The sequence below is a fragment of the Gymnoscopelus braueri genome (genome assembly GCF_963280865.1).
Source record: "Gymnoscopelus braueri genome assembly, chromosome: 6".
NCBI lineage: Eukaryota > Metazoa > Chordata > Actinopteri > Myctophiformes > Myctophidae > Gymnoscopelus > Gymnoscopelus braueri.
In genome coordinates, this window is record NC_137607.1 from 23,523,537 (window position 1) to 23,595,625 (window position 72,089).

The window sequence follows — 72,089 nt, forward strand, 5'->3', positions numbered from 1 at the left end:
ATCAAGTATTCAAAATACAAATGAACTGTTTAGTGTAAAGGAAATATCATCATGTGATAAATTACATGGTATCAGATTGGCATAGACTGGCGTACTCGCTGATACCAGCATTTTAGGCAGTATTGGCAGCTTTTGGTATCTGGTATCAGTATCAGATTGAACAACTCTTAATACCGTCTACGCCACGCCACCACTGTCCGTAATCCATCACTTGCCTACTTTCACCATGATGGAATACACTATATGTCCTATGCAGATAGCAAATAGATATTAGAGTAGAGTAGGCCTATACAGTATCATCACCATCATTATAATCCTGGTACAAAGTAGTGCAACAAATGTGCTACATTTCTTATGTTAATAGCCTTTCCTTAATCCGACTCAAATGTGACATATTTCCAACAGCACTCGTACCGTTTCCTGGCTGTTCTGAACTAAAGTTAAGCCAAATCATATACAGTAATACTACTGTAGAGAGAGATGGAAACGGGAAGCACAATAATTTGGCTTTGTCCAGAGCCTCATAATTGTCAGTCAAAACATTTTGCTGAGGCTCTACGCACTTGTATTTAGCAAGCTAACACCCACAAACAATAACACTGTGATGGCTATTTTCAAGTGGAGCAATGAGATGAGTCAAATGATTGTATGAAATATAATACATAGAGAGCAAGGGGCTCTAGGAATAGCGATGTCAGTTCAGGCCACTTTTGTCTGGTTTGGAGTAAGGAGCGTTTTAATAAAAGTTGCATTCTCCCACTAATGAGATTATAGTCCAAGTTATGACATACAGTATTCTCTGAAGACACTGGTTATCAAGTGAAGAACAAGTGAAGCTACTGAGTCAGTAGCATTTCTGGCATTCTTCCATCTAGTCTAGAGCACTGCAGTCAGCACAAGTGGAAAGTCTGAAGTCCTGAAGTTAAAGTTTACACCACTCAGACTCCACACAAACATGACAATATATTATCTTGCATTGCCAGATCTACGTACAGTTAAGTATATATCCAAGTTTTAATAGTGTGCCAGTGCACAGACTAGACTTGTCGCTGTTGGGTACAGCCATCTATGTCCAAAACCATTACTTAAGAAATGGAAAAAATAACCTATGTTCCAATGAAGTTATTATTTAGGTTAGTCACAAGCTCTTGTTAAATACACTGCTTGAAGAAATGAAGGGCAAACTTAGATTTTTTGCAGTTTGCGACCAGTGTATTCACTCTCACTTTCAAATTATTTTTTAAAATAGCCGATCTACAAGCTCACAATGGGCAGCACGTTGTAATATGGAGATACAAGGTTTCTGCCACGACAGAAATGATGAGTGATTTATGATGCTGCAACCAATGTAACTCAGTAAAAAGAACACAGCCTCTCTAAGTGGTGTCTTAACTGAGAAAGGTGTGCTGTGTAACCCTGTTAGGCTAATGCCTCCAAAAGGCACTCCCAGCCAGGCCATTACATGACAGACATGCATGCTCTCCCACTCTCTGTCCAACTCTCTCACACAAGCACTTTCTCTGACACACACTCGCACAAAGTAAAAACTAAAAGAACCTCTCACACAAGCTCTTTTACACACACACACACACACACACACACACACACACACACACACACACACACACACACACACACACACACACACACACACACACACACACACACACACACACACACACACACACACACACACACACACACACACACACACACACACACACACACACACACACACACACACACACGAAGGTAATGGGGAAGAGAGAATATGAGCCCATAAATTGCCTGTATGAGCGGGCAGCCATGAAACGAGCAACAAAAGTAATTGTTGACTCTCCTGGGTCTCCCCTCTTCTCTGAAACAAACCTTGCCATCAGGAAGAACACTCCTGTGTGGCAAAGTGCAAATCAAGCCGCTTGAAGCCATCGTTTGTTCCAGCCTCCATCAGGCTGCTGAACTCTAAAGGCCCCTATACACCAAGCTGTCTTGTTAGGACTAACTGACAGTTACAACTGACTGACAGTTTATCTTTTAAGCAATCGTGTGGTTGTCAATGCCAAATGTGTAGACAATATGTAGTCTCCATTATGTTGTAAGATCTTTTTTCTGTTTTCATGTGATGTAACAGTCTAGCATTGTGCCCAAGACAAATTTCCCCTCTGAGAAAGGCAAGTTTTTATTAATTAAAAGTCATCATTATTCCACCATATACAGTACACACACAGACACACACACACAGAGCAGATACTGTATGGCCGCTTGCAATACACTGCTCCTAGACCTGCCAGCAAGTTTAGGGGGGGGGGTTACTTGAGATGTCCACAAGTTCAGTTCATGTTTACAATAAACTGAAAAGCACCCTAAAATGGTTGATATTCCATACGTTGCATGTAGCTTTAGGCGATATTCCACAGCAGTGCTCCATCTCTCTTACTCATGTACGGTATTCCATATACTGTATATAGATAGATACCGTATATACATGGATACACTATACAACACACATTGCAAAGTTTCTAATAAAATGCAATATTTCTATAGGCTACTTAACAATTGCTTACTTAACAGTCTGTGTAGCAGACTGCTGTACATTGTATGTTTTGGGGTTTGCGCAATCAAACGTTTTGAAAAAAGAACGACACATGCACATTGTGGCTGCTAATTGATTTTGGGGGCATGCGTTCCCAAAATATTAGAAAAATAACCAGAAAAGTGTGCTCTTCAAAGCACACTACTCCTACAAATTTGGTCCAAACCTCACACAAGTCAGTACATATTATCTCTGCAGTCATGTGATCAAGATGTATCAGTCATTTTGCAGGTTCCATTCTAATTGGCTGTAACTGCCTTCCAAACTTTGCGGGCCCTGGGTAGGATCTGTGCTCCGAGGAGCGCACTTTTCTAGTATAGCACTGTCACTATACAGTATTTCGAACATGATGGGAAATAATTTCAAAAGGAATTTTGTCAAAGTCTTTTAAAAATCTTTCCAAAAATATACAATATGGAAAAACTGACTTTCATACTCAGACTACAAGAGGACAAATCACACAAATACTGGGAAAAGTGGTCATCTCTCTTTCAGCCCATGGACAATGTATAACCAATATGTAATAGAAAAATAACTAACAATTGTAGACTGCAGCCTAATCGTTTTTGTTTTCTTTCTTGTACTATCTTTTTTTTTATAGTTTCTGTTTTATCCCCCCCCACTTTTATGTTCTGTCTTGTATTCGTGTATGTGTATCTGTCTTTTGAAAATCTTTTGTTCCAATAAAAATTGAGTTATAAAAAAAAAAAACTTTCCAAAATCTTGTCAAAAAAAAGTATAGTATATTCTGCTTTGTTGGGCGGCAGTGGCTCAGGGATAGAGTGGTTCGATCCCGGGCTCCCCCAGAGTTAGTGTCGAAGTGTCCTTGAGCAAGGCGCTGAACCCCTAATTGCTCCCGATGAGCAAGTTGGTGCCTCGCATGGTTTCCTCTGCCGCCGGTGTATGAATGTGTGTGTGACTGGGTGAATGTAATGCACAATCATTGTAAAGTGCCTTGGATAAAGGCGCTATATAAATGCACCATTTATCATTTTTGTTTCTTTCCGTTTGTGAAAGTCAAATGACACATATTGGTAATGGATATAAGACTTAGATTTGTGTAATAATGTTTTTTGTTTACTGCATTTTAATTTTGTGTAATTATGTTTTTAGTTTACTGCATTTTAATTTAGTTTGTAACACTGGGTGTATATAAAAACAAAACAATTGCAAGAAGATGTAATATGTGTACTGCAACATGAAATGTAATATATGAACTAATTGCAATAAAAGTATACCCAAACAAAACTCTTGTAGTGCATGGGAGGCATTGGGTGATTTGGCAGTTGTGGGTAGCTTATAATTACTTTCAGTCATTCTTAAGCCCCTTGTCTTTAATTTTGCTCTATTCTGGAAGAGAGGGGGGTTCCTTCCTTCCTCCCTGGTTAACCTCAAGGCCAAACTACAGCCTATAAGATTATTGTACGAGAAGAAATCTGAAGAGGCAAGGCAAGGCAGAGGTTAAATGGCGTTATCCTTCAACTCAGTCATCTTTCATGCACAAATTGAAGCCATTGAGATCTATGGTGGGAACAATTATGGAGAGGAGATTTGACAAGGAGATGAATGATGCAGAGAGAGACCCAGAAAGCAGTGCTAACAGACCTAAAGACACTTGTACAGTAAAGGTAGCTCTCTCCACCAAACAGACTACTACAGATTACTACAGACTGGCCGTCGAATGAAGTCGGGTGATTGCTAAATGCACCTGAAAGCCGACACCGACAGACGGCTACTATGGTGCTATAAATAGCCTATGGCTTGATGTCTTTTTCAACAACAAACATGTACATGCTTAAATCATTTCAATGAGAAATTATAAAGAAAGCTACTGCACTGCAGGGTGCTTAGGGCACAAGGTTATCTGTATTTAAACTATTTTGGTGTATCATCTTTCATATTTAATGTTAATTAAAACAAACACTGTGTGCCTGCAAGTGGCAGCGCAATGCGCACATGGCCGTATCATTTTGCTTCAACTAATGATCGAAATTATAAATAGCTCCAATGTTTCATCATCATCATAATTTTCAGCAAGCCAAGCGCACCGTCCCACGCTTTGTGTCTTCATTTTGAGCTGTAGTAATATGTATATACAATGGATATGCGGTGTATTCAGACAAAATAAATGTACCACATTTTAGAAAGGTTCCCTATATCAGCCAACTAGAGAGTAGCTCTATATCTTCTCAGCCAGCCTGAGCCTGCTACTACACGACGGTCGAAAGCCGACTGTATACGACAAGCTTGCTCAGTCGGCTTTCGAAGCTTCCATACAACTTCCGACCCGAAGCGACAGTGTACCCACCGCCCATTCAACAGCAGATTGTGGTGGTGAGGCACTGTTAAGAACACAAACAAGCAGACCTCCAGGTTTGCAGCATGCTGTGTTGACAACAGCAGTAGTGTATAACAATATGATTCCTTCTCCCATCTCTAAGATGAGGTCAGTCATCACACACACTTGGCTCGTTATCGCCACCCTGCTACTGCCTTCTTCCAAAGGACCCAGTTAATTATTTATTTATCCTTTCCCTCTTCCCACTCCCATTATCTTTCAAAAGGAAGCATGGACTGTTCCGGTACATACACAGACAGCAGGGGCGAGGTTTCCGCTAACTTTTTGTTTTTGATTGTTGCCGATAAGATTCTAATTTACTGGACAAATCCACTGTTTCATTAATGATGATGCCAAGGAAGTCACGTAGTTACAGTACTCGATTGCAGGAGGGATTGCTCCAATGCTCTCCCCATGTCATTGATGGAGTCACTATCCCATCAGTTTGAAAGTTAGGGGAGGGGGGGGGCCTTTACATATTTTAGCAACTTGGGCATTACAACGAATTGATGATGAATTATGTCATTTTGCGACATATGGTGTTCAACTTTGGTGAATGCAATACGAGTGCATCTGCAGATGACTGCTTGGCTTGCGGTGCTCCTTCATGGCTTTTTGTTGTTGCATTAAATGCACTGATGTAATTGCAATTCGACCAGTGCACTGACTATGATCATTTATTGCTCCCTGACTCTCACGCATAAAATTGTAAAATTGTTGTGAGTGTATATGGCAGGAGTGCAGTAGTGCCTACCCTACCCTATACTATGCAATCAGAAAGGCACAGAGTAAAACATATTCACTGGCAATTTGCCAGTCAATGTATGTTGCTATGTTCATGTTCATCACTGAAAATCTAGTTGGCCAATGGCCGGCAAATATTGGCTAACGGAAATATTGACTGGGGCTGTCTGATTTCTAATGCAATGCCTTGCCCGTCAATACTATGAACTATGGTACCCTGACGTGTCAGGGGATAAAAGCATCCTTTTAAGATGGAATATTCTGGTAAGCTGATTCAACGCATGATACAGTGTCAGCAAAGAGCAAAATTAAGTGCTTTTAGCAGCAAGAGTGAGCTTTTCCTTTAAAATGGTTAATACAATGTAGAACACCGGGGGGAAGGAAATGTTTCATGATGTTACAGTCATGGTTCGTATATTGATACATTACCTTCACTAATTTAGACTGATAGATGGTGAAATGGTTTTGTGCAAAGTGTGACAGCTGCTATCGCTAAACTGCAAAATTCAGAGTTTAAATTTAACCCACAGAGTGTAAAAAAAAACACGACCCACTGTACACAGTGGACACAGTGTACTCTGTTGGGGTACACTGTGTACAGGCCTAAAGGGAAGGTGGAAAGGACCAGGTACAGTCTAGAGGGAGAAAAGGAGATGAGAAAGGAGAAAGGAGTGTTTAAAAAACACACATGGAGAGGAGAGAATGAGTGGGAGGGAAGGGGGTCTTCTCTTACCCAGTTCTGATGCTCTAGGCAAGCTAGAAAGCCTTACGTAGAGAGACGGAGATGAGGCCATGTTGATAGCTACAACAGATAAGAGAAGGACCAGAGATGAGGTGAGAGAGAGGAAGAGGCTAAAAGGCTCTCAGGCAGATCTCAAGCTCTGCCTGGGGGAGGGGGGGGGGGCTGATGAATAATGGATGCTTCCCTAAATAGAAAGACAGAGAAGCACAGAAGCTGCTATCCAGGCTACTTCAGCCTGATCACCCCCGAAACTACTTGTCCTATTCTCAACGCCTGCCCTGCATCCTCTGACAAGGGCATATCATATTGCACAAAGATTCGTGACTTACCCCCACACTCATGCCTGACTCAGCAGTACATGGTACATGGTGAGCGTGCACGTACTGTATGCATTCTTGACGAGCATGTGAATGTACAGAAAGTTGTACAGCTCCATGAATCTGAAGGGTGTAACATATGCAGACCTAGATCATGTTACAGCAACAGAGTAACTCCATCTCCCAACATCCGGTGAATTTAGGGATGTGCATTTGAGCATTAGATTTTTTTGTAAACAGTCATGTACAGTGTAAAGGCCCGTTCATAGTCCCTAGATGGGTCTAAAACGTGCGTCAGGGGGTGAGGGATTCCGTCCGTTCTTTACAGACGCATGCATAGTCGCTGACGTTAAATCCGTAGGAATTATAACGTTGGGCGTCGTACACCTATTAATCCACTAGATGGCAGCTGCGAGGTTTTAAATGTTGTGAAAAGTGTTGCCATGTCCGCTTATTATAAGCGACTTTGGGCTTATTTTTCTGTAAAGTTGCTTGTAAACAAACATTGGTGGTTGCGGTTTTATTTGGGCTTGTTTCTAAAGTGTAGTTGCTTATTTGGGCCAATTATTATTTAAACCAGTGATTCTCAAATAGATATTGTAGATCTGCTATTTTCATGTGATGTGGCCTAGTCGATTATTTTGGGCTTGTTTTCATAGACCTGGTTGCTTATTTCTCTCACAAAACCTGGCAACAGCGCTAAAATGGACGCCAAAACAACGCAATAAAAGACACAAACTATAGTCCACAAACTAGACAAAAACAATGGTTGTCTACAAAACGTGAGTTTCGACCCATACTGCACTGTGCTATATTATTTGTGTGTGTGTGTGTGTGTGTGTTTAGGGAATGGCTGGCTGGGTTCATTTCGTCACAGTAATTAAGTACATTTACTCAAGTACTTCCACCACCAACGTGGGTCTTTTTGTGGAGAAAGAGTGCCCAAGGAAAACTTTTTTTCCCTGATATACTGCCAACGGTTTCCACTGGTACTACAGGCAACGTACAAACGAACGTACGTCGGCCTGACGGTGAATGTTGATCGCACGGACGGAAATCCTGGAGCCGTAAGTGACGGAGGGGGAGACAAAAACGACAACGCAAGGAGCGCTGGCGCTGGTTACATATCCTTACGTCCGACTATGAATGATACTTTAGGGGTTATCCGTGGTTAACCGTAGCATCATGGCGTCATATCTATACAAATTAACATGGCATTGCACATCACAAGCCTTGGACAGACCAACTGTATCACAGTATACTAGCTGGGTGCCTGGTGTTGCCCGGCATTGTGTAAATAAATAGGCACAAAGTACTTGGAGGTCAGGTCCAGTATGACTTTGTTGTGCAGGTGAGTCACATGGAGGTCAGTTATCTATGAAGTCAGGAGTGTGACTTCACCCGTTGTAAGAATACTGAGGCCATTCTATGACGTCAGTCATGTATGATGTCAGTAGTGTGACGTAGTACGACATCAATACCGTTGGCAGAGTTATTGGAGGCCATTCTATGACGTCAGTAGTATGACGTCAGTTCCGTTGTCACTTGGAGGCCATTCTATGAGGTCAGTACAGGGTGCAGCTGTGATGCCCCAGCTTGGGAGAATTTGGGGATGTTTTCCTCCATATTTGGAAACATCTGTCCTGAAAAATATTTTTGTTCACAATTCACATGGTGTTCATCCGTGTAACCGCCCCCATCCCTACGGTGCATCCCTTGGTATCAAGATAGAGGATCCAGGTATTCTAGCTAGCAGATCACCCCAAAGTTCTCACTATTTTAGTATTGTACAAGAAGAATATCAATATATTACACAAACAGTTCTTTTGTCCTTGGCTGTTGCCTCCAGACATCTGTCAGAGCTACATTTTAAGTATAAGGTCACGGGCAACTAATAGAAGGAATGCACCTTTAAATAATGTAATATAATTGGATGATAATGAGACCAAACACACCGGTCTGATGTAGCATAGACAATTCCAGAACAAATTAAGACTGTGAGCCTGGCATCATCTTTCGCTTACCGTCCAACCATTCATTCTCATTCCTTCTTTGGAAACTGCTTAGCTTACAATGACGTTGACATAACTAGTCAAAACAGGGCATTTCCTTAACGATCTGCATGCTTATCTTCGATCAAGAACAAGGTCAGACACAACAATAATATCCTTTTCTAGAGCCACACGATCAAACACTTGATACTGGATAGTTAATACTCAAGTCTTACTTTGTCAATACAGCCAACGAGATATGAAATGACCCACCACAGAACTGCTCTGAACAGTCCCTCAATGTAAAAAAATAAAGAATAAAGAAGTTTTCAAAAACAACTCATTGTCGGAGAGCCGACTTGGTCCATTCCGACATCCCACAACATGGCAAACAACAAATGGCTAATTTCCACGCCGCCATAGTATACTCCATCCTAACTGTCAATGGCGCCGCGGGACTGGCATCATGCACACATGAAGCGCGAGACGTACATCGTTATCGCCTTACCCTTCCTCCTGTAGAACCACAGCATACAGCTTCGGAACACAGACATGGGAGAAGGCATGGAGAAGGTGAGAGGGGTGGGGGGCCCATGGACAGTGGCTGGTGGTGACCCCGAGGAGATGGTGATGATGAGGAGGTGCTGCTATAACAGAGGAGTGCGGGGGGGGGGGGGGGTAGGGATGATGGATACAGATGGATGGATGGAAGGACAGAGAGATGGAAACGGCTACGGACCAACCCGAGGTTAGTTAAGAGACCTGGTGGGGAGAAGGCGACAGAGAGAGGGGGTCCGCGGGTAGACGAGACTGGGACTGGGCAGCTCCCTGTCAACGAGGGAAGGGTTCTGGGTGTACGCCAGCCTTTTCCCCCCTTGCAGAGTGACTGGTGGTCGGAGAGCAAGTGGCGGCGGCAGAGCGACGAGGAGGAGATAGCTCAGTTTCCAGCTCAGCAGTATTCCTGTGTTATTCCCAGAGGCTTAAAACTGCAGCAAAATGCAAACAGGAATCTTCCTCTAAACGCCACAAAGGAGGAGGAGCAGGAGGGGAGAAAAGAAAAAGAGCTTCGTTTGCTCCTTCTTTTCCAAAAGGAATCTCACTCACTTGCAGAGGAACAGACCTTGTCCTTGTGCAGTAATTTGTGTCAGTCCTGCTCCAAAAAAGCTGGGAGTCACGCTGCTTAGGAGAATGTCATCAAATTCACACAGCACACCTTGACAGTGTGCGAGTGTGCTTCTACGTATGTATTCCCTGGCACGAAGGCAGAACAACCAACCTCTTTAAAAGGGCAGGGAGGGGAAAGATGAGAGTGTGTGTGTGTGTGTGTGAGAAAGAGAGAGAGAGAGAGATGCGATAGATGGAGGGAGAGCAAGTGAGCAACAGTGATGGATAAATTGCAAACGAGAGACCCACAGTCAGGGCCGTCAGCCTAGTGGAAAAAGAGAGAATGACAGCGTGCTGGAAAAAAAAGAAAGCCAAAAGGAGAGAGAGATAGTGAGAGTGAGTGAGAGACTGAGAGTGAGTGAGAGAGGGAGGGAAGGGGGGACGGGACTGCTCACCTTGGAAATGGAACGTCTTTTGGTCCACAGTGATGGTGAAAGTGCTGTCGTCTTCGTCGTCAATGCCTATCACGGCTCCCTGGGAAAGCAGATAGAAAGGCAGTCAGACACAGGGACACGTCACACTCTCATCCCCTCAGTCCCTCTGCCCTCCACATGGTCCTTCACTCTCTCACATACTCTTCTCTCTCTCTCTCTCTCTCATGCTGATGTAAATTACCCTTTGTCTCGCCACCTCACTCTCTCTGTGAGTGGTCCATTTCCTCTCGTTCGCTCTTCCCTGTCACACTGTCTCTCTCACACACATATTATCTCTCTCTCTCTCATAGCACACCAGTTTGGACCTCAGGAGAGAAAAAGGGGAGGGGGAGGAGGTGGGATCTAGAAGAGGGAAGGAGGCAGAAAGGCAGGGAAGAATGGAGGGAGGCAGACACCAGGGACCTGCAACCAGTAATGAACAGTGGGGGAAAAACAAAAAGCACTGCAGAGCACATATTGGGAATTAACAACAGAGACTCTCTCTCTCTGTGTGTGTGTGTGTGTGTGTGTGTGTGTGTGTGTGTGTGTGTGTGTGTGTGTGTGTGTGTGTGTGTGTGTGTGTGTGTGTGTGTGTGTGTGTGTGTGTGTGTGTGTGTGTGTGTGTGTGTGTGTGTGTGTGTGTGTGTGTGTGTGTGTGTGTGTGTGTGTTCTAATAAAGCCAATATGTTATTACACAAACAACACCTGGACATATGGCCCATATTCTGACCTATCTACAGCAACTTCAAGCTAGCTAAATAAATGCCTTGTGCACGTTTGAGATTACACCTGATACACCGCTATAAAAGTAATACAATTGGCAAAAAATAAAGTGTTCCGTCACATCCGTTTTATCTGATGTTAATCAATATGATAATGTTCTACAGCGCTCAGAACCTCAACCCAAACATCTACTCAATTTCTGAATATTTAAGAACAATGAATAATTGTGATGTATTTCTAACTTTGACTGTTAAATGTGTGAGGACCTCAATGGAAATAAGTCTCAGGGACTTTCTTGTGTAATGCTCGAACTGCTGTATCCATGTGGTTTTGCTTTTCAAATAAATTAAATCACATCAAAAAAATTCTCTCAGCCATTTACCGGTACATCATATAAAAACCAGGGAGAGGCCACTTGCTTTATAAAAAACAGGGAGAGGCATTTCACAAACAGCTGGGCAGGAGCAGGCTCTAACATGGAACTGCCTAAGGGTTGACAGTACTATGTTGCAAGGACGGGAGTGAGAATTCAAAACAACAAGTCTCTTAAACCCTACTGCCGCTCCCAGGTGAAGATAAGGACACAGTATGGACATAAACCACAAAAAAAAATAAGGAGATTTCTTAAATAAATAAATGAAAATAAATAATACAAAAGCAAGAATAATTTTAAAACAAGGCCAGGACTGTACACACACAGCTGGTTTTAAGAAGCTGCATACTGCTCCCTCTGTCTCATGCTGTCAAGTGTCAACATGCCACTTTGTCTACCCATGAAGGCATACAATGACCATGAGCTGACCTAACTCCTTACATCTACGTGTGACCATGGACAAGGGACTACTATTCCGGTATCATAGGCCTTGAGCAGCTATACGAGGCTGTTGTACAGTCAGGGCTCCTACTGGTCTCGTTTCATGTTCAACACAGGATAGTCTGTTCATGTCAAGGCGAGGCCATGAGAAGTGTGACAGAAGTCATCATCTTTGCACTTTCACTATTTGCACTTCATCACACTGAAGTGCAAATACAACATTTTAAAAAACCCAACAAATATTATTTTGAAACTGCTCTCTATTTCACCATCATAAAACAAATGCTGCCATCTAGTGGGCATACCTTTATATAGCAAGCTCATTCTGGGTGCAAATACCATAACATGGTTGTAAAAGTGAAGCACTACGTGGGAAAAAAAGTAAGTTAAGGACGTTATTCACAGACACCATGTTGATGGGGTCAAGTCAATACTTTATATTGAGGAAATGAAGGAAAGCCATGCCAGAGCATTTATATTGTTGCTGTGTTAAGCATGTGCTCAATAGAGAAAGCCTTATCCATCAGATGCTATGTTACGTAACATTCCAACAGGGAACAAACGTAACTTTTTAGCTTACCAGCCAAAGTGACTGGTCGATTTAAAAAAAGAAACTACCAGCCAAGCAGATTTTTACCAGCCAAAAAGATACATCGTTTTGTAGTATTGTTCATGTCTTTCTTAAAATTGGCTTAGCGGTGGACGTTGGGTCGATGGTGGGCATCACAAAAGTAACATGATACCCATATATGGAGACTAATCTGCAGTGCAGACAGTTATCTAAACCCTGCTGATGATGTCACACTCTGACATCGCACTGTGATATCACGTTCAAGTTCACGGAGGCTGGAGACTATTCTCGCTCGCGGAGTGATGCGCAGAGTGGATAGTCAGTCGGATCAGCGGATCCCCAAAAAACACTGGTAAACCTGCAATTCCCCATAAATGCACCGCCCTGATGTCATCATTATGATGCCATAAACTGGCCTGGATTGTTTGGGGATGCCTCACACAGAATTCCATATATGGGCATAAAGGGACAGAGACAGACAGATACATAAATCTCCATATATATGGGCATAAAAGGGACATATTGCATAACCGGGTGGGGCATGCATTTCCAATGTGCATCGTTCACGACTTTCATTGTTCCCGAGTAGGTCGTGGGCACCGGTCTAGTTACTAAATAATACTCTATATGCAATTTTCAATGACTATCAGAAACAAGGAATATTAGCATATTTTTTGTGGACTCAAGACAGACCTTTAAACTCATGAGGACTGAAAAGGTGACAAGTTCTGAAATCAAACCCCTGTTGGGGGGTTTGGGGCATCATGGCTTGATTATCTAACCCTGGCAAATGTAAAGCAGCACCCTATGACATTAAAACAGTTCTCATTTATAGACAGATAAACTGCAATTCAATATACACTCAACTAACTTTTTCAGAACCATCCTCAAACACTATCAGACACTCCTAAGTAAATAAATATGAAAACGATTAGACCTCAAGCTCACAACGGTACCACAACTCTACCTATTGCACTGAAAACACGTCTTTTACACGGTTTTGTACTCTTGCCGAGTAGTTTCTGAATGCACTAGCTTAGGGCACTCTCACAGTGAGATCGCTTGACTTAAACCGTTTGATTGGTGATAAAATGCAGGAAGTTGGCTCCTGATTACTTCTCTTTTTTACACACCAAAGTGGCTGGTTAGTCTATGTAACCAACTCTGTCTCTGTACCTGCGAGGCAAATTACAGAGATTGGCGGTTGGAAGGTGTTTATTTTGTTCCCTGAGTTCCACTACCACCAAGCTCAAGCACACCTCAAATATTTGAACAATATTTGAATAACACTCAGAAAAGCAGTTCATCAACTCAGCTGATGTGGACTTAATTAATCACCACAGCACAAGACCTGTCAGGCCAGTGCACATCCTGAACATCTTAGGACATCTTACCCTGAGACGCACACAACCTCTTCTGGAGCCTCGCATCATCTTATCCTTTGACTGAAAAACAAGAGACAAATCAGACATTAATATGTGCAGGATTAATGCAGTTAATAGGTATAACATTGACTTGTAAAGCTGTATTTAATCATGCTTAAGCCTACCGTATAAACATTTTGTCAAATCAAGAAGTACATTTTTAATAATTGACTACATTAATTAGTCTGATTAACTGTTGCAGCCCTATTGGACTTCACAGTCCATTTAGAGTCGTTTATTTAAATACACGTACAAACGCAGGATGCATTTTATGTCTGTGTATATGTATTCAACTGAACATTATCTCTAGATATCACAAGTACCCAAGCCTAAAAATAATGACCAATACTAAATCATGATAACACAAAATGAATCCCCCATATGCTTAATATTGGACTGCACTGTGCCATCTCAGCTGAAGTGATGAGCGAGCAATTGAAAAGTTGTGTTAGTCTAGATTAGAAGCCCTTAAATATAGTATGGATAACAGTCAGGCCCCTTTTCCACCGGTGTTGAACTGGTTCCGTACTTGTTTTTTCTTGCTGTGAACTGAACCAAATTGGGCCGGTAAACAATGGCAAAAGCAAGCAAAGAAATCATCATTAAAAAAAGAAAAGAAAGGGGGGGAACTGTAACTGCCATTGACGAATGAATTTCACCCGTGATATGGACATCTCAACAAGTCATAATCGTCACATTGTTGGCCAGGCCTGGAATCGAACCTGGGGCAACTGGGGACTCCTGCTCCCAAGGGGGGCTCTCTAACCATTCAGCGATGCCACCCACAATTACAGTGGTTCTGCTTAAAACTGGTGGAAATGCAGGCCGGTTCGTGGCCGGTTCCATGAAAGCACCAAGGTTCCAAGAATATAGAACGGAACCAGTTCTTTTGGTGGAAAAGGGGCCTCAGTGATTTAAACAACTATTGTGTTTATAAGCAGTGATTTAAACAATTATTGTGTTTATAAGCTTACATTTCATATCACACACCATGCACACCTGTAACTTTCACCAGCAAAAGAAAAATATCCCCCCCGCCCTTAAAATCAATTATTGTGGTGAAATAATCTTTTTTGTTTTATCATGGATTAGGCCTAAATCAATTAGATCAATTAACTGTTGCAACCCTAATGTCTATCGATATAGCAGCAGTCAGAGTCAGATGCTCCTATTTGAACAACAAGCTGCTGTCTAATGATAATAACCACAGCTGGTGACATAAAGTAACACATCCACCATCATGGTAACGTTTTCTACAGCCTACGTTGTGCTCATTATGTTCATGTTTAGTTTAAGTCAAAACAGCAGTAAGCTCTAAACTCAAATCCTGGTCTACAAAAAGATGAGAGTCATCATCATGGATTAATTGGTTTTCTGTAAGGCTATTTTGGTAGCACTTTTCCAGTGACCTAGACACCTATAATAAGACTGTGACACCAATTCCAATGATGAGAGGCCAAGGTAATTCACTGACAGCTGAACAACTCAAAGGAATGAACAATTAACTGATATTCTGATTCTGAGGCAACTTGACAAGTGAGCAGCGCCTGTCAAAGAGGTGTTGTCAACTCCTCACGTCATGGCATGTCACATAACGTTGGCCATGTTAGCAACAGCGAAGCAATACTTCAGACACCCTGAAATGACTGCAGCACGCACAGAGAACGGAACATGTTTCAGACACTGCCACGGAACAAAAAGAGAAGTGCAAAAGTCTAACTGACAGTGTTGCAATGTTTGCTAAGGCGTTCTTCAGACTACCTTCAGTGCTACCTCTGCTAGCAAAGCATCATCACTCTGAAATTCTTCAACATCGAGGAAGTTGAGAAAATACTCCCTCTTCATTGGCCAGTTGTCATTCAAGCACGACTACGATTGGTCAACGGGTTCATCCGTTAAGAACAACGTCCGCCTCTTTGTGCCAGTTCAGAAGAATAACAGAACGCTCGCCCCAAAACACCCTCGCCCCGGGGCTAATTGTCAATTGCTGAGCTCAGCGAAAGCTTTCCCCACAATAACAATGCTGGGGTTTAAGTGGTTGACCTCAGTAAAACTATGCCTAACCCTAAACGTACTCCTAACCTTAACCTCAGTAAAAACGAATACAAGCGGTGCGCGAAAATACATGGGGGGCGACTGTGTTTTGGGGCGAGTCTTCCGGTTACCGTTCAAGAATCCTAAACTCTTGACAAACACTAGGCCCACACGGATTGTAGGTCGACGAGCCGCTGGCAACTTCCACGCTCGCTTTCCTTCGACTGTCAACGACAGCGTTGCAACCCACCGTGTAGTATGACAGCAGGCCGGCGTTGTAGTCCAGCACAAACCAGCGGTACTGCCACCCTTTCATGACGTTAGTCCACTTGCTCAGCGGTCCCTCCATGATGGACGCCATCTTTACACTAGGAGGATACCAGCGGGGAGGAGTCGGATATGGACGACCGTCACGTGGTGGCTGTTGCTGATCAAGCGGATAACACTGATTGGTGGACAGTCTGGACACCATAGTGGACTGTCACTGGACAGGGGTCTTTAACGTCATTCAGCCGGCCAAGGACCCCTAAACTGAGAGAGAGAGAGCGATGAAGCAGGGACCCCCCTACTACATATTGTATAAAATTGTGTCGCAGATTAAACTTTTTCATATGTCATAGATAGTAATAGACTTGTTGGCAGCACTGTGATTGTGAAGCGTTGTGTTGGATTCATGTGTGTATTTTCAAACATTTAACCACTTAAACTCTCAATACATAGAAAAGTTGTACCTGGTTTGCTCTTTTTTCTCTCTACACCAAACCTCTTTGCCGAAAATAGCAGATCAACAAGCCCACAACGTGATTTGCTATTTTATGCTAATGTTCCCCTAAGAATAGGGATGCTAGGGTTCAAGTGGTTCATGTAAAAAAGAAAGAAATAATTTAAATACAAATTTTGGAGTATTAAAGTGTATCCTGCATAGTAATTCAATCGTTAGTGTTCTTTAAGTCATGGTGCAAAAAATAGCACTGATGATTTGGCTGTGAAGCTATACATTATTGATATGGCTTTGGTCATATATTATATATTAAGAGACAAAACATCCACATCCCATACCTCCCATATATTCAATATATATCAAAATCTAGGACACAATATAATTGTGTCTTAGATTTTTGTGTTATCGTTTGAGCTAATTTTGTATACTTTTTTATTTAGTTTTGTTAGAATGAGATGAATGAGGCTTTTCGTGGGAAGTTGTCATTTTCTTTATATTCATTGCAAAACATACAGTGTGTCTTGTAGAGAATCTACAGGGACATATACTTCCATATATTGTTCATATTTATTTCCTGTGAATTCCTGTAGACTTTACTAATTAAATTGTAAATACATTGTAAATTAATTATGGCATTAAAGACGTGAGTTTGTAAAACCAGCAATAATTGTAATCCAGACTCCAGAGACATCCTTTTAATATAGCTAGTAGTATTACAAAGAGTTTTCTGGAAACAGTTACAGTAAGATAATGATTGATATGCATTTATCAACATTCCATGTTTTGTACATACATTTGCATACATGGTCTGTAGGTTAAAACACAAGAGTCATTAAAAGCCACATAGTCCCCCTCGTTTTTTCCCTCTACACCAAGGGCCCTATATATCTTACACGCCTTACCCATTATTCCTAAACTTTGTAGGCATTTTTTTGCTATTTAAAAAAACATTTAAAAACGTTCAAATAGCCGATCTACAAGCACACAACGTGTCGATGAAGATCGTCTATTTCACATCCAGAGGGATGTTTCCTACAAGCAGTTGGTTGGCGTTGGTGACCTGTGATGATGACCCTCTCTCTTTCTGTTCCTGGGCCTGTCTGCTTCTACTTTTCGTTTGGGGTACTTTTTGACAGTGCTGCCGCAGCTGGGTCTTTGTGCAGGGCTGGTCAGCCATTTCCACAGCAATGGACAGTTCGGACAGTGCTGGTGTTTCTGGCAGGTGAAGAGGTTCCTGAATCACCTTACTGATGTTCTTAATCCACTTCTGTTTTGCATCAACACCAGACGTCTTAAATACAATCTTGTTGTGAGAGGTGGTCCTTCCTACCCACAGAGCAAACTTACCGGGATCCGCTGAAATGTGCTCTATCACCCCTAACAACTCTGATGTCAGTACTTTATTCTTGTACTGGTACTTGGTTCTGCCGTCAGAGTCTTTGATCTCCTTGCTAAAGACCATCGAGTTCTCAAACAGGAACAGGTGGCGGTTGCGACCCTTCTGGATGAAAGACTTGAGGTTCCACACCAAGAAACTGTCCTGAAGGATCAGGTCCCCCTGGACATCCAGGTTCTCATCGAAGCCCTTCAACATGGCGATGTTCATGGCATCATTCACTTTCTTATTAACATTTAGCATCACCTCCAGACCGTCCTTAATCTCTCCTCCTCCCTCTCCCTCCTCCTCACAGCAAGATACAGATAACAACTCCTTCAGCAGTAGCTCGTACATGGCGATTCTCTGTACAGGCTTGATGAGGTAGGAGTCAATAGAATTAGCCAGGCCCAGACCACGTTTCTGCCGGATGTCATCAAAGTAGGTTCCAGCATGTTCCAGTATTAGTTGAGTGGAGTCAGGTTTGTTCTTACAGTAGTTTACATACATGTGGAATTTATCATACCATGTGACAAAACAGTGTCCCACATCCTCTGGTAACTCACAATTGACCAACTCATTCTGGAAAATATCACAGTGGAAGTCGCAGATATCATGGACGTTACCAAAAATGATGTGTTCCTTGTTGAGGATGCCAGCAGGTATCTCCTCCACTGCACTGGCCATCATCTCCCCCAGGTATATGTCCAGGCATTTACGCAGGTCTCTGACATATGCTTTCTCTGTCTGTACCAGCTCAGTCATGATGAGCTTCATCTTCCGAGCTGACTTCCTCTTCTCCTCGTTGACCTTGTGGTCATGGTCACGCAGCTTGACCCTCTGTTGGTCTGTCAGAGACTGCTGGCCGGGATAATGGTGTTCTTTGACCAGTTGGCCTTTTGACCTACGTTTTTGGCGCAGCAACATTGCCTTGTGAAGGACATGTCCAAGTTGGTGGAACTCCTCCATGTCCAACTTGAACAGTTCCTCCACACGTCTAAACCCCTGTGCAGGTAGTGGCTCCTGGTAGAGGCTGTGTTGGACAAAGTCTCCAGACGTCAGCTGGACACGTGGCTTCTCCATCATCACCATCATAATCATTAATAAACTGTGGATGTGAACTGCCTTTTGTATGAAATATTCAACAAACAAACAAAAAACATCACTGCCAGTTACCTAGTGTAACCAATGGTGATATACTGATGACATCAGGGATCTCCATATATGGGCATGAAACTGATGACATCAGGGATCTCCATATGGGCATGAAATTGATGACATCAGGGATCTCCATATATGGGCATGAAATTGATGACATCAGGGATCTCCATATATGGGCATAAAGGGACACAGACAGACAGACGGGTACAACGGGTACCCTGACAACGGATACAACAGGTATTTAATAATCGGGTGGGGCATGCATTCCCAACTTGCATCGTTCTGTAGGCCGGTCACCGGTCTAGTTGTATTAAATCAACGTAACTAAAAGCGAACACCTAGCTAACATAAGTTTATATACTGTAAGTTACATCAAGGCAAGCAGGCGACTTAGTTTGCTAACCACTTTAGCCCTACTTTAATCGTCCTACAAGAGGAATAGTGAAAACTAGATGTGAGGGCCGCTACACGGCCCGAACTTCTAGTTTTCACGATTCCATTGATTTGCCTGGGACAAGTTTCTCTCTGAAACTGTAATGGCTACAGTTACCATACTTAGTAGAGAGGTTCACAGTCCAGAGGCCTACGCAAGACAAAATACTTATATCAGTCGGCTTCATGGTGGCGCTATAACAGGCCACTTTGCGTTTTGCCGTATAACTCTTGAACGTAGATCATAGAATCAAAATAATCTCTCCTGTATTCCTTGGATCATGACGCAACTCCCCATATAGGCCACACCAATTTGCGTCTGGATAGATTTTCCACCATTTAGAATTTTCTTCAAAACACACTTTTTGCTCCTCCTACAGATTTTGTCCAAATCTCCATCCAAAAATGGCACACATGATCTCTGGACCCATGTGATAAAAACACATCACACAGAAGTTTGATAGTCCATACCGTTCGGCTCACACCTAGGTCCGACTGATATGTCTATATATTATGGAGATCTCATCCCTTTAATGACCATATATGGAGATCTCTGTATCTGTCAGTCCATGTCACTTTTATGCCCATATATGGAGATCTCTGATGTCTGATCTCTAAAACTCATTTGTTGTCATCAGACATCAGATAAATGAGCCCTCACATGTGTAAAACTATACAAAATAAACTATTAACCTAATTATTTACACTGTAGTACAGTTCAATGAATATGTGTTTAAAGTCAGTCCCTCATACAATCTAACAAAACTGTTGGCAAGCGGGCAAAGAATGAATATTTTTTTAACAACTTTATTTGTTAACATCTTTATTATTTACATTAAGTTTAACACTGATAGGGAGAACTTCACAGTAATATATCATATGTGAGCTTTAAATAAAAAAACACACAAAATAGATATTTTTACAATAAAAAAGTTAATATGTTAACATCTCTGCCATTTTCATCCCTGTTTAGATTCACATATTTTGTGGGGTGTGTGTGTGTGTGTGTGTGTGTTTGTGTGTGTGTGTGTGTGTGTGTGTGTGCGCACGCGCGCTCTCTCATTGCACTTGTACAAATGAAGAAGTGGCCTTTGGTATAATGTGTACAAATATGTTCTCCAGCACTGTTCTGACTAAATAGGAGAGACAGACTCAGAGAGACTCTGAATCAAAGAGAAAGAAAAAAATAAACATATTTTAAATACAGGCAGCATAAATAAAGGGAACACCCAAGACTGACCATAAGAATGAGCAGAAAATGGACAGAAACTGATTAAGTTTGTGGTGAGCTCGCTCAAATATTAGAAGACCATGGTTTGGCTTCAGAAAACAAATCTAAGTTGAAAACAAAACATTGGCACCAAATCGATTACCTGACAACATATGACTTGATTGAATGTCTGCAGCATTTATGTACCACTTCTTAAACCAAGCACATCTATCTATCCAATAAGTCCAAATTGTAAACAAGTATAGTGCTGGAATTCAACATATACCTTCACCAACTGACCAGTTTACTAAGCAGATGCACATTTTATGATGGAGATGGAGTTGATTTTGGGGAAACCTGTTTCAAATGATGCACTTAAAGAACCAAAAGTTATTATGCAGGCAAAGAGGCCAAATTAGTACTAAGAAATCATGAAGCATATGACAGACAACAAACGTTAGTTGCAGATCTTTTTAATTGATCAGATTATGTGACTACAGAGCAGCTTGGGGTTAGTGCACCAGAGACTCATATTTGTGTCATTTTTTGGAGAGGCAACACTAAATGTTGCCACTGTACAAACAGAATCTTACGGCCACAAATAAATTATCAAATAAAAAGGAGACAAATTGCACTTTTTTCAAGTTTGAGACCAAATAAAGTTATCACATTATCAATCTCATGGCAAGCATTAGTCATCTGAAAGATTCCAACACATAAGGTAATGCTGTAATATTCCATTGCCATAACTCCATAAATTATTGTCGTAATAGTGCACTGTACATAAATGATTTTTTCACAAAAAGGCACCATGAATCGTCACTATGTATCTAGTAGAGGAAGGGGGGGAAAAAAAGAAAGAAAAGATAATGGCATATTTTGTTATTTGAACCTCACAGTGAAAAGGAATGCCAGTTTGTTTCATAACATCCTGTTTGGCAGAAGTAGGACATTTCACTGACCAGAGGCACACATGCTGAATGAAGTGAATCTTATGGCCAATATAGTAGTAATATTGGGATGCAATGTGTTAATGGACAATTGTGTCCGACATCTTTTGTTTTATTCTCAGTGTACATTTAAATTTGAGCCAGGAAAGAACACAACAAAAACGCAAACCTTATTGTGGACCTATTGACATGGAAGCTTTTCACTGTATGTGTAGGCACGGTGCAACATTATGTTGGTAAAATCGTATCATTTTCACATGACCCAAGATAATCAGAAAACAGCAGATGCTTCAGTACTCCATGTACAGATTAATAGCAATGCGACCAAAATATTAACCATGGGCAAATAAATGCAACAGGACAAAATGGCACCTTCTTTCTTATGTGAGGAGAATTCCAGACTCTTGCAGAAGAAGAACATTCTCGCTGGTTCAAAACTTAAAAGCAGAATAATACATTCATAAAGCAGATAACCAGATGGGTTTGGGATGGGCCTCAGCCTTGCAATACATCTCTTCAGTCAAAACATTGCACTGAACAAATGTGTGACCACACATAAAACTCTTGTTTCCTGGATATGAAATAAATCAAATATTTACATAACTTTTTTTCTCTCCAAAATAGGACTGTGCTTTTAATTAAAAAATAATAATTTAAAATTCAAGTTCATACATAAAGACATTCTAAAAAGCATTTGTTTTTCTTTTAACCAAATATTGTACAAATCACTCATGTGCTGAAGACATACTGCAGTTTTGTTGAGAGACTGGTTATTGTACTATGCGTAGGCTGATGTGTTTTTGCAAGAGCGTTTCTGCATTGAATAAGCTGAGGCACTTAAGCCTGATTTATACTTCGTCGTAGGATGGAGTATAAATTAAGCATAAGGCCACGACATGGCTCAAGGGAATCCAGCAATGTCCATACTTGGAAGGACACTTGTAGAAATACGGTCCCAATTCACCTCTTCATGCGCTACCATGTGCTCTCTCTCTCTCTCCTCACTCTCTTCTACTTTCCAATAAACAAGATAGAAACTATTGTGCAACGAAACCAGGACATAAATATTGAAATGCTTTGGGGATTAACCATTTCTTCCCCATTATTGTGGCACTGTTACAGTGAGAACTGTTAGTCAAGTCAAACCAGAACAAAGATAAATGTTGTGAATATTATACTATTTACCACACTCTTCAACTAGTAGGGGTGGGAAGGATTTTTGATTGTGATTTGACTTAAGCAATACATTTGATGAGCATGCATTTGGTATTGTTGAAAGGCAACATTTTCTCATTTGAACCTACTTATACACATAAAAAGAAAAATGCTCAATGGATTTCTTCAAATTACCACATTTTCCATTGTCTCTCATCCTGTAGACATGTAGGAATTTCAGCCAGAAAAAATAATTTCAGCAGAGAAGCTCAGAGCCCAAGATTTTAAACCAGGTATTAACCAGATACCATTAGGTCAAAGGGTACCAATATAGGCCGTTTTTGGGAACTCCTTGATTAAGATTTAACCATTCTTTTCCTACAGAAACAATGGCGGTAAATGTCAATTGCAATCTATCAAATTGAGTTACTTCAACATCAACAGCCATCAAGAATATTATTTGTTGAATCCTGTACCTGCTGAATCCCACCCCTGTACTAGCTTTGAAAAATATGCATTCAGTCAGTTTGTTCCCCAAACACTCACCAAAATACTGTAGTGTAAAACAAGATACTTTCACTGGATGATCCCCATAGTTGCATGCAGCATTTCAATTTATCTGTCAGGGAAACTGGCACCTAGAATGTTCAATGAAGATGGAAAGAACCACCATTAATCTTGCTCAGTGTATGACAGACTGACTGACACTAACAGTATGAGCTTATTCTTTAACGACTCTCCTGGCTGACTACACACAGCTGATGCACTCCACATTCAGGCAACAAAAACGGCCTTTTCATTGCAGACCAGTTGGAGACTGTGTGTGTGTGTGTGTGTGTGTGTGTGTGTGTGTGTGTGTGTGTGTGTGTGTAGTGTATGTATGTGTGAGATTGCGTGTGCGGCAGAACATTTCATGGCATGATTTGAACCACATTTAGTTTGGTATAAACAACACTTTATATGTACAGGTCAGAGCAACAGTATCGTCCACACTGGCATAATTATGAAACAGTCCTCTGTAAACAATAAAACGTTTAGCAATTTGTAGTGATTTCTCTGAGGTACGGTTTGAGATTCCTCTCATTTTGTCCCCCAAAAAGCTGTCTTTCCAACCAGGATCATAAAAAAGGGAAGTGGTCCGTCAGGTAGTGTGAGGGGATTAGAGTTGGTCTCGTCTCAGTGGCTACCTCTGCACCACATCACTAATCTCCTTGATACAACTGTGCAGGTTGTCCAAAGCAGGGCTGGGCCCCAGACTGCTCGACCCCCCGCTTCCAGACGAGGAGGCCCTCAGTTCCTGCAGGTTGAGCTCCAGTTTCCCCACAGCCTCCCGGAAGGCAAACTTGTTCCTCATCTGAGGGATGCAGTCCACATAGCCTGAGCAGTAGTCTAGCAGCTGGTGACCGGCATCCAGCACCTGGCTGCTGGAGGTGCATTCCGAGCTGGCATGGAGGGCGCTGCTCAGGCACTCGGCGCACTCCAGCAGGGCCTCGCGGCTCACCCGCTCCGGGGGCACCCTCTCCGCTTGCTGCCTGGTCCGCCGCAGGGCCACCTTGGAACCAGTGGAGGGTGCCGGGTGTGAAGCTGTGGCATTGGGGGTCGCACCATTAGCCAGTTTGGTAGGAGTTGTGTTGTTGTTTGTGGTGGGAGAGGACGAAGGTGCGGGAGGCACTTGCGGTGGTGGCACGGACGGTCTACCTGACCCTCCTCCTGATGTTCGCCCTGACCTATGACCCTTCAATGTGTCTCCGTTTACCTCCACAGGTACTCCTCCTAACTGCTCCTCCCCGTCGCCACTGTAGGAGTGCTGGAGGCTGCGCAGGGTGGGAGGGGGAGGGGGAGCGCATTTAGGTTTGACCAATCGCGGCCGGTCTCGGTCCGCTTGGTGCTCGGAGAGCAGTTTGAAGCGGTTGCCCTGAGAGTCTACCCCCACCAGGTGCACGTCGGCTGGGCTATGCTTCAGTGTCGGTGAGATCAGCACCGGGACCTTGTGATTGTGCGGCGGGGCTCCCGCAGCAACCGGCGCCCCCAAACCCGTTTTAGAGGGCGAGGACCACCCCTGATGCCTGTCTTGCCCCGCCCCACTCTCCTCTCGCCCCTCCCTGACCCGAGACAGGCCGTCTGATTCCCCCGACTCGCCTCCCACCCCTGGCGCCCTAACCCCACCCGCCGTGCCTCGGGGTAGCAGCTTGGCTTTGGGCCTCTCCCTGATTTGTGCCGTCCCCTCGTCCATCCTCCTGAGCAGGGCCTCAGAGGGCCGTGCTGCGCCGTTCTCCGGCTGGGAGGTGGTGGAGGCAGTCCTCTCCAGAGGGGGCTTCGTAGTACCGCGGTTCCTGGGTAAAGTCAGAGCCATGCGCTCCAGGTCAGGCAGCCCGGCTGACATGGAGGAGGTAGAATTAGACCTGGGGAAAGGCTTGGGCCCTCCGACCATACCGCTGCCATCGTCCGAACAGGTCGACTTCCCCGTCCGTAGTCCAAGGGTCTTTTTGATGAGTCTAGGGGTGAAGAAGCCAGCCAGGCCACCCCAACTACTGCTGCTTCCCACCTGGGAACCAGGGCCCCCACCAGGCTTCTGTCCGAAAGTGGCCCCACAGCAGCGAGACTGGGCCTGGGCGGGCTCCCCAAGGGAGTGGGAGGGAGAAGGGGAAAAGCCCCCGAGGGTGTCTGTCGGAGAAAGGGGAGGAGCACTAAAGGCAGCCGTGGGCTCATATTTCTTATGAGGCTGGGTCTCCATCTCCCGGAAGGAGCTGCTCCTCTTGGGGGGCGTGGGGAGATTCTGTTGTAGCTGGGAAGACGGAGAAGAGGAGGAAGAAGAGGACGAGGAGGATTTCTTCTTCATGAAGGAGCTGAAGAAGCCTGTTTTTCGGTCCCGGGTAAACGTGCCCGTGTCCTGCACGTCCTCCAGAAGATTGCTGGGAGATTTATCTCGCGGCTGCTGTTTTCGCGGCAGGGCTGGTGAGCTGCCCGTTCGACCGTCTCCTCCCAGCAGAGTAGACGCCAGACCTGGAACAAGATGGTAAGAGTTGGTTGAAGGTTGCGTTGTTCCAAAATGGGGAAATGTGGTTTACGACAGGGTATTAAATACACAGTATATGCTAACAATAAAAAAAGACAATACATTGCATTAACGTGCAGAAAAAGGGGGGCACATCTGTAAGATGTTTTGTGTAATCAAAGTAAATTTCAGTCTGCTAGATTCAGACAGAGGTAGCGTAAACCTTTGGCCTGAAGCAGATAGTTCTCTCCACAAAGGGTGACAAGGGCAGTCGACTTTGCTCAAATATTTATGTAGACAAATCAAATGAAAGGCAAGACCAAGATAGATTAAATATAGCAATATATCCATCTTCACTCGTTATCCTTCTTAATATCCAGCTAGAAATATGCTGCACATGCTACTGTATATGCCCCTGGGATCTTTCAGGCTTTCAATCATTCGTTTTATATATGAAATTATGCATTGTCATCATTCACCCTGTCAGACAAAAGTCTAAGTAACGGAAACAGAAAGAGATATTTCCATTCTCCCACTAAAAGACATTACTTCCCTCCTAGGGGACTTGTGAGGAGAGGAGGAAAAACATTTCAGGAGACGATATGGAAATCTTTTGAGACTGTGCCAGATGAACAAACTGAAGCCAATATGATGGACTTTCATCTTAAGCTCATGCAAGATGGGATGATAAATACACCCCAGGGAGCAGATTCGTAATAGATAGATACCACTACCAGGATGAGTAAACATGGCAAACAAAAAATAATCCATTCTCTCACAACATGGGATATTGCACAAAATAGTTTTAAAAGTTTTATTACCAAGCTAAGCTAGTATTGATAAGCTCAGGAATAGTGGGATTTAATCATTTCCACTGACAGGTTTTTATTGGAGGCAAAACGTTTATGTTTTGGGTTTTGTTTTAGATAACTCAAATCAAATTCCACCAACCGAACTGGGTGGCAATAAAAGAAACTTAGATGATGCAGGCACTGCTTTAACATTTCCCTGCCTCATTTTTTCCAACGTAATCTTTTCTGATTTACATCAGTGTCTATGGAAAACGAATAAGGAGCCCGTTTTGGGAATGGCACTGGCTCCTGACTCTTTAATGGCGCTTAGGACTTTAGGAAAGTTTCTGTATTACAGTATGTTGACTCAATGAACCAAAAATTGTGTGTGTGTGTGTGGGAGGGGGGGGGGGGTGTAAATGTTTTTGTTCTGTTTTTTGTAAAAAGAAAAAAGTTAAAAATTCAAAAGAAAAGAAAGTAATTAAGTTTAAAAGTTAAAACTCCATATTCCAACAGTAAATATTGCTATGGAGTGTTTATTCAGTAACAGGCGTCTCCCCATCTTTCCAGTTCTTATGCAAACAGAAAGTAAACTTTCAGGCTGGAATACCAATTTTATCCAATCAGGAGGGAAAACGACACGAAGATCATTTATCAGCTTCAGTTTCATAGTTTTCCAGTTCCAATTTTGTCTAACCAATGTTTTTCACTTACAATTTCACTTGCTTATCCTATTTCCTGTATAAATTCTATCTCCTGATTGGATAAAATTGTTTTCCCGACCTGAACATTTATTTTCAGAGCTGGAGAGACGGGGAGACGCCGAAAAACTGAATTTTCCGTCTTTTTCATATCATGTAAACAAAAAACAAACTTTATTCATATAATAATAACTAAACCACAGAGCAAACTACAGAAAGTATTAGCATACCAGTAGGTACATTTTTAAAACTGTAGATGAAAAAGCTCTTCATTCATCACCTTTATTCAAATCACAGACAATCACATTTAATTGGAATGGTTTTCACAGTTTTATTGGGAAATTTCACACTGGAATCTGACCCTGCTTTAGTAGTATTTAGCTATGGTTGGACACAGCAACTTGCATTTACTGTTATGCATTGTAAGGCCTGATTCATAGATGCGTGCCGGAAATAGCCGATCTACAAGCTTGTACAGTAGATCCAGCTTGTAGACCGGCTATTTCCAATGTCGCAACATGATGCGCGACCATGTGTAAATCAGGTATAACTGTGGTGGTAATGCTGTGTCAGTGAAGTGACAGCCTGAACTGGCTCATTCTAGATGTACAGTAGTCAATGCCAGTGAGCAGCTGGGACAGGTGGTCAGTCTGCCAGGTCGATGACTGCCATTCTCTTGAGGCGGTGAGCCTTGCGCCGCCGCAGTGGCTGGTCCGATGTACCTGCAGGAGGATGACTGGTTGTACCGTTGCTGGCTGTACCTGAGTGACTGTGTGTGCCGTGATCCGTCCGTCCCTCCAGACCACCCTCGATGTTCTCTTTGTTTTCTGTGTGCTTGCGGAGTGTGCGGCACTTAGAGGGCAGCAGGGGCGTGTCATGACCGAAGGAGTGCAATGGCCCCCCATGACCTGTAGAGGCAGTCTTGCACAGCTCCTCGGCTACCTCTGCAATGGTTGAAGGGGAGGAGAGTTCAAAACCCAACCCAACTTAACTACTTAACATAACATAGATAGCAACGGACGTTAATTTTATTTACATTGTAATGACTTTACCTTTTAGGTTTCATCATCAATTGCCAATAAACTAATCAAAGCTAAATATTGAATCCTTATTGTATACCATCAGAGCTCCTGAGTGTCACGTTATCGTACCTTCAGAGATACTGGAGTCATGGAACATGGTCTCGAAGGCTTGGTGGGTCTCAGCAAATGAAGGCCGGTCCAATGGGCTCCACTGCCAGCCTGGTGAACACACATACAGTATAGGAAATTACAGTCACTCACACACACAGCACACTGGGTCACTGTAGACTGAAGACTTCACATACAAGTATTATAGGTGCAAACGTTCATTTTATTCAATTATCTTAAAATCTTGTGTACAGGATGAAGTGTAGGAACACTAATCTTGTTCTTCCTTTGCAAAAAAAGGAGGGGATGCAGCATCCAATATTTTATGAATTTCCCATGTAATGAGAGAAGCCTTTGGACAGGATTCAAATCAATGCACTCAGTCTATGGTAATTCCTTTGCAACCATTTGGTCAGGTAGGTATGGCGACTACTTACATGCTCTCATGAGTTCGTAGACCTTAGGGGGACATCCCTCGGGCTGCTCCATGCGGTAGCCTTTCTCCAGCAGGTCATAGACTTGAGACAGGTCGATGCCCGGGTACGGTGACATCCCATAGGTAGCAATCTCCCATAGAAGCACCCCGAACGCTGCAGGGAAGAGGATTAAGAACATTAAGACCTGAAGAAGCATCTGTGTCATTTTTTTATTTGAGCTAAAAAGCATTATTTTACACTTTGGCTATTCAAAAATAGCAGATCTACAAGCTCATAGCGCGGCACCGAGTGCCGCGCTACAAGCTTGTAGATCTGCTATTTTTTTAAAATTGTGAAAATGTGTGCAAATCTTTGCATATTTATTCTTTTAAAGCAAACATTTTTATCTCAAATCGTTGCTTCTGGGGGTCCCTGGAACAACATATTTTGAGATGGGGGTCCGCGGCCAAATACATATCATTTTGGGGGTGCTTGACATGAAAAGATTTGAGCACCACTGATATAGAAACATACGTTTTTCAGAAAACTGTTGGGATTTTGAAGACATTTGTAGAATCGGAAACCCAAGCCTTAATGGGTTAAGAACATTAAAAAGTTAAGGATAACATCAATTATCAGTGAGTAGTGTGTGTGTGTGTGTGTTGTGTATGTGGGTTTCGTTTCTTACCCCAGACATCAGACTTAATGGAGAAGGTGTTGTACGCCAGGCTCTCAGGTGCGGTCCATTTGATGGGGAACTTGGCGCCGGCGTGCGCCGTGTAGGTGTCTCCAGTCATCAGCCTGCTCAGGCCAAAGTCTGCTACCTTCACCACGTGGTTCTCCCCAACCAAACAGTTCCTCGCTGCCAGGTCCCTGAGAGAGGAACAGAGATTTCAAAACGCACTCGTTCACATAGAGTTAAGTTACCTACTTCCTCAGCCTGAAGTGGAATCAAACTCCAGCAGGGGACAATAACAAATGAACGCGCTGGCCCATACCTGTGAATGAAGTTCTTCTTCTCCAAGTACTCCATGGCGGAGGAGATCTGCGTGGCCATGTAGAGCAGCACCACAGCATTCACTTCTTCCCTGTTGCACTCTCTTAAGTAGTCCAGCAGGTTCCCGTGGGGCATATACTCTGTCACTATGTAAAAAGGAGGCTCTAAGGTACACACACCTGGGGAGGGGGAAGCGGTTAAACAGAAGTCAGAAAACAACCGCCAACTGCTGATTAGAATGAAAGGGCTATGCTAATGATTCTAGAACAAGCCGAGGTACCTAAAACAAGCGGAAGAAGCCTTGGGTGGCATAACGCCTCATACTATAATGGTAAAATAAAACCTAGGCTCCCAAGTGAGTTTGCTTCCGAGTACTGACCTAGTAGTTGAACCAGGTTTGGATGTTTCACCTCCTTCATAACCGCTGCCTCCTTCAAGAACTCTTCTACCTCCATGGTGTCTTCCTGTCATAGGAAAATAAAATAAATACAATAATTAGTTCATATGAATTTAGATTAACCTAGACATGCAGTTGCAGAATTCAGCCAGTAGGTGGTGATGTGTAACCAACATTGAAGCTTTCCCCAGTCAGTCACAGCTGAAAAGGCTGCAACCATGCAGAAACCTCACTTCCAATTGGTAATAAATGGGACAGAAGTGCGATTTCTCTCTCAAGCGACAAATGCCATTTAAAATCCACATCCAAGCTACGGGAGGCGCCTGCTAACCTTGAGTGTTTTCACAGCTACGGTGAGGTTGTACTTTTTCCACACGCCCACATACACCTCGCCATACTGGCCCCCGCCCAGCTTGTGCTTCATGGTGATGTCGGTGCGCTCCATCTCCCACTTGTCATGGATGGGCGACACGCCGTAGACCGTGGGCTTGTTGCACTTGGGCGCCGGGTAGTGCAGCGTGGTCACCAGGCCGTCGGCCACGGTCGAGTGGTGGTGAACCAGCTCGGCCAGGGTGGCAAACCGGCTCTCAGCCGTCACATACACCTGGAAGGGGGACAGGGGAGAAGAAAGGATGAAATCGGGTAGAGCCATGTTAACTCATTGAGTGCCAATGACGTCGTTTGACGGCCGTTTTCAGTGTGCCATTAGTGCCAATGACGTCTTTTGACGTCACCTAAACATTTTTTTTTGCAAAATATTTTTTATCTCAAAGGAACTAGGAGAAAACGATTTTCAAAAAGTTAATGCTCCATCCACTTCAATGTTAAAATGTAAACGGAGTAAAAAAATCACATTTTTCCATTTTTCCTGCCTGTGGCACCTGGATCAACAAGCTTGAAATAAGCCTGGCAGTGAATGAGTTAATTATAACCATAATCCTAATCCATAAAAGCAAGACTAAACCTAAATAAATTCAATTGAATTCAATCCACTGAGTGGACTTGACAAACAAAAACCTCAGACTGAATTAACACATCGGGTGCCAAACACGGTCTGAACCGTGTTTGCGCAGAGTAGCGGTCCGGTGCCGAACACGGTCCAGACCGTGAAATATGTCTTTTTGTTTTTTTCGTTTTTCTCCACACGGGCGGGGCTAGAGCAGCTCTGGGAGTACCCATTGTGATCTTGAGAAGGATAGGCCAGATAGATCACCGGAAAAACAAAAACATGGCTGCCATCCACTTCCTGTCTATTTCCTTCTTTAAAACACCTATATCTCCGAATCTGTTTCCGGTGGGGAAAACCGGTCATGCGCGATGCGCGATCCCCCCCCATTGTAACTCGCGAGTGAAATGTTATCGTTCCAGGCTGTAGCCAGGGTCATCGCGCAACATGAATGGATGTTTTTTTTTACATGGATTTGCTCCTCGTGGAGTCTAGAGCTTTAAACAGCAAAGCGCAGTCAATGGGGAGAATGCTGGCACCCAACGTAAGTTGTTATGAAAAAATGCTGGCACCCAATGTGTTAAAAGCAAGAGAAAAAAAGGGTGAGTCTTTAAATTTAATTTAAAATTGTCAATGGTGGGACAGGTAAAGTACAATGGTAAAGGCACACACTGCGCAGAATTAAAAAAGGGAGAGGAAGATAAGTTTATATTAAAAAACACCAGAGTTGCGCAAAAATAGCATTACGATGCAATATGTAGTGAGCTTGTAGATCTGCTATTTCTACATTTTCACCTATAATGCCCCAAAATAGAGACACCACTTTGAAAGTGGCTAACTCCCTAACCAGGACAGCGCACAAAAACACCGGCTCCTCCCAGCGCCTACCTTTCCATCGGAGGATGTGTTGATCCGGTAGTGGTACACGCGGCCTTCGTAGCGCAACGAGATGGACAGTTGCCCCGGGCTGCTCTCACTCTCCCGCACCAGGAAGCTGCCGTTGATGAGGGACGAGAGCAGGTACTCGGCGGCGCTGCGCGACACAGGCCCGTGGTACCAGCTGTGCTTCTCCAGGCTGTTAACGGGCGTGATGTAGTTGGAGGGCACCCAGCCCTGACCGTTCTTAGAGCGCACCTCGCTCCACTCGCCATTCTGGTTGTAGCCAAGCACGCGCAGCTTCTCGCCTGGTTCGACGTGAGAGGGGAAAAACAGATGGACGCTTGTTAGGTGATGCTTGTTGGTGTGATGTGAAGGTCAAATTCCATTCGTGCTCCAACAATAAAAGCACAACCTTGAACCTTTAACCTTGCTCCCATCAGGCGGACACAATCGTGCCATGAAATGTCCAACGAGCCATTTGATGAATAGCTTCTTTCCAAGTGTTTATACGCATACTTAACAATTCTATATGGTCTACTCTGCAGACAGTTTTATATTTAGTTTATTATACCGTTTGTTTGCATTTTATGATTATACTGTACGTGTGTTTTACACTGTACATGTTTAGTTGAGCTACAGACTTTATTTCAAATTAAAGTTACCACAGATGGAAGATAAACTTCCCTCTGTCTGTCCAGTGATTTGATGAGCCGTCGCTGGGCTTGATGTTATTGAGAGCATTGATCCTTAATAAGAAGGACCCAGTCCCTTTAGAGCAAATATATGCTAATGTTGTGTGCCTTAACTGATTCACTGCCAATCACGTAGACCTACGTGAACCTATTTAAAGCCGCCACGTGCCAATCGCGTAGATCTACGTGAACTAAAAAAAGATTTTTTTCTTTTTTTTTGACCCAAAGACCAAGGAGATATGATTTTTCGAAGATCTAGACTCCTATCCACTTCCTTGTTAACTTAAAACTTAAAAAATCTGTATCTCGGCTCCTGAGTACTTTTTTTTTTCCAATGAAAAACTCTGGCACTGGCTAAAAAAATATGAAAATACCTCTGGCAGTTAATGGGTTAAGGGAATTATTTCAAGTATAAGTATAATTCAAGTACTGTAGTAAGTAGTCTTGGGAACCTATGGTTCCCTGAGCCATGTGGCCCATAGGGCAGGAGCCTATTTCCTGTGTCTGTAGCGTGAGGTGGCTTGATGTACAAGTACAGATCCCCCCAGCCATGATGTAGTACACCCCCTGGACATGAAGCTACTATGTCGCAGGGAATCAGGGATATTTGTAAGTAACACAAAACAAAAACTTTCATCCAGCAACAGATGCCATCTTATATCTCCTTTCAACTGGGTTGTCCAAAAACACAGATACAAATCAATCCAGGTGTAGATGATAGCATCGTCAGCGTATAGCCATGGTTACAACACATCCATAAACAGATAACACATCAGATCCACAAGAGGACAAGAGAGACATAAATGTGCCTCCCACTGAAACTCCATCAAAAGCAGTGGAACAATGACAGGGCAGGGCATGCAGCATATCTCTCCGTCATAGAGGGCTTGGCCAACTAGGCATGTAGGGACTCGGTCTGTTTGGTTGCATGTTGACGTCAAGTGTTGGAGAGGCAAGAGGGAGCGGCAGGCTGGAAGGACGGTGTGGCAACGTGCTGAAGGGGAGATAAATATGACTTTAAAGTCTCTATAAATGACAGCTGCAATTGCTAAATATTTAAGCACTGCTGTACCCTTTAATCTATTTTTTAAAAAATGTATTACTATTAGTTTTAATTGCTTTCAATAGAAATTCTATTTGCTATTATCATTATTGTCATGATTTTTTATCAATTATTATCACCATCATCACTTTACTAGTCCACATCCTGCCATAGGATGGGAGGAATGAGATACTGTATGGGATGGAGAGATAGAAAGGGAAGGATGGAGGGCACTGGCAGGCAGCAGTGACAGCAAGTTGAGCTGGCAGACAGCAGATGGACAGGGTCGCCCAGGGATGGGCACAGGAAGCCCCCAGTCTAACAAGTCATACGATCACACTCCTCCTCAGCTCTGCCTTTTCTTTTCTTCCCGTCTGCTTTCATCTCCTCCACTCGCCTCCTCTCAGACTCAAATCTCAGAAGCATTTCTTCTTTAAATCTGGCCCCCACCCCTGCAAAGACTAATTAACATATTAAAACACAGCTTCTATTCTACTTCCGGAGGCCCAAATGAGAGCCGTGTTTTTTTTTCTTCGTGAGGCCATCACCAAGCAACATCATCATAATCCCCGTTAAGATATGCCCGCCAGGCATGTGAAGAGGAATACCTATATGGGTTGCGTAATGCACCATTAAGTGTTAAGGAATGTGAGAGAGCAAACAGTGCAGTACTCATTTCACTAGCAGAGATCTGCTCTGCTTAGTGACAGAACCACCACCTTCCCAGAGGACATAACTGACCAGTTAACCAGTGATGCCAGTTCCTGTTATGACCGCAACTATCAATTATTTTCTTTTTCCATTCATTAAATAATTCACAAGCATGTTTTTGGGGGATTTCTTTCTTTTAAAACAACTTGATGTAAAATAACCTCTAATTGATTTTTTAAAATAAACTATTAGTTGTAGTAGTTTTTATACTTTTTAGCACAACAGTGCCACACGGAAATGGGGAAATAGCCAGTCTACATCTACAAGCTCATAATTCCTTACATTGCGTTAAGAGCTTGTAGGTCTGCAATGCTTTTTTGGAAATGCTTGGAACTTTCGATAATAACTTTAAATTAATTGTTTCAGTTTTTTCCCAATTAAATCGATTAGTTCAATTTAATGTTGCACCACTAGTTCAAGATACAGTCATAGCCTAATCCTACATTAGACAGAGGATGAAGCAGAGACCAGCCCTCCTACCCACTAGTCTCCTCTGTGTCTGTCTGCAATGTCTGTGGAAGTGGAAACAGTGACTGAGTGCCCGCACAGCCTCACAGTGGGAGCCATGTGTGCAGTTAACCCAGGGTTCTAGCCTGGCCTGACTCCGGTCTGGTTGGACTGGGCGTGGAGAGGAGACAGTGATTAGCCCCAGACACAAGCCTGCTAAGTCCCTTCTGTGTGATCGACCCTCAGGCCGGCTGCCTTCATCCACCTGTTATTATTCCAGTCGATTACATATTAACACAGCCGTTAAGACGAGGCATGCCATGGGAAAGATGGAAAGAGAGAGAGTGAGAAAAGAGAGAACAATCTAATAATGGCATGGCTTCCCTTTGCAATCTGTAGCTGTAGATGGATAAAGAAAGTTACAAGGTGTGCAGCTCAGTGGAGCGCATATCTCTGCCAGAGAATCTTGTGTCAACAATATGATGTCAGATTGACGATGTCCAAATATGGACTTCCACACGGTTCCATATTTGTTCAAGACTGATCGGTGATTTGGTGAATCTCAGGTTAGAAATGTACTAAATGTGAAAAATATTCTTATGTGGGTTGCGACAGACACAGATACATTTGGGGGACATACATACAGTACATACATACATAAGGGATGTATGCGGGTGTGTGTGAGAGAGACATACAAGCCCACATGAATGCATACAGGCCAAAATCTCAAATTCATGTTATGAGTCAGGGTCTAAACATCACTTCCATCCCAGGCAGCTGTTGTGTTAAGTATTAAAATGACGGACAATTAACACACTCTGCTATGTCCAACAACATATTGGCTATGGAGACCAGCCCGGCTGTCTGTGGATACTATTATTAAGATATTTTAAGCTCATTACTCAGGGGTCGGCTTGGTTGACGGGCTAACTGCTGCCGGGGCAAGAGAGACAGCAGAGGCTTAGACTGGGGAGAGAGAGACACATGGAGGGGATTAACAGATAAATTAACTAGGAGATATGGTAAACTGATGGTTATCTTCCTAAAGGTCCTGGGAGTGTTTATATCGTGAGATCAATTAGCATTAATTCAATACGCTGTTTGAGTCATGAGTATATCCAAACAGAATGCAAATATTACGCGGTGATAAAACGACGTAATTTGTTTCCCGAAACGAGGTAATTTTTCACCACAAATAAAAGCATCAACATGCATGAATGAGAAATCAACTATATGAATAGTTTAATGCAAAATATTTGCGATACCTTTTCAAATTGTTTATTCATCATGGTGTGTAAAGACCTTAAGGGTTGTGATAACCTCCCTTCCCCCAGTGCAGACCGAGGGGTTGCAATTCAAAAGTCTATTTCAAATGTTCCAAACTGTTTTAACTTTTTCATCATGATGGTTTGGAAACCTCATCTTGACTTGTAGCACTGCCTTCATGGCTGTTAAAAAGGCAGCTTGTTTCAAAATTGCCAATCTATAACCAAAAAAGTATAAGATAGGGCTTAAGTGATCCTCAAGTGATTAAAACCAGGAAAAGATGATGCGTATGCCATATCACAATATCCCAGATGATATATCTAGTCTCATATCACAATCTATTGATATATTGCCCAGCCCTGTGTGAGTGTGAGAGTATGAGATTGTGTGTGAGTGTGTGAGTGAGTGAGTGAGTGAGTGAGTGAGTGAGAGAGAGACCCTGGAGGAGTGAAAGCTAATGCTGCTGTTGTCAGAGGGTGAAATTACCACGCATGGGCAACCTCTACTGATACCCAGCATTCCTCTGGCATACCTCAGCTTCTACTCATTCCGTCATATGAATTCTCTAGGAGTGAATGGCATGCCAATCATTTGCCGGGCATGGAAATCCTTGCTGATGACTCTGGTGTTTCAGTGTTGCTATGTTAAAGGACCCCTCCCTTTGTTGTTGTAGCTGTAAATGCCAGTGACATTGCTCATCCAGGTGAGATTTCTACAGGAATAAATTAATCAATGAGATCATCAATAGAGTATCATCTCTCAGTGAAACCAGCACACAATCTCCTTACGTGTGTCTTTCAGGCCTAGTTTCATCACAATTATGCATTCATACTGTGTCATTTGGTAGCTAGCTCACTGCAAGTACTGACATGCTGCTAGAAGCCTCTTGCAGATTTGAAGTCAATGCTCAGAATCTATCGTTTCTCTTTCCTTTTCATCTTTGAGATGTCAGGAAAAGGTTCAAGAGTTCCCTTTACTCATTCATTATTTAGCCCATACCTTTGGTGATGCTGAGCGTGTTGTCTCCGCTGGCCACGAAGTCATAAAGTGCAACAAAGAGGTTGGGGTCGCTCTCGGCAGCCCCCAGCAGGTTCTCCTTGGAGCTCCAGCGCACCGCCTCCGTTAGTGCCGCAGAGTCCAGGCCAAACGGCCGGTGGAGAGCTTCTGGAGAGACGGGGGAGGAGGATGGAGAGAGAGTGACAGAGAGATAGAGAGTGCGGGAGAGACGAGAGGAAAAACACTGTGAAATAGATGATTATGTATATTCACACTGCGAACAAATCTAACCTTGAAGACGGTGAACATAAAAGGTGTGCTAGGAGCACACTTGCAGATGTACATGCATAAAAACAGCCAACGTACAGTGAAACACACTAATACTGGGAGCAAAAAATAGGACCGCTTTAATGCAGATTTGTGCAGTCCCGGTTCTCAACTTAAATACAGAATTTCTCTGCGCAAAATAGAGCTGCCAGTGCTGATTATACACAAGCTGGCCAGATCACTGTCAGTTCCTGATAAGTCTAAAGAATGAAAAACCAGCTGTGTTCCAGGCAGCAGGGTGGCAGAGTAATGAAAGACAGTTAACCCATTCAATCCCAGAACGCATCTACAAATGTCTTCTAATACCTAAGTTTTCTGAAAAAACTTATGTTGCTACATCAGTGGTTCTCAAACTTTTTCATGTCAAGGACCCCCCAAAATTATGTATTTGGCCGTGGACCCCCATCTGAAAATATTTCGTTCTAGGGCCCCCCCAGAAGCAAAGATTTTAGTCAAAAATTTTCCCTTTAAAAATATATTTTAAAAACCTTTCAAAAATAGCAGATCTACAAGCTCATAGCACGGCACCGAGTGCCGTGCTATGAGCTTGTATATCTGCTATGAGCTTGTAGAGCTTGCTATGAGCTTGTAGATGAAGTTGTATATCTGCTATTTTTGAATAGCCCAAAGTATAAAATAATGGTTATAGCAACAAACAAAAAAATCGAAAATGACACAGTATGCGTTCCCGGATTGAATGGGTTAAGAAGGAAAGAGAAAGTCATGTAACCAAAGAAAGAAAGAGAAAGTCATTGTAATCAAAAAGCAGCAGAATCAGATAGCAGATGCTGTAAATGTCCGAACCCGTGGAGCATCCTGTGGTCTGCGCTGCGTGTCTGTCTACCTGTCAGTGTGGACTCAGTGCTAGGCTGGCTGGTCAGGGTCGCCCATTCCTCCTCATAGCTGCTGTTTGCCCGCAGGCACTTCAAACGCATTCCTTGGAACTGTTCTAAGAGCGCGGCCCGGTGTCTAGCCTGAACAGGTAAAAACTGATCTGGAAGGGTTGATCTGTAGTACTTAAATATAAGGAGAGCAGGACTGAGGAGGAGCCAATGACATGTGATACCAAAGATACTCTTTCTCACAGAATGCCTCAATTTCCATGGAAATTCACACACATACAGTATACCGCACATACGTGAACACGCACGCATACAGACAAGCGTGCGTACGCGCGCGCGCACACACACAAAATACACAACAGCTGCTAGTAAACTCCACCGCATGCCTCGACAGCTGCTGAGTGAGTGAGACAGAGGGCAGTTGAAATACAAGGATAACACAGTATAGTGTGCAGTACAATAGTTTTTAAACCAATAATTATTCACTTTCCTGAGAAATATGCAATTACTACTAATATTATTACAACTATACATTAAGGAGGACAAAAAGAAGTGCTGCCTGTGCTCACAAAACTACAGAAAATAAGAAAAGCTTCTGGGATAAACACATAATTATGAAAAGTAAGTTGGCTGGTTTGCTATAGTCCAACTGATTTGCTCAAAAAGTGACCAAGCTTTTCAAAGGTGAGGGCTTAGTTGTTGTTTTTTTTAAGACCACTACAAGGCACAAAACTGCCACCCCTCCTACCTTCTCAACATCAGTAAGTAAATACCTGTGGAAAACGTTAAAAGGGAGGGATTTTAACTTTAGATGAACTTAACTTTTGTGCCACTGTCCACTGTTAAGCCTACACCACGTGGCAGCAATATGCCAGGGCCAACACAGCTGCCCAACCAGCAACCACCATCTGAGCTCTTCTGGATTATAGTGTGTTAACTTACCCCTGACACTACAACATACAGACTTATATACACCATCATGCAGAATATTGCAGAATATTGTCGCTGCTTGGTGGAAACCTATGTCCAAAAGAGTTACTTTTCAGGGAATGGAAAAAAGAACCTGTGTTCCAGTGGATCCATTGTAGTAGTTATTGTTTAGTCACAAGCTCGTTAACTATTTTCATTGCTTAGAAGTATTTATAAAATCGACTGACTTAAATCAACATGGTGTCCCTATTTTGGCCATGTCAAAGGCATAAAATTTCAAAGATTTTCAAATTTCTCAAATATACATAAAATAGCAGATCTATAATCCCACAAGTCGCGATGCGACACATTGTGAGCTGAGCCATTTTTGCTACTTTTGCACAATACTGTCATACGAAAAAGTGATAAAAAGTTGAAATATGGAGACAAGGCTTCTGCCCGACAGTGATGAAATGCAACACTATCCTCAAGGGGCAATTGAGCAAGACTTTTGTCATAATGTGTGCAACAGTAAGGCTACAGCCATGAGTGATGCAAGTTCAACTACACACCTATAGATCTGATTTTGGTTCTCTCTTACCTTTGTTCTGGACCAACTTGCATTGCAGCGCGGCCGTGGCCGTGACCTGACTCAACCACAGCTCCCAGTACATCTTCTGCTCTGGTGTGTGGTCCGGTACCGTCACAGTAAATCCACTTGGCCCGTCTGGACCACAGAGTCTCAGTCCCTTTAGAACGCCCTGTCACTACGCAGCGACTGACCAACCTCCAATGCTAAAAACTATGACCATGAGCTTACATTTTCTGTCAGAATAAGCCCCCACCCCCCTACCAAAAAAACCCAAACCCTGACTGGTATTCTAAACTATCCAACAGGAATCTACAGGATGAATACCAGTATGGTCAGAGACGCGAGGGAGTCAGAAAGAAACCCAGACCCCCCAGACGAAGTACTCTGCCCACACGGGCCCTGAATTAGAGCGTCTACACCTCGGCTCAGTAGGAGTCTGTCGGGGGCCCCTGAGGTCTGGTCTACCGGCGCTCACTACTGCCTTTGATGTGGCCTGGAGGAGTGAGGATTTCCAAGGTTCATCTGGGGAGAACATAGAGCCATGACCGCTGCTCTCTGTGGTTGGACGCACTGTGAGGCATATCCCAAAAAAACGTGGTGGTAGAGAGGCCAGTGGGAGAAAGGACGGCTTGCAAAGGGATGGGGGGGGAATACTGGAGTTTGGGGGCAGGGCTGCGTGTATGGTATGGAAAGATGAGATGAATCTGCTGTGTGGGTCTCCAGGAGTGTGTGAGGCGTAGTCCAGTCCTGTGGTCTGCAGCAGATGGCACGTCCCTCTCCTCAGGGGGAGAGATCCTATTGACCCATGCTTAGCTTGGAGGAGTGTGTGTGTGTGTGTGTGTGTGTGTGTGCGTGCGTGCGTGCGTGCGTGTGCGTGTGTCTGCAACTGTTCTTGGACAATGTTTCCCGATATCCTATACCAGTCTTCCCCTGGTATGTTTCATGATACGTCATTCTAATGAATGTAACCTATGTGTGTGGGGGTGTGTGTGTGTGTATGAATGGTTTGTTTTCTATGCAGGCTTTATCAAAATAGCCGTGTTCCCTGGAATGTGTAATCACACCGGAATATATCGCATCTAGTTTTCATTTCGTTATTACGCTCGAGTATTGAAGGCTCTGCCAAAACACAGCTGCATGCTTCCCATCAATCCCGTGCCTACTGCCTATGTAAATACAAAAAAGTACCGTAAAGACATCTCTGTGAGTGCTGCCATCTTTCATTTCCATGTATCCCATATTTACTCTCAAGTCTCGATTCCAGTGAAACATGAATACTGAAAATAACATTTCCCTGTATAAATAAAATCACGTATAAATCCTAAATGGAATTAATTCCGACTGCTAAAAATACATGGATAAATAAATCAATAAATGCTGTTCCGATTGCTTGGCAAAGATCAATGCTTCAAGCGCTGAGAGCTGACTGAGGCAGCAGTTGGTGTGCGTGGTGCAAGGCGTGTGTCTGCCTGTGTCCCTGCGTGTGTGCGTGTGTGTGTGCGTGTGTGTGTGTGTGTCTGTCAGTCTGCTGTGAAGCGCAGCACATGTGCGTTCTGAGGAGACTGTTGCCTTTGTGTAGGAGTGGAGAGCTGATGGCGTTTGTGAATCTGAGTGCCCCCCCCCCCCGGACCCCTCCCCCACTACAGCCCCCAAGACAGCTGGGACAGAGGTGACCCTGGTCCTGAAAGATGGGACACACACGTATACGCGCATGCATGCATGCTGTACACATATCTCCATAGTGATACTGAATCTCCTTGGCTTCAATAGGGGACCCCTGCTTCTTCTTGCAGCTGTTTGTGTGTGCAGTGCACACGCGTGTGTGTGTGTACACTCATGCCCGTGTCTGTGTATATGGCCTTCCCTACACATGCCCACTTCTACCAGAATATTAACAACAACATCACTTACACGCCCTAATCAGAAACAATACAGACCATATCTGAAGCCCCTGGACAGGGGGAATTATTTTTAGCTGCTGGGTGAACAAAACAAAGCAGCGTGAACATCCAGAAATAACCCAGCAGGAGAAAACAGTGGAGAGCTGATGGTGTGTGTGCGGAGATAGGCGGCTGTCCGCCCTTAGGAAGCCCCTAACAATGAGCTGAGACAATGTCACGGATGAGACCCACATCCACAACAAGGCATTACACAACCCTATAGGACGGAGCCGTTCCTGTGGAGGCCAGGGGACAGTGGAAGGCAGAAGGAAGATAGCTGACAGCAGGCATGGAGACCAGATGGACTGGCGGTCCTCTACATCAGAGTTGTTATAGTTTTGAAATGTTCATTAGCTTTAGTTTTGATTTCGTTTTTTCAGTCTGGCGTTTGATTTCAGTTTAGTTTTAGTTTTACTTATATAATTACTTATATTTTTTAGGAATTTTGTTTTTATTTAGTTATAGTTTTACGTTTTTCAGCTGAGGAAAAGCCTCATTATAGAAGCTGAAAAGGGTAGGATGAAAGAATGCATGACATCAGATATGATGGTGGAATAACTAAAACCAAGATGATTTTACTTAGTTTAAGTTGGTTTCAGTTTTAGTTTGTTTTGCATTGCTCATTTTAGTTTGTTTATTTTTATTGAATTGATTTTTTTTATTCATTTAGTCTCATCTATTTTCATTTCAGTTTCAACAAAATATTTCTTTCCCTTTTAGTTTTAGTTAACTATAATAACCCTGCTCTACATGTATGAAAGTAGTAATAAAACAAACTAAATGACATACCTTTGCCTCATGGTAAAGCACTGGTTTACTAGTCCTGACTGTGGGGTGCACAGGTTATCTAAGGCCAGTTCTCACCTACAATGCAGCTGCTGCTTTCCACTCAGCGTTATCCCCTGATCCATATGCCACACCGACACTTTCCACTGATTCCAGATTTAAGAATAAGCTGCACAAATAACAATGCAGTGTTCAGTGGTGAATCTGCATGGCATTGTCCACACAATGACTAGCTTGGTTCTTTGGACAAATGGAGATAGCAATCTTTAGATAACATACTTCATTTATAAGTACAGAAGTGCGTCACGAAGTAGAGAGATTCACTGAAAATAATGTTTTATTGTGTGCTGCCTTATGTTAATGGTACTATTTGGTTATCGTTGGCCTGGTCATTTATTTCTGTAGCAATCTAAATCGCTTTCATTTGATCACCAATTTCGCTATTAATAAACAGTTTGGTCAGTGTTTAAGCTAAGGGCAGTCAAACTATGGGCAAACGAACGTTAAACTGCTGTAGTTTTAGAGCCATTTATTCATTTACACACTACTAATCTCGCATAGCCAGACAATCAAATATCTCCGTCTATCTCCATCTACCAATCACCTGGATACATTTGGACACACCTTTACCAAACCGACTGACTGAATGCCTCCACCCACATTAGGAAGGAATGCCTTCTGTCCTTCGCATTGGTTGTGCAATTTTTACCACCCACCTCTAGCCCACACAGAATTAGAACGTCACCAGACTTATCAATTGGTCGAAATCTCTGAACAAACTACACATGCCTCTACAATGTAGATTCTACAATGTAGACATCTGTAGCATGTTCATGTTGTGTTAAAGTCCTCCTGGTTGAAACGTTGGCTCATTAAACAATTAGCCTATATGTTTCTGTTTACATTGGGTACTCATAGTGAGTGTGTGGCGCAGTCCTCTTTCTTCTAGTTTTTAACTTTCGCTGTGGAAATCACCTCACAAATATAGGCTGTTGCCATCATATGGCTCTTGTTGGGACACATTTAGTCAGATGTCCTAAAACATATATGGGTATGATAACTTGATGTGACTGGTCTACTCAAGTTGAAAATTGGCTGGCATTAGTCTACTGAAAATAAGAAAATGCCCATCCCTCAATTATGATCCAACTTTCACACTATATCAGTTTCACTTTGACTTAACCAGGTATGTCCTAGTTGTGCCGACTGTTCATACTGCTTTCACTTATGGCCAGAGGTGGTTCTGTTTCATATCATCATGCAGTGACTGGCATTCTTTTCAGACAGACAGACAAACAGACATACATACATACTGTACATGCATGCAGACAAACCCTGTTCTACACAGGTCAGGATGGCTTTTGACCACGGCATAACAACAGAACACCCAGTAGCTAGCACTCTACTGTGCTTCGGCCCCACGAGGAGCAGTCTATAAACTTGCCATGGCAGGAGTGGAGAGAGACTGAGGGACGGAAGGAGAGGAGCCAGCTGTTGATGAAAACAGGACACAGGACAATAGCCTCATTGATGCCACATCAAGTGTGTAGATTGGATGAGGAAGGCCTTCTCTTGTTCTTTAGGGCCTTGTTTTCACCATCAAGTCAATACTATTACAATGTAGCCTGTCTGCTCACTGATAAACGGACTGTCCATTAAAACACCATTTAGTTCAGCCCATTGCAGAGGGATAGACACATACTGTATATATTTTTTAATGTATTACCACCAGGTAATCAGATTGGGCTATTGAGGTGATCAATTGAGTTGATTAAAAAACAAACAAACAAAACAACAACATTAGTTTCCCCAGATAGTCAGAATGTATCTTACATGTATTGTTTAATGTTTATATTAAATGATTAACTCATTCTTTGTTAGGTTTTATTAAATTATTTACTTATTCTATGCTTGTTTTATTCAAATTATATTATATATAAGATTTTCACTGTCAGGCCCTGGGTGATCACGCCAGCCTTAAACAACAATGGAGTGATCACGTGCCCGAAAAGGTTGCCCACCCCCTAACTACTGTAACCTTACGACTACGCCCCTGTAGGTACATGTACACACTTGCTACTTCCTCCCCCTCATGTCCAGAACCTCAGTCTATCCTCAATCACACACCCTGGCCCCGCCTGAAACACATCCACGTAACATACATTTCCATGAGTAATTACACACGCACGCACGCGCACACACACACACACACACACACACACACACGCATGCTTGATTACTTGCTGGGAATGCTGTCTAGTCATTTCTTGTCTATACAATATAGCCAGTCTGTCTGTTGCTGGAGTCGATGTTCACCAATTAGGGAGTGGACAATGGCCAGGCTGGGCCTGAGGGCCAATGGATCATCAAGGAGAATGGAGATGAATGGAGGCCTAACCCACAGCCCGGCCAGCCCAGCGCTGCCCAGCCCTCTTAGGGCCTGTTATGGGTTAATAATGGGATATAAGTGCCCTCCCTCCAGGCAGCATGGCTAAGTGCTGCTTTATGTGACAGTGGAGAGGATGCAGAGTGGCCTGTGATGGCTTGGAGGAACTTCCTTTTCTTCCGCTGTGGTTTGCATCACACCTCAGGGCCAGCCTGCGATATGGCCTGTCAAGCTAAAGCCTAACGCATAGCCTCTTAACGTACACTCAATGCAGAGCTTAGATACGTCTCAGAGAGGCTTGATTCCGCTCTTTCTCACAGCTGTCGTTTTGAAGACTCAATAAATACTCATTATTGTCAGTCACCCTGATGTGGAAAATTTAGTAAGACTGTGGCTCTCAGCAGCTGACAGGTATTTCCGCTCAATCTCCAAAAATAATGAAGGACTATTGTTCCTGTACAGCAGACAGATGTGAAATAGTAGAGCACTACAAAGTGTGGAAAGGTGATGCCGACATGACTATGTTCACTGTCAGCGTTGTCTTGTTTTCACTGCTGATCTGCCCCACAAATCATTCATAAAACTACAAGACTGCAAACAACCAGGATGATGTAAAAAAAAAGGATGGCTATAGGTTGGTTGTGTGTGTCTGTACGCATGCACACATGTTAGATAATTGTTCTTATTGTTTTTCTTGCCTTTGTATCGCACTATACGACAGTACTTTCCTTACTCTGTACCTGTAACTCTGCAACTTTTAACTGCTGTGCTGCCTCTGGGCGACTGAAAATCCCCCAGGGGATCTATTAAAAAAAAAGTATCTATCCATCTATCTATAATAACTCCCCAAATGCCACAGGTAAGAGGTGTGTTATTATTCACAACGAAGAGGCTATTCCCTCTCTGTGTCTTTGTGGTGATTGCGTAAGACAACATGTATCCCAGACTAAGCTGAATGTCTGACTAGCTAATCCGTGTGTGGTTAAGATGTGGTGTAGGTAGGTTTAATCTGCTTTAAGAGTCACGCACAGTATAAAAGACAGGATGAAGCCCTGATTACTTCACTTCCACACAGTTATAGCATTAAGATAGCTAAAATCCCTCTGGTTGCCAAATGCACCGCAGGAGACCATGGCACCCAACGTCACCTGTAAACTGAACATTAAGGTTCTCCGTTTACATTAATTGTAGTATGTTTTCCTCTTCATCTCTCACTCAGACTCAAATTGGCTTTATTTGCAATCTCAGCAACAGCTTTGTAGTAACAAGGAGATGACTCACCAATAGGAAATCACGGTCGAGCAATCATCAAACAAATCAATCTACAAATCAGCAATAGCTCGCAGGAAGCCGACCGCTATCCATCATCAACTCGAAATGCTACTACTGTCCCCAGCCCAGTGCCACTGGATTGCAGATTAAGGACCTCTGACCCACTGGTCAACTGGAGGGTGATTACAATGTAGGAGACTAGAGGGGAGAGGACAGATTTCCCCAGGAATAGCAGCACTTAAGCTACATCTACACTTGGGTTTAATCCCGGGATTCCCGGGATTCGGGAATCCCGGAGGTATTTACCGTCCCGGGAATTGACTTCAGTTCCTGGGATCCCGAAGGTTGTTTTTTTCTTGTTAGAAATTACTTCTAATTAGTAGAAAGGCCTATCTACAGAGCGGAGGAATTATTACTATTATATTTAGCCAAGTTACTTGCCGCGTTGCCGACCAGGGTCCCATCGTCCCGTTTTGAACTAATATGGGACGCACTGAATGTAACAGTAATGAACAAAATAAAACACAAGGAGAAGGCCAGTAAGTTTGTCGTAGGAGTCGTAGGACCCAGGTTGGACCTCCTGTGGAATATGTTCAGTCTGCGCCGCTCTGTGCTGCTGCGCACTGTCGGGTAGAAACGGTAAACGGAAGACTTGCCCCAAAACACGTCACCCCCCATTTCTTTCGCAGACAAGCGGTTCTTGTATTTGTTTTACTGAGGATAAGGTTAGGAATATAGTTTTACTGAGGTTAAGTTTAGGAATAAAGTTAGGTGTTGGCACCGTTTTACTGGGGTAACGTTTAGGAATAAGGTTAGGTTTAGTTTAGGCATAGTTTACTGAGGTTATGTTTAGGAATACCAGGTGAATACCGCCGGATTTGCCCCGGGGCGACTGTGTTTTGGGGCGAGCGTTTTGCCACGAATACCAGCACAGCGCCTGGGTATTTAGACCGATGATAGCTTAGTAAGCCTACTGACTCCACCCACATCTCCAGAACTGAAGAGAAAACGCACGCTAAAGTTAATGCGTTAACGGCACAACACATGGTGGTCTGTCTGATCAAACAGAATGCCCAAAACAAGAGCAAACAGTCCCGTAACATAACATCACGTCAGAAACACAGAACACCCCAGCAGCAGTGCCAGTGTCACAGGTGTCTACCCCAATTATCTCCCGATATATATGGTATGGAAAATATTGTTCTAAATCTGATCAATCTGATAATTTTCTTGCATATTTAATAGCAAATAGATAGGTGTCAATGCTTACTAGGAATACAGGATAGGTGGGCACAATATAGGGACATCTGGGCACCTCAATGTAAAATTGGCTATTTAAGTATCTATCTACATATAAATGCATTTTAGTGGGCACTTTTTTTTTTACCCTGTAACAGGAATTCCTGGGAAGCCCGGGAAAAGGTCTGCAAATTCCCGGGATTTAAAATGAGAATGAGAATTCCCAGAAAATCTTAAACCCTAATCTACACAAAAGGTAGCTCTCCACCAAACAGAACAGACTACTACAGATTACTACAGACTGGCAGTCGAATAAAGTCGGTGAAAAAAAGTTGCTAAATGCACCTGAGAGCCGACAGCAACAGACGGCTACTATGGTGCTAAAAATAGCCAATGGCTTGATGTCTTTTTTTCAAAAACATGTACATGCTTAAATCATTTGAGAAATGATAAAGATAACTACTGCACTGCAGGGTGCTTAGGGCATGGGCACAAGGTTATTTGTATTTAAGCTATTTTGGTGTATATCTTTATCTTTCATATTTAATGTTAATTATAACAAACACTGCGTGCCTGCAAGCGGCAGTGCAATGCGCACACGGTCATATCATTTTGCTTCAACTAGTGATCAATAGGCCTAGTAATATAATAAGTAGCTAGAATAATTAGGAGGGAAAAAAAGGAAGCCACGTCATTTCTGTTCAAGTAGCCTACTGTAAGATAGGCTACACACCACACAAGCCTTGCATGAAGTAATCCAACTTTTCATCAAATCATCATCATTTTCAGCTGGTGTTTGAATGAGACAAGCCACACTCGCACGTGCAGTCCTACGCTTTGTGTCTGCATTTTGAGCTGTAGTAATATGTACAGTATATACAATGGATATGCGCTGTATTCAGACAAATAAATGTACCACATTTTAAGAAAGGGTCCCTATATCAGCCAACCAGAGAACTCGATCTCCTCTCCACCAGCCCGACGGTCGAAAGCCGACCGTATACGACCAAGCTTGCTCAGTCGGCTTTCGGCTCTCCCTACAACTTCCGACGCAGCAGTGTACCCACCACCCATTCAACAGCAGATTTTCTGCCGCTTTCCAACACTTACCACCACAGAAGGTGTTCTCATTGAAAAGCTTTCAAATAAAGTTGATATCAATGTGAACTTTATGAAAGGAGGGTGAGCAACCGAGGGAGCAGCAGAGAGTGGTTGCGTTGGCTAAAAACAGCAAGGGTTGTTTCCCCGACGACCCTGGCCACAAAAAATGCAGAGCCAGACAACCAGTGGCCACTTGTACCCCAGTGTTTCCCCTTAATTAACTGTGGAGTTTAATTTGTCCTGACATAGTTTCAGAACCCAAAATGTGTTTTGCGCTCATAATGACAACATAAAAGCACATCTCATGTGCAACCAGAGAGTGCAAGCAGGGTGGAATAGATGGAGGAAGGTTTCAGGAATGATTCGTGACATAAGGGTACCAGCAAGAGTGCGAGGGAAGGCGTGAGATGGTAGTGTGAGACCAGCTATAGTGTACGGCTTGGCAACGACAAGACAGGTGGTGGAGCTGGAGGTGGCAGAATTTAAGATACTCATTAGGAATGACTGAGAAAGAGGGACAAGATCAGAAATGAGAGGGTCAGTCCAGGTTAGAAGGTTTGATGGGGATAAAGCAAGAGAGGCGAGGTTGAGATGGTCTGGACATGTGCGGAGGAGGGATGAGGGCTATATTGGGAAAATGATGCTGAAGATGGAGCTGCCAGGCTAGAGGAAGATAAGAGGAAAGCAGGAGGTTTATGGATGCAGTGATGAGAGAGAACATGTGGGTGGCTGGATGCAATTCAATTAAGTCTAGTGTACTTAGGATGAATGTCAAATTTGTATATTTCCTTTTTCAATGTCGTGCAAGGTGGGTTTGGTAATAAAATATGCCCATTAGTCTTAAATGCAATTTAAACGCGTTTCTAGAATTTTGGTAAATGATTAATTTTGGGGTGCTGGGGTATAGACTGGTCGGTGCGTGTGCATTATCAGCTGTATTTGGACCTCACAGTCACAAAAGAGATGGGGAAACCAATTTGAAAAAGTAATCAGCACTTGATCGTTGCCTGTTGCCGGTCAATTTCTTTTTTTTTTTAAAACTTTGTTTTTATTCTTTTTTCTTCTTTAGAACAGGTAGGTCATTTTGGGCATCACATTACATTAGATGAGTACATTTTCGTTATATTTTAACACTCATATGTTGCGGGCTATTCAGTCCAGAGGAGAGAAAACCTAAGCTAAGGTAACTTCAGTTCTCTTGTTGAGAGGTCTCAGTCTGATTGTCTTTGTTGTTAAAGTCCATGAATTTTTGTCAGTCGCTATTCCAGTGATACATCCTGAGTTTTGGAGCAGGTTTCCAAGTATTGCAGAAAGGAATTATGTAGGAAAGAAAATATATAAGCATACATGTATAAAAAAGAAAAATAAATAAAAAAAACAAGTAGAACGTACATAAAAAAAAAAAGTATGTAACAAAAGAAATAAAGTAATAGTAATAATTCAAGCAGTGTACCTCCACACATATCACAGATTCACGTACTTGTACGTATATACAGATATATAAACCCCCACATTTTCAATGGTCTTTCACACAATCATTTTCATATGTAATATCCATTTTAACCAGTATTTACAAAATTTATCCATACAGAGTCTTACAGAATATGTTAGTTTCTCCATTTCGTATATGTTCTGCACAATGGCTATCCACTCCCCCTTTGTTGGTGAATTTTTGTCCAGCCATTTCCTGGTTATAGCCTTTTTGCCGGCTACCAGCAGTATTTTAAGAAGGTATTTATCTGCGGTGCTAAATTTGGTTGGTATGTTACTCAGGTAAATATTGGTAAAAGTACATTCAAGTTCAGAACCCATTATCGTGTTGATATCTGATACGATGTCTAGCCAATAGTTTTGGGTTATTGGACAGTCCCAGAATATATGGAAGTGGTCAGCCATTGTCTTATTGCAGTCTCTCCAGCAGTTCCCTGACTCTGGTGTACCTTTTTGTAAGTATTTTCTCCTTGGAGTAATAAAGAACCTAATCATGTTCTTCCATGAGAACTCTCTCCAAAGGCCAGAACTAGTGGTAGTGGTTGTTGTATTACATATATTCAGCCATTCGTCCTCTGTCAGGGTTATGCCTGCTTCTTCTTCCCATTTAAGTTTAACATAGAGGGTGGAGTGGTTCCTAGCGGTCTGTAGACTTGAATAGATTCTCGATACCAGTTTTTTGGTGATATTGCCTTTGTAGGCATCAATGAAAATATTGATGAGGTCTGTTTCGTTTTTCTCTACCATTATGTTTTTGTCAAAATGATGCCTTAACTGCAAGTACCTGTAGAAATCCTGTTTCTCTAGATTATGGTTATCAATGAGGTATTGGAAGCTCTCCAAGCCTGTATTGGATGAAATCAGACAGTATGTTGTAATACCGTACCGATTCCATCGTTTAAATCTAGAGTCCAGCTGTGCTGGTGGAAAGTCTTTATCATATGCCACCCATTTTAATAAACGTACCTCTCTTTCTATTTTTTGGTCTTTGCATTCTTTAAACCAAATATTTAGGGGGACCTTTGTCCAGTCGCTTATTTCTTTTATGTGCTGCTTCATGAGTGTTTTATCACCCAGTATGGCCTGGAGAGGGACATTCAGTTGGTCCAGTTCTATGTCCTTCCATTTAGCATCATATTCATTGTTGCACCAACAAACTAAGTATCTTAATTGTGCTGCTTTATAATAATCTTCCAGGCAAGGGAGAGACATGCCTCCCTTATCTTTTGGTAGTTGTAAAGTTTTGAAACGTATTCTAGGTTTCTGACCTCTCCAAATGAACCTGGAGATCATTCTATTCCAGTTATCAAATTGTTTCTTTGGAATTTCCACAGGTAGTGATTGAAATAGGAATAGCAATCGTGGCAAAATGTTCATTTTTATGGTCTCTATTCGGTCGTACATACCAAAAATCAGCGGTACCCATCTATCCAAATCCTTTTGTATTTCTTTTGTGATTGGGTCATAATTTTCTTTATAAGTGTTGGCTAGATCTTTTGGTATATTAATGCCCAAAGTTGCCGGTCAATTTCAAGCCAATCAATACAGTTGGGCAGGGAGAGAGGAAGTGGGGTTTGCAGCATTTTCCACACTTGAGAACTAAATACGGGTGTTGTTGTGCAAATGAGGTGACCCACTGGCGCAGCGAGAGCGCTCTGTCAGAGAAGTGGTATTTTTTTTATAACTGCCAATGCTTGCCACTATGGACCTTGCTGTGGTTTGCCGACAAAGGTTTACTTTGGCCATAACCACTTAAACTTTGTTGACCAGTGTCCCCTAGGGGTCTGTCTATACTTGGTCCCCTCATTTTCCCCCTTTACACCAAATCTCTTTGTCGAAAATAGGCGATCGGTAAGCTGAGCTCACAACACACTGTGACGCGTTGTGAGCTTGTAGATCTTACTTTTGCAGAATGGTCACCTATTATGTTGAGAATGGGGACGCTAGGATTTTTGTGATTAAGAGAGAGAGAACAGAGAAAAGGGAAAGGGTGGTGTGTAGGTGTATGTGTGCATCTCGGTGTCTCTCTCTCTCAGTGCTGCTTATCTGTTTATGTGGGTGCATGTTTGGGCCAAGTCTCCAGCCTGCAACCCAGCAGATAAGCAGCAGTGATAATGGTTGCAGACGAGGACTGGTCCTTGAAACAAATCCACACTAAACAGGCTTGGCACACACCACCCCACCCAAATCTAATTTTCCAACTGCTGCATCAACACAGCGCAAACCTCCTACTGTACATACACAGAAATCACAAATAATCTCTCTATTGACAAGACTCAGGATTGAAAGCACTGTGTTTGCTGCAACAAATGGCTAGACAGTAACTTTAGTGGTCAGCCTGACATGACATGGACGATTTCGCCATCTGCACAGCCAGCATGGGATACCAATCATTCACTACCTCTGTGTGCTGATTAATCCTCAGGCTTAAATGATATGAGCTGTGGAGAGCCATGGGCTCGGGGAGGAGAACAGAGGATTGTGGTTTGGGAGCTGAATAGGGTGAACTGGTGGCATATGCTGAGGCTAGGGTTGGAGCTGGGGGTTGTGGTCAAAAGTCAGATTTTAATCTCCAGGGCATAATTCAGATTGAAAATAGTTGTGTACTATCCAGAAGGCTGCCTTATTAAGAGGGTTGTAACCTTAGCTACCCTTCAGTAATTCATTTTCTCACTTCTCTATAACACAATTTTGTCACTAGGCAAATCTTAGCCTCATTTATGCTTACCGGGTAGATAGAATAAACAGTTTCCTGTGTGTGGCAATAATGGGAAACTGCTTTTTGCAGTCCAGAGTAGGTTTTTGACTGACATTTGGTACATCTCTTTCTAAACAATCTGTGGCTTTATCTGGCGTTCAATGGCAGGCATCCAAAGCATAGGTATGCAGAATGAGATGATGTTCAGGGCTAAAGTGGAGGTGAGAGTCAGTCAGTGCGCCCGTTATGAGGCTAATGGCAGGGATTTTTCCTGGGGGCTAAATAGGTTTGGCAGTCAGTGGTAGTGGAGGCTTGGCTGACACTGAAGCCATAGAGACATCAATTATTAAACATGCAACCATTACATACAGAGAACACACAGCTACATGAAATCTTCAGACATAAACCATGTTTAACTATGTTCATGTGACAAGCAGGCCAAGAGCAGAGGCAGACGAGCAGATTAATACATATACACACATTACACAGACAGAATTACTTGTGGCCCTCATACTCTCATTATGCTTATATAAAGGGAGTGGGGGAAATTATGAATCACAATCTATGCCATGTCCATTGATTTCTTGTCAGTTTACCATTAATTTCCACAGTTTCACCAAGAGGAGGTGTGTCCATGGCTCCTCCTAGTGGTAACCTCCAGTCACTAGGAGTGGCCAACCACTTCCATAATGATATTCATTAAGCTAGGATATCAACTTCTTAAGCTTGTTAAAGTCTCATCCGTGACCGCCACAGCTTCTGAAACTCCATTTGCCCAAAGAAAGTGCAGCTGCGTGCCTTATCCTAGTTGTGGGTGCTTTTGCACCATATAGCCTATAGAAAAGTGGATTTGTCTCTAATCTCATTTCACCCCTGATGCAAATCAGCTTACAGGCAGCCCTTGGATCCTGAATGCATCATCTCCAATCTCCTCTGGACAGCTTTTACTGAGCTTCAGCGGGCTCCACGTTTACACGTACACTGCTGGCAGCAAAAACTATGATCCTCTCATCCATCCCAATGTCTATGATCTTATGAGTATAGATAGGCTAAATCGCACCATCAAGAAACCCGCATGATCATATGTATAAAGGAACCTCCAGAGTAGCCTTATTGGGGCTACTGTTGAAGTAAAGTCACCACACTTAAATAATACAGTAATCAGAGAGTCAAACTTCTTACAAGGCTGATCTCTGACTAAACTTCTTACAAGGCTGATTAATGCTGCTTTCCAAGTATGGACATTATCCGTCATTATCATGAGGAAACTCCAATTACCTACAAAAAAGTAACGACTACTATAATAACATATAACTATAATAATTTATGCATAAACATTAAACATACAATAGAAGCTCAAATGACGGTAATGCCTTTTCTCCAGCAGATGCACACACAAGTTGAAGTTCAGTTGAAGGTCTGCCCCCACTGCAGTGTTTGTATCAGATTAACCAACTGCAGTGACAGGGGTAAAGGGGGGGGGTCTGAAATCATGACGTGGCTGAAGGACCTGTCGATAAATTGCTGCCACTGCTTCAACTGCTGCACTTCAACCAATACTTCTTCCAGGTGTCTGCCTGTCTTCCTTGTTGGATCAGCACATGAGATGGCTGCCAACACCTCATCTATCCTAGCAAAACAGCAGGGTGGCTTGAGCAGAGGCGGCAGCTGACTCACCTTGCCTTGAGGTTATGGTCTGACACTCAACACCTGAGGGGGGGGGGGGGATTAAGGGGGCCATGAAGCCAGCGGGTAGGCCTGCTGTTGATACATAGCCTTTTGTTTCCTATATGACTCACTGGTTACAAGCACACTAGTGACAAGAAATCAAATAATACCCAGTTACCCACTCTGGCACTTATCTGAAATGAATTCTTCAGTTCTGCATTACACTGGTTTGCAAACCTAGGAAGTGGTGTAGTGCATTACTAAATACTACATAAAGTATTAGGCTGAAGATTAAAAATGTGTGTCAGTTTGTGGTAAAGACAGAGGTAATCACCCTTCCCCTGGCAAAAAAAAGGAGATAAATCGCCTTAATGTTCAAATGACAACATCATCCCATCAGCCGGATCACAACTTTATCCTGAAAAGACCCAATTATATGAAGAGCCGAGTCCAAAGCTCGGTGCCCAATTCAGCTGAAATGATTAAAATGAACTCATAAAAAGAACCATTCAAGACCTGCTTGATCAGCTTTTACCAACCTAAAACTGCAATGAAATGCTGTGTCATTATTGCTATAAATATTCTCCTATAAAATGGGTTCTTTAATGGACAGCAGTAGACTGAGTGCACAGTCTCAAGCTTCCTCACTTAAGAGTCATTGTTCCCATTATTGTGTGCATTGAGAAGTAGCAGTGTCTCTCTGCAGAGTGACTGACTGACTGAATGAATGACTGACTGACTGACTGACTGACTGATTGACTGCACCCAGGCTGCTCTAAAAAAGGGCCACTCCTGCCTGGACAGCAGAGAGAAAAGTGAAGTGTAGACAGTAAGTGCTGCTGTGTTTTGCAGCCCTTGCCTGTGTACGTGCTTACAGGCGAGGAACTTTGCTGTGAGGATGTGACAGTCAGGCGCTTCAAATGCACTCAGTTCTAGATTGCTGTAAACTTTCACGTGTCCTCCTTGTTCTCTTCAATGTGCGGTAGGATTTCCCTACTACCTACTGGAAGGAAACAAGGCAGATTTGAACTACGCAGCTAACTAGGAGGACCCACTAGTGCAGTGCTGTTGGACAGAAAGACAAGACAGGAACAGCCCAAAACAATGCGGCCAGTCACACAGACAAACTGAAGGCATAGAGTGGCCATCATTAACCCGCAGAGAGAAAGCGTAACACACGTCTTCCCAGAGGATGTGTGACAGTCAGACATGTCACCCAGTGGAGGAACACTGACATCCTGTCATCCACATGACAGTGCTGATTGCAGAGTTGGCTTAGAGAGTGACTGTGCCGCAGGGCAGTGGGATGATCGAGAGAGAGAGAGTTGGGAGGAAGGGGTCAGTCTATTCAGAGCGTGAAGAATTTAAAGCTAGGGCTGTTTCTCCATGCTTCTGTGCATGCCATGTAGATCTATCATCTACTCTTCACGGTTCACAGATGAGATGACCATTCGTCTGCAGCCAGGGTTCAGACTGAAGAGCGTGAGTGATAGATGCGGTGCTACTAGGTGAGGGAGCACCTCTAACCTGGTGCTCGGAATATTTCTGTAAACCCAGATTCATTCCACAACACAGAACTATAGATCTGCTCTAGGAGACAGTTGTGAACAGTTTAGACTTGACAAGATGTTGCTAAGCATGAGTGGTTGGTTATAAATTGGTAATAATAATACTCCCTGTAACTTGGCCGGTTGCAATCACATACCAATAGAAAAGATCACAAGGTCCCTATAGAATCAAAGGGTGCAGTGAACCAGTCATTTAGGACATTATCAGGCGGTGGCTGTAAGTGAGCCTGTGAAAACCACTCGTTGTAGTAATGCGAGCCTGTTGTAGCTGCTATAGTGAGTTAATGGAGTGGAATTGCAACTCAATCCCCAGTGGCAACATCATTGTTTACCAGGCAAAGTACCACAAAGAGGGGCCTTAAAAGTGAACTTAAACTAGCTATGCATTAACCCAGAGGCATGTCCCTTAGGCAGGATACAGCTGTGCAATCCTCAGATGACTATTTCTTCCTACATATCCTCAAACAGTCTCTGTTTATGTATCTGGGTGGGATGATCAGATCACATGGAATAAAACACACTCACATGTAAGAACACACAGTTAAACCTGAGGGCAGTAAACATGAGAATCCAAGAACGCTCGCCCCCAAACACGCTCGCCCCGGGCCAAATCCAGCGACGTCGGAACGGTCGCCACCAGGTATTCGTAAACGTAACCTCAGATGAAACTACCGGTATGCCTAAAACCAGTGGTGTGTTCTAGTTTTTTTCGCAGGGATATGATTATCATGAAGATACGCTAGCGCGTTTTCAATGGATGAAATGGTTGAGGGATACGCTTGGCTACGATTTTTTCACAATGTATATGGGGTAACACGGTAGAACACACCACTGCCTAAAACTTACCTTATTCCTAAACATTACCTCAGTAAAGCTATGTCTAACCCTAAACTTATTCCCATCCTTAACCTCAGTAAAACTATGCATAACCTTAACCTCAGTAAAACTATTCCTAACCTCAGTAAAACGAATACAAGAATACAACAACCACTGGCGTGGGGGCGACTGTGTTTTGGGGCGAGACTTCCGGTTACTGGTCATCATAACGGTGATCAAATGCATTTTGTCTGCAACTTGCAAACGGCTCAGCACTGACTGAAGTTGATGACAAGTGGATGAGGCATGGATGGCAAGGTTGGTTGGCATTGCCATTTCCGCTAACGCGTCCTACAGTCAGTCACTCCACTCGGAAACGCGTACAAATCAGTCACACTAATAAAAAACGACCCCCTTCTTCTCATCCCCACCACACAACAGCCCTCTATAAAGTGTGTCATATAGCCTTACCTGAATGCTGGGTGAATATGTTGATCGCCGGGTCGGGCAGGTTCACCGCCGCAGCCCCAGCCCTGCCCGGCGGTGTCCCGGTGGTGCCGCCGCTTTCTCGGGGTCTCCTCCCGGCGCCGCCGCCGCTGCCCCGGTTCCCCTTCACTTGGTGCGGCTGCTGTGGCGGCTGCAGCCCGGTGGTCGCCGTGCCCGCCTCGCCCACACGGCCTACCTGCTGTCCCATCCCCGCAGTCTGTGGTACCGACGATCGGGACTTAACGCGAGCCAAACCCCCCCCTGCAGGGCACCGTTGGCTCACATCCCCCAACTGGAGCGGCCTGTTCCGAATAGCGTTCCTCCTCAACCCCCCTCCTCTAGCTGCCTAGCCTGCGTTAGCTCGCCTAGCTTAGCCACTCGGCTAGCGTTAGCAGTTATTATCAGTGAAACCCACCCACCCTGCCGCCGCAAACAATAAAGCCAAAACCCCGGCGTTATGTCAACGGATCCACTCTATTCCAACCGACGCCCGCAAGGTCACTGATCTGTTACCCGACGTCCGAGAGTCAGTGAAATCCGGATCGTTTGGCCGTTCTCCGGCCACTGCGCGCCCCCTCAGACGCCGCCATCTTTACCGCAGGATAGAACGAGATGTGTTTGGTTTCAACGAACGAACGGAGGAGGAGGAGAAGGAGGAGGGGGTTCGGTGTGTGTGTGATCCCCGGACAGGACGGTCACCTCCTCAACCCAACAACAACCCCAGTGGGCAGTGGCTCCGGGCTCCCTCTGAACAGCCCCTCTGCTACACACACAGTGACATCCCCACAGTTCATGAACTCTGATGAAGGTGTGCAAAATCTAACCAAATGGGACCGTTACTCGGCCGTTACATTTGCATGGTACATTTGCACAGTTATTGTGTAAAAGTGATAGGTGTGAAGTTGATTTGATTGATGCTCAGAATCATATTATATGAACAGGTTGAAAACTGCGAATTCCAATCTGGCTTCAACACATGCCTGGCTACTCTATTTGAAAGACCACATCAAACATGAGGTGGCCACGGGCAAATACTGAGGCATGGTCATGCTGGACCTCCAAAAGGCATTTGACACCATAAATCACTATATTGATTGATAAGCTAAAAGCAATCGGTTTTGATACTGATAGCACATCTGTGAACTGGATGCAATCCTATCTGGACTGGAGGTGAGAGGTGGTGGAGGTGAATGGAACCCTGTCCCCGCCCTTCCCAGTGAGCTGTGCATTCAGCAAGGAAGCATACTTACTGTTCCTACTATATGTAAAAGACATGGCATCAGCTTGTGACTGTTTGCGGATGTCCTGGCCTCGGACAAGGACAAATTGCAGGTTGAAAAAACCCTGAGCTCTAAACTCGGTAAAATCTGCACAGGCTAGCTGATAAAAACTAGCATTACACCTGGGTAAAACTGAATCCATTGCCTTTGGGTCCAAAATAAACCTCTGCAAGGCCAATGGCTTCACAGTCAATGTGGGTGACAATGTTATCACAAGAATAACATTATCACAAGAATACCTGGGCTGTATTTTAGAGGCAAATCTTTCCAGTGAAAAAATGGCAACTAAAGTAATCAAAAAAGTCAACCAAAGAACAAGATATTCGTACAGGATCTCCTCACTGGTCAGGAGGAATACATTGAGGACTCTAGCAGGAGCACTCATCCAATGTCACTTCGACTATGCATGCACCGTCCTCATGGTACCATAGCACCACAAAGGCCTTAAAAACAATGCTTCAGACATCTGAAAACAAACTGGTCAGACTTCTGCTTGGCCTGATGGCCTCACACCTCCTGCTCATTTTGCTAGGGTGGGATGGATCAGGGTAGGGGACAGAGTACAGTACAGTACCCATGGCCATGTACCTGTCAAACTACTTCAAAAATGTCAAAGACGTCCACAAACACAACACCAGAGAGGATAGCTCCACAAATTACGTTCAACACAGATTTGGCACAAACAAGGGGTTACATTTGTTCTACTCTGCTATGCCACCAAAATGTGGAATGCCCTACCAACAGTCATAAAAAAGTATGAATCCTGGCTTACTCTTCTTCAAAACCGCTCTAAAAGAGCACTTACAGGTTACAGGTGACCACTGTGACCACACCGCCCACTTCACACTGTAGGCTATACACTGTATATCTATATACAGTGTATATACAAGATTTAAAGAAAAAAATTGTTGCTGGTAATGACTACTTCTCAAGTTAAAGCTGCTCTATGTAACTTTCCTCTTCTACCCCGGATTTGAACCCGGTTTCCTGTGCAAGTGCTGACATTTTTACCATTGAGCTAATAGAGCCTACCTACTTGCTCAGGGGATAAACTGAATCTTGACCATCAAGTCAACATTTTTGACAGATCCTGTGTCTAAGTGAGACATGATCTTTGACACAATCTAAATGTCTCAATAAAAGAACAGGGAGACAAAACACAACCACCCCAGGTTGTACTCCATTATACAGATTTGACAAAATTACACTTTATTCATGAAGATAAAGTTACATAGTGCTGCTTTAAGCAGCAAGTAGGCCTATGGTATGAGCAAAGTGAGATCTAAGGAAAGTAAAACCTTGTGATACAGTGCCATCTTGTGGTTACACGTGACAGTGCACAGTAGACCATTGGTTTTTACTTGACATTGTTCATTTCATTCTGGATGAGAATAAATACAGCACCTTCATTGAATCTCCCATGGGGAATTGGTAATATCGATTGTGAAATGAATTTGTAATCTTGTACAAAAGCAAATAGTTGCTCACACAACTACAACTGGTCAGGTAGGCAGTTCACCTCCCATTGGCTTGTAGATCCATCCCAATGTGCTTTAAACTACAAAACATATTTATGCTGTGTATCCATGTCTAAATTAGTGACAGTACATTTTTCCACTAATTAAGTAGCAAAAGATACAATACTGGTCCAATCCAAAATATATCTATGTATCTAGTGACTGTACATACAAACACTCAATATCTAGAATAAAATATATATTTGAATAATTTTTTTTACATTCAGCTGTTGTACCGTATGTTCAGAAAAAATACTACTGTAACTATAGCTAAATCTGACCGAAATGTTAACCGTTCACTGGGAACAAGTTTATATGGTTCACAATGAAGGCCTCCGCATTTGAAACATCACGTTCTTCTCTCCACCAGCTACATTAAGTAATTCCAATAATATACCTTAATTTTCCGTTTCAGTAAAGCCAATACAATTACAATAATGCCTATTCTCTTTGCACAACACCTAGAATTTCTAGGAACAACACAACACCTTATACACAGCACAGTATAAATCAGGCTTAAGTAGCCACTGAGGTTCACTTCAAGGTCTGGTGAAATCCTTAATTCTACAGTAAACCAAACAGTAGTTGTTTAGCAGATTTCTTCCCCATCACTAACAGCAGACCTTGTCAGACAATAGAAATACAGAACAGCAATTGCTATTTTAGTTCATATAAATTATTATTGCATTTAGGCTTAAATGTTTCCATTCAGCGGTCATCTCATCATATTGGCACAGTGCGTTTTCACAGACATGATCACAGCAAAAATAAATAAACATTGTAATGTAGCTGCATTTTTGTTTCATTGTGGTCTTCAATGTCCTTTACAGAAATTACAATAAATAAGGCATCTTTGTGAATTTGCCAACAGAGGGGGTTTGGTTTTGGCGGATTCTTACAAGACCTTCAGTACATAATTACATATAAATAATCATTCAATCAAGCCAGTACATTAGTGTAATAAAAGAAAACAGAAAAGAACAAACAAACAAAAAAGGTCTAGACAATTATGGAAAGGCTGGTCGCCTCTCTAGCCACTTCCTGGTCACATTCATTCTGATCGGTGATTGGTCTTTGTTAATCCGCTATGCGCACTGTCAGAGTCTGTCGCTGGGACTCCGATGGTCACAGCTCCAGGACCGAGGTTTTAACAACTCTAGGAGGGAGGGCTGAAACAAAAACACCATCACACTTTAGTGAATACAACTCTATTCCAGCTTTGATACAATGTTATAAATACCAGCCACTACCCAAATACTAGTGTATTTCACTATAGCTGGTAAGTAGGTCTATGGGGTCTAATGCCGCATTCACACTGGCAGCGAGAAAATATAGCCACTACAAAATCTAGAAAGCTACGATCCAAGTTGAGCTGGCTTCAACTGCAGCTACAAAGCTTTGAAAAAGCAAAGAGACCATTTTCACTAACCTTCTCTCCCCACAGAATTCCCGCATGTAATGGAGTAAAACTAATTATTTCCATCAGCCAGTTTCCTGTTCTTTTAACGCCAGGCATTATATTTTCCTTGATATGCTGCATCGCTTCGTATCTTTTGTAGCTGCCAGTGTGAACTCAGCTAAGAGCAGCTCAACTTTATTTTCTAGCTTTGCAGCGTGCAGCAAAAGCTACAAGTATCAGCCATCAGTTTGTGTCTGGCTTCCATTGAAAATGAATGGTGGCATGTAGCTTTGTAGCTGCCAATGTTAACGTTATACATTTTCAGTTTGGGACCCTAAAGTGAAATCTGGTGTATCCCAGGGTCCCAAACACACAGACATGTGTTTAATGTATAATAATTGTCACAACAATTAAATTGGTCAACTATCAAAGACAAATTACTGTGAATTCAAATGTGCATACTGTATGTATAGAAATGTACACATTCATTCACATTCCATACTTACTTTCTTCAAATAATAATTACATTTTAAACCGTCCCCCTCAGCCCTAACATTGAGTTTTATTTTATAGTTTTACCGACCTGACAGGATGTTTTATATTTTTCTATATGTATGTCTATCAGGATGAGAGAAAGGCTCAGTCAGTCCTAATGAGGTGTTTGTTTTCAGCAGGTCTATTCTGGGCTCAGTTCTTGACAGTTCAACCCAGAGGTCATGCTCAGCATTGTCTGTTATTTATTTTCCCAAGTATACCATAGTACACACACATGCACGCACTCACACAGTACCAATGAATTAACACTTCTACAGCTTTCCCAACCAAGCAGAAGAACTCTATTTGCAGCAGGTGAGCCACCCCAAAATTGTGAGTGTGATCGTCCCCCAAAAGCATCTTACTGCTATTGCTGGCTTGTAGTGTAGAAAGACCTAGCTCTGATAATGATAATGGAACAGCTCAAAAGGTAAACTTAATTCATACCCATTTAATTGTTACAGCTAACAAAGTAACCTTAGTTAAAGTGACCAGTACGTTAGCTAGTGGACTAGTCACCAATGACTAACATTACGTAGCTAGTGGACTAGTCACCAATGAATAACGTTGCACCATTGGAAACAAAAAGACACAAACGACTCAGCGACTATAAAACCATGACTTACTCTACTGTCCTTCCCATAATAGATCCTGAGATCCACATGATTCGATAATTCTTTTTTACAGTCTATGTTAGTAACTAGTAACATATTGTTGCACCGTTTACCTCCTCCAAGGGGCAATGTCGCTGGGCGTACCACTCCTGAGAGTACAGACAGATTATGACCCCCTGACCGAGGAAGAGAGACGTCCACATGATTATGTTCCATATGGGGCCTTTCCTCTTGTCATGAAGGATGAAGTTAAACATCACTGTTGAGAAGAGGAGGAAGAGAAGAGGAAATATACCTGAGCCATACTTTTGTGACCCACAAAACAGACAGGAAATAGATGATCCATTAGGTGTAAACACATTTTACAGCATTAGCACTGAACAGTGTACACTGGAGTATTGAAAACCTACAATATCTGACATGGTCTAATGTGTCAAAGTCTTATGGATTTGTAATGGGTGTTGATGTATCAATTCAATCAAGTGGGATGTGATGTCATTCCTCTTACTTCCAAAGCACATGAAGAGACAGAATAGGACGGGGTAAAAGAAGCCAAAGCAGATGGCCAGAATGTATTCATGGACCACCGCGGACACTGTAAAGACAAAAAACATGGCTGCTGCTCTGAAGCGCTTCTGTGATATCTAGAATGACAAACAGGGAGGAGAGAGAGAGAGAGAAAAGAGACGAGTCTTCAACTTTGTTTAACATTGATTATTTGTATCAGTAGCAGAAAGTTTTACATGACTGTAATAATCTTGTTTGCATTGCATAGATGGCAAAAAACAAAAACTCACCCACAAAAAGTCCCGGTACACATAGTAATACAGCCAGTCATGGACAACTACATTCCAAGTGCGATAGTAATTGGCGAAGGATGTGGAGTTCCACCAATCCTTTGCAAAATGCAAAACATAACAATACTTAATGACAAGTTTTAGATGACGAGAGTGACTCTGCACTACAGGATTTCTCTTGAGAACAGTACCTTGTAAAACATGCGGTCGGCAAAGCGAAGCATCTCTGCAAATGCATTGAGCCAACAGTGGAGGAAGGCAAAGAATGCCAGAAAGAGAACCAACGCTCCTACAGGAGGAGAGGCAAAAAGACAGAAGTCATTTGTGATGATAACGCACACAACACTACAATACTTCTCAGTCTCCCTTCCTCCCAACATTACAATATATTACACCGATTTGAAGAAATACAGAACCTATTTTAACGTACAAACAGTTAATAGCTATATAACGTTTATTCATTAGGTATGATGGGCCTACCTGGCAGGATTGAGTTGAAGACACAAAGAACCATGGCCCGCACGTCAAACAGTCCCCGACTGATGCGGAACTGTGGTATGCACAGCCGCACAAATACATAGTAGGCATAGAAGAGACAACCAAGCACCTGGGGTGTCAGGCAGATGTGAAGAGAGAGACTATCATTTTCCAGAAACCAGAGCCTGGTTTTATATAATGCCACAGTGAGCAACACATTAGTGAGTTACACAACTGAGATAGTTACCTGTAGAAACTTTGTGGCGACATAGCCCCACCTGATTTCTGGATTTCTGCCAAAATAAGTGAGATATAAAGATTCATAAATCATATGGGTTATATTTATAGTTTCATCTATGCACTTATCCAGAGGCCTTACCAGTTTTATATTAGAATACATCTAAATGACTTTATAGATGATAGATAGAAATTATTAGATTACTATCAGGGGACAGTGAGGAGTGCCTCCAACAATATCAATGATGACATAAAAAAAAAAGCAAATGATTTACCTGGGGTACTTGTCTCTGTAGATAAGAGTGGGGGCAAACAGGAAGTAGAGGTACTGCGAAAACTGAGGGACAACCGGACCTGGATCTGGAGAGAGAAGAGAAGAGAGCTCACCAATCTAGCAACACACAACAATAATAGAGCACAGAAAGAGTCAGAATCAATAGTTTCTACTGAATACAGAGCAGGAAAACTAGCCAAATAAAGCCAATAGTGTCTTGCAACAGGCCAGTTACATACTGGTTTTGTCTTTTGCCCAGGAAAGGACTCTGGGTACATTCTCTCTGACAAAGGAGTGGACCTTCATCATCAGACGCACCTGGATTCAGGTAAAAATAGACACATATTAGAGAAATTATGTCCTATGCCAGATTCAAACCACACATACCCGCGCAAGTGCTGTATGTTTTACCACTGAGCGTATAAGAGAATGCCTGAATTTTTAGCTCTAGGCAGTACCACCTGGCAATAGAGGTGAAACCAGACCGAATAGAAGTTCTCAATAGAAGAGCAGGGCAACCAAATACAACCACCGCAATTGTTTAAGTTCTATTGTATTAATATACTCTACAGATTGGTCAAAATAACATTTATATAAATAAATAAAAAAGTTACATACTGTACCTAGTGCCTTAATACCACTAGCAAATAGCCTATGAATAGCCTATGAGCCCAAGGCAGCTTTCCTACTACAACAGAAACTTCCACAATTCATAATTTACAAGTAGTTTAAGTAATCAGAATATTTACATACCGGTATTTGCCAATATTTAAATGTTATTTCATTTAGAATGCCTGCTATAGGGTTAGGGTTATAGCAGAGAGTAATAGAAGATGAAAAAATAAAACATGTTCTTAAAATCATGAAGCCTAAACCATCAGGATTATCACAATCTGTGACATGTGATCACGATATTTAGCAACAGAGACTGGATTTTCACTCTAGCTGTAATTCTTCTGACCAGACTAGACTCCACCATACTAGTCAGACACCAGTTACCTGCTCCAGTATAATGGCGAAGCAGGATGCAGGTGGCAAGGCATGGCTGACCACCACATAGGTAGGCAGGAACCCCAGGCCTACAGCATGGTACAGCAAGAACAGTGAGCCCAACAGCAGGCTCCAAAGCCTGGCGTGGCTGCAAGACTCTGATTGACTCTGCGCCCACAGCTGGAAGAGGGTGTAGGGAACCACTAGCACAGAGAGGAACATGCAGATCCATGTACACACCACCAGGGGGAACTGTCCGAATGCATAGACCAGTAGGTCAAAGTCCAGTACTAGCCTGAAGCAGAGAGACAAAGACAAAACACCTTGTAGAGATGAGAGACTTTGTGTACATTTTAAAGGCAGGACACTTTTCATTGTTTTCTGTTGTGACTTTGACTCTGTCTTTCAACAAGACAGGGGGTGAAGAACATCTCACCATCAGAATTCATTCACAAATCAAGCACATCACTTTTTACAGAACCCCACCAAATTTTTACTGTACCATCCAGGTCTTGTACCTTACCTGCCTTCATCGATGAAGTCTACCACCAGAGTGCTGAGGATGAACAGGATTAGGAGGGCGATGAACATGTGGTAGATGGTCCTGATATGGTTCACCTCAAACAGCTCACTGTGGACAAACAGGGAATAGAGAAAGTAAGTACACACACACACTTCATACGGAAGATCTCTTAGAAATGTAACTCACTCTAAGAGGGACCTGCGGCTGACAAACTGCTTGCCCGGGCCATGGGGAAGACGGAGATGCCTAAAGGGAGACAACCACAAGTTGCAGTCTATGTTTTAACAAACTAAGAACAGGATTGTATGAATGAATCAGATGATGTTTGAAAGAATGAGTGCATGACTAAAGTGTTAATTTAACATTTTTACTGATTTTGCAGTGCAAAAGGTCTTGGGGTCAATTAATATGAGTAAATATTTATCGTAATTTGTTTTAGCCTATGTTGGTGCTTGTTGGGTGGCGTGTGGCCAATAGGACAACAATCGGGTGCTGGAGCCTCAATTATACTTAGTTGCGCATTGGTGTTGGGCACCAAAAATATGTACAAGCTCACAGCTTGCAGATCTGCCATTTTCAGTGTACGAAACCCGTACGCAACTAAGTATAACTCAGGCTTAGGTTCAGACAGTGTGTGACTGTGTAAGGAACAGCGTCTGAGTCAGCATACAGGGAAGATGGTGAAAATCAATACCTCCTCTCCTTGTCCGACAGATGGGGTGAGAAGACGACAGGCACAGGAGCGGGTTCCAGGCTGGCCGACTCCTCGATCAGACTTTCCATAAACTCATTTACATGGCTGTCAAACTGACGTATCAGGTCACTCTTTAAGTACTGAACAGATAAGACAGGGACAAATGGTTCATATAAAGACTATATGTAGTTATGTCAAATGTTTATATAAACGCAAAAAAACACAAAACTATGAACGTTTCTTATAAATATCACTTATTGAAAAAATTGCCTTACAGTACAGTATTTTTGGCAGGACAAATCAGAGGTTTAAAAGAGAAGGATAAAATGACCAAAATGCCCTTTTCTGGTGAACCGATAATTCAATCAGATATTCATTTAGATCCTTTTCAGTAATGGCCTAAACCATGTCTCACAACGTCCAAGAAAAAGTGTGTGTAAGAAAGAGTATCACTAATAATATTAAGTAAGGTGCATACAATCGTCAGCAACTTAGTTCTTAAAGGACGACTTCACCGCTTTTCAACCTATCTTCATATAATTGGTCCTCACTAATACTCATGATAAAATGGTACCATTTTTTCCTACTTGGTCTGTGTCTCAGAGGAGGGCTGTGGACAGTTCAGAGTCCCGTCTACCAGTGACATCATCAATGGGGAATCCAAGCTAATAGAAACTGCAGGCTTTCTATTCCTGGAAAGTTGCAATGCAATAAAATAAGCCATTGTTCTCATGTTAATAAAAATCTAAATAAAAAATGTGAAATCTTGTTGGAAAAAAAAATCATGCCTATCGATGATGTCACTGGTAGACAGGTTTCTGGACTGTCCACAGCCCTCCTCTGAGACACAGACCAAGTAGAAAAAAATGGTACCATTTTATCATGAGTATTAGTGAGGACCAATTATATGAAGATAGGTTGAAAAGCGGTGAAGTCGTCCTTTAAGTATGTCTGTAATTACTTCACCAAGGTCAGTGCTGTTCACAATCACGCCACAAGAGAGCGCTCCACCGACTTGGTGCCATGTAAATTCAAAACATGCATGGGGGAAAAATAATAATATTCTGCTGCATTGCTAAGGAATGGTCTACCTACTGTATACATCCACCTAAAGTCTATTAGCTCTTAAAGTCCTCCCTGCTTTACACACCGATACACTTATTTCACTACATGATTCATACACATCTCATACGATGGACCACGATGGACCGCAATGGAATCAAGCAGTGAGCTTTTTGCATTCATCCTTATGCTGGGCCATACACTAGAGGTTATTTTCACATATACGTTTTTCATGATCAATAAAGATGTCAATCAATCTTTGAGTCTCTTAATCATACATGGGCAACTGGCGGCCCGGGGGGGGGGCCCACCTTCACTTAATGCAGCCTGCAGGTTAATATAGGAATACTGATATATTATTGATTTCAGCTGTAGTATTAAAATTCTATTGTCTTTTTTATGTCCAATGTATTTGTATTTAAGTTCATAAAGTATAACTAAATGCATTTGAAATTAAAAGAAACATTTTACTTTTCAGGATTCCAATTCAAAAACAGCAAAAAAAAATCTGTCCAAAAATAGCAGATCGACAAGCTCAAAACGCGTCGCACTGCGGCGCGTTTAGAGCTTATAGATCGGCTACTTTTGTCTGACATAGAATGGCGAAGTACGGCATTCATTTACAAAAAAAAGTTAAAATACGGAGATAAGAGTTGTGTGCCCGACAGTAAATGCAATGTGACCCTCTGGAGTGAGTGTGGAAATATAGTGGTCCTCTCCATCATCAAAGTTGCCCATCCCTGCTCTGTGTTAAGAGTCTTAACGTATGGCTGATTGTTTGAAAGATGGTCATCACATTACCAAATCACATCATATGATGGATAATGGCTTACTCAATTTCACATCTCTTCGTAATGTACAGCACAGGAGTGAGGAAAGTTTCGTGGAGCAGATCAATTCTCTCCGACATAAAGATGAGTCTTTTTCCAAATCCATAATGTGATTGACTGACCTCTGCTTTCCTCTTAAGTTGCAGTTTCTTGCTGATTACACGTTCAACTTCTATCTTTCCTGAAATTATATAGAAAGACAAAGCCTGCAGTAAGCCAACAGTGATATCAACAAATGACATTACAAAATGAACCCTTTGCCACACCCTAAAAATGACAACACATTACCAACCAAAATGACAAAAGAAGTTTAAGCATTGACAGTCATTATTATCTTCAACTGTAAATATATAATAAGAGAAAACACTGCCTTAGATCGAATCAAAATCCGTACAGTATTCTTCGCTTTCCTCCTGCCACCAAATCACTCCAAGGAGATTCTGCTTGATCAACACTAAGCCTGTAAATTGAGGATGATTTGTAGAGCTAAAAGGGCCTCTAATTCCCTTAATTTCCAGCATAATAATAATAATAATAATTTGGTCTGCACTTTTCTAAGTATCAGGAGCAGTGAGCAGCTACAGGGGCAGCACTCTTGGAGCAGTTGTAGCCTGGGACCAGACGAATCTGCCAGTGCAAAACAAAAATTGCCCTCTGCGATTATAGTCTGGCTACGCAAGGCTAGAGCAGTTGGGGGTTAAGCATCTTGCTCAGAGAATTTTTGCTTATCAAGTAGGCTACAGAAAGCTGATGACTGAGTTATAGTTCATCTTGTGGTATAGTAAATGCTAGCCAATAGCAAGTGTCACATAACAGCAAAGTTCAGGGTAGCTGAATTGCGTCAGTCTGAGTCATATTTAACTAGTTATAAAAGACCTCATGTTGCCAAATCTCAACAGGAGAAGTTGTTCTCCTCCACACAGGCTGCGGTTTCCCAACATTGTATCATTAATATGGGAAACAACAGACAACTGGTTGTTAGTACAGACCAAGGGAGTAAATACTGATTTGCTTTAAGGTCATCTCAGGTCATTCCATGTCAGTTCTGGATGGCTTTGTTTTTAGGTCAGAGGTTTGTCTGATGGCAATGAGTAAATAAGCCACTCCTTGTCAAATCTCATGACTAAAGACTTGGGCAATCCTTGTGAGATGATTTGCCTCAACGGGGTGATGAGGTATGGTTGTGGAAGCAATTCACTTGGTTGAATTCTATGATGTAAAATGGCAACTAGGCTAAATGCCATCCTAACTTACATTTTAGGCCATTTTGTTTGATATCAAGTGATTATCACATTTGCGGCAAAACATTCTGAAAAACAAGACAGAAAGTCTAATAACGCTCCATTAGCTCAGTGGTAGAAAGAGATAGAAAGTTACCGAGGGTAGCTTTAAGCTCTAAGTACAACAGTGCTTCATAATAGCAATGCAGGTATAGCTAAGGTTCATTGAAAAAAAAAACGTTTACACAATACTTTTATTTAAGTTAACTTATAATCTGACTTTTACTTCAGCAGGCATATGGGGCACATTGCAATGCTCTGCGTTCATTTATGGCCGTGGGACGTGGGTGGTTCTATACCAGCATGAGCAGTGTTTGTCTACGTTGAAGGGACATGAAGACAAACCCTGTTTTACATGACTTGGCCTTCGCCTTCGCCCAAGCCATAACAATGCTTTTAAACCCCATCATATTTATTAATCATCTCCCGGCCTATCATCAGATGATTCAATGGTTGGTTTTACTCTACAACACTATCCCAATAAAGCACCAACAAGATAAGAGTCAAAGCTTTTTAGAATTTTCAGAGATAGTCAATCATAAATTCATATTGTAAGTCAACACAGGGACAAAAGAAGAATGTAAATAGAATTTAACACATTACATTTTGGCAAAATCCTAGAGTATGAGAACATCCGTTTCGATTTTGCAATCGATCACGCAAATGCAAAGCATCCAACACGGAAATGTGTTACTTTGTTCAAATGTTCATGTCTGGTTTACATTGCTGTACTAAGTACAGATCAAAATCCTTTATCTTTTGCAACATTATTTCAGTGTCACCACGACCTCACAATCAGTTTATTGACCAATGCTTCCCATCTCTGGCACAATAAATGTTTATTTACATACTGACATACTGATAACAGAGCCGTTATGTCTCAATCCTACATTTAAAAAAATATTCATGGACAGTTTAGTGGGATTCGAGTTCAAATTCTACACATTTTCATTTCTAACTATTTTTTTTTAATATAAATATATATATATATATATATATGCATAAATTCAGAAGTATTCAGTCAGCCTCACCATTGCTGGTTTTGTGTTCATTTCCGCTGTCTGGTTGGTCAGTATCTTCAGGGCTCTCCTCAACAATGGAGTTGGAGTTTAAATCAGGGAAGATTGGCATCCTGGGGAGGGCTCTGCTCCTGGACCTCAAACCACTGGCATCCTCACTCGCCATCCTGGAAAGTGGAAACTATCATGGAAAGTTGCAAACTAATAAGGAGGTGGTAACGCTTGATAAACAAGTCAGTGCGCTTCGAATTGCTTTACACCTGACCTGACCTTTATGCCTATTATTTTTAATCGTTATTTATGATTCACACCAATGTTTACCTAAGAAATAATAATCATGAGTCCCAGGGATGTTGGTTTGACCAACAGGATACAGGATAGGTGAGCATCTGAGCAAATTGAGGTAAAATTGGCTATTTTGTCCAAAATGTAAAAAAATAAAATATTAAAAAATGGTCTTAAGTAATGTTAAGTACATGATGTGAACATGCATGGTACATCATTATCAGACTTAATTTGATCCTTCAACTTCTTGTTTATGCCCCAAAATGACTGGATTTGTGATTGTAGAAATATTAGACCTTAATTGTCAAACGTTCAAAAGGTAGGGCAAGTAGTGATTTTCTTTGGTTAAAAAATAAGTGTTAAATATCTCTATATACTGATAGTACTCATTGCTATAAAGTGTTTGTCCAGTAACAGGAGTCTCCATGTCTCTTCACCTCTTTATTAAACAGAACATGTATTTTCATGTCGGGATACCAATTTTATCCAATCAGGATAGAGAACTCAGTCCGGGAACACTATAAAAATTAAGCTGATAACTGGGTACTCTCTCCTGATTGGCTGAGATTTTGTCACCTCCCTGAAAATGTATTTTCTGTTTATTAAAGAGCTGGAGAGACAGGGAGACTCTGTTACTGAACAAACACAAAATAGTAATGGTACTTTAACCTTTTAACAAAAAACTTTGATTTAGCCAAAACATCACATCACTTACCTAGCTCCATAAAGAACCTCTCACTCCGCTATACAGCTCCGAGATGAGGTTCTATGTCGTTACCTTCCAGAATCGGGTATACGTCCGCCAAGGCTCCGCTGTTTACCCTTTTGTATACGTCATATCCCAAAACTAATGGTAGATTCCAAGCCGCACGGATGTT

General features: G+C 42.6%; 3 protein-coding genes across 12 annotated transcripts in view; all 3 read right to left on the bottom strand.

Annotated features, from left to right (window-relative positions):
* The window catches only part of osbpl9 (oxysterol binding protein-like 9), a 45,407-nt gene extending 29,173 nt beyond the window's left edge, over nt 1–16,234 (bottom strand). For 3 of the 7 annotated variants that reach the window (XM_080431645.1, XM_080431643.1, XM_080431644.1), the window contains exons 1-4: nt 16,119–16,234; nt 13,805–13,855; nt 10,285–10,363; nt 6,409–6,477 (exon numbers count right to left, since the gene is read on the bottom strand). In XM_080431645.1, the coding sequence (XP_080287771.1) occupies nt 6,409–6,477; nt 10,285–10,363; nt 13,805–13,855; nt 16,119–16,229 (310 nt within the window). In that variant the 5' untranslated portion in view covers nt 16,230–16,234. Of the gene's footprint in view, nt 1–6,408; nt 6,478–10,284; nt 10,364–10,504; nt 10,598–13,804; nt 13,856–16,118 lie in introns of those variants that run through there. The other 4 variants (XM_080431647.1, XM_080431646.1, XM_080431648.1 and 1 more) reach the window with 3 other exon arrangements.
* A 4,280-nt stretch (nt 16,235–20,514) lies between these two features.
* Nucleotides 20,515–58,168, bottom strand: abl2 (c-abl oncogene 2, non-receptor tyrosine kinase). 4 transcript variants are annotated; one of them, XM_080431879.1, is made up of 11 exons: nt 57,385–58,168; nt 37,282–37,443; nt 32,134–32,429; nt 30,631–30,903; nt 30,282–30,366; nt 29,904–30,081; nt 29,594–29,778; nt 28,927–29,079; nt 28,511–28,600; nt 28,121–28,303; nt 20,515–25,875 (listed from the first exon to the last, which is right to left on the bottom strand). In XM_080431879.1, exons 1-11 carry the CDS (start codon nt 57,605–57,607, stop codon nt 24,056–24,058), a joined length of 3,648 nt encoding a protein of 1,215 aa, XP_080288005.1. In that variant the 5' UTR covers nt 57,608–58,168; the 3' UTR covers nt 20,515–24,055. The 4 variants fall into 4 exon arrangements, with proteins under 4 accessions (XP_080288005.1, XP_080288004.1, XP_080288007.1 ...); XM_080431878.1 differs by having other exon boundaries at nt 37,282–37,446; XM_080431881.1 differs by lacking the exon at nt 57,385–58,168 and adding an exon at nt 38,450–38,599 and having other exon boundaries at nt 20,516–25,875.
* A 2,352-nt stretch (nt 58,169–60,520) lies between these two features.
* soat1 (sterol O-acyltransferase 1) overlaps nt 60,521–72,089 on the bottom strand; it is a 12,501-nt gene continuing 932 nt past the window's right edge. Inside the window, exons 2-16 of the mRNA XM_080431932.1 lie at nt 70,939–71,127; nt 68,750–68,808; nt 66,736–66,875; nt 66,228–66,287; nt 66,042–66,149; nt 65,528–65,813; nt 64,768–64,846; nt 64,530–64,614; nt 64,265–64,310; nt 64,021–64,147; nt 63,732–63,829; nt 63,541–63,639; nt 63,252–63,387; nt 62,857–63,002; nt 60,521–61,365 (exon numbers count right to left, since the gene is read on the bottom strand). Of these exons, the coding sequence (XP_080288058.1) occupies nt 61,294–61,365; nt 62,857–63,002; nt 63,252–63,387; nt 63,541–63,639; nt 63,732–63,829; nt 64,021–64,147; nt 64,265–64,310; nt 64,530–64,614; nt 64,768–64,846; nt 65,528–65,813; nt 66,042–66,149; nt 66,228–66,287; nt 66,736–66,875; nt 68,750–68,808; nt 70,939–71,092 (1,695 nt within the window). The 5' untranslated portion in view covers nt 71,093–71,127 and the 3' untranslated portion in view covers nt 60,521–61,293. The remainder of the gene's footprint in view (nt 61,366–62,856; nt 63,003–63,251; nt 63,388–63,540; nt 63,640–63,731; nt 63,830–64,020; nt 64,148–64,264; nt 64,311–64,529; nt 64,615–64,767; nt 64,847–65,527; nt 65,814–66,041; nt 66,150–66,227; nt 66,288–66,735; nt 66,876–68,749; nt 68,809–70,938; nt 71,128–72,089) is intronic.

Coding starts and splice junctions, on each gene's coding strand:
- abl2 (XM_080431878.1), bottom strand. CDS start 57,607: ATGGGACAGCAGGTAGGCCGTGTGGGCGAGGCGGGCACGGCGACCACC. Junction 37,447..57,384: donor CATATTCACCCAGCATTCAG/GTAAGGCTATAT, acceptor CCGTCTCTCCAG/AAGCTCTCCACCGGCCGTTT. Junction 32,430..37,281: donor CACGCTCAGCATCACCAAAG/GTATGGGCTAAA, acceptor ACGTCGAACCAG/GCGAGAAGCTGCGCGTGCTT.